Source organism: Leucoraja erinacea, chromosome 39 (genome assembly GCF_028641065.1).
Source record: "Leucoraja erinacea ecotype New England chromosome 39, Leri_hhj_1, whole genome shotgun sequence".
Taxonomy (NCBI): Eukaryota; Metazoa; Chordata; class Chondrichthyes; order Rajiformes; family Rajidae; genus Leucoraja; species Leucoraja erinaceus.
The window spans coordinates 1,745,626-1,817,714 of NC_073415.1; positions in this window are offsets into that span (position 1 = coordinate 1,745,626).

Sequence of the window (72,089 nt, forward strand, 5' to 3'; positions counted from 1 at the left end):
CACACTGTTAGAGGAAGTGGTTGAGGCTGGTACAATATTAACATTTAAAATACAATTGGACAGTGTATAAAATCATGAGAAATAGACCGGGTAGATGCACAGAGTCTCTTGCCCAGAGTAGGTGAATCGAGGACCAAAGGGCATAGGTTTAAGGTGAAGGGGAAAGATTTAATAGGAATCTGAGGGGTAACTTTTTCACACAAAGGGTGGTGGGTGTATGCTGCCGGATGAGGTAGTTGAGGCAGGGACTATCCCATCGCTTAAGAAACAGTTAGGCAGGTACATGGATAGGACAGGTTTGGAGTGATATGGACCAAGTGCATCTAGGTGGGACTAGTGTAGCTGGGCACGATGTGGGCAAGTTGGGCCAAAGGGCCTGTTTCCACACGGTATCACTCTATGACTGTGTGCATGGATAGGGAAGGTTTAGAGGGCTGTGGGCCAAACATAGACTAATAGAACTAGTTTAGATAGGGCATTTTGGTCAATGGATTAGTTGAGCAGTGGGGACACCACTGCCCACAGTATGACTCCATTTTTTTTTTTGTTAAATTGAAAAAAGATTAGAATAAGAAAAAGAAGTTAGATAGTAAAGGATAGAAAGATGTGAAATATATAGCGTGTGAAGAAAGAAAACGAGTAAATGAAGAAAGTTGAGAGAGAAAATAGAGAAAAGAAAAGAAAAGAAAAACGAAAAGGAGATCATTATTTATAATCTTGACCAACCCTCGTCCAGTCCTGAAACCATATAACCATATAACAATTACAGCACGGAAACAGGCCATCTCGACCCTTCTAGTCCGTGCCGAACACTGGCCTGAAACAGTTATTTTTTACAATTGTGTTGCACCATATGATTCCAAAAAAACGACGAATGGAGACCAACTCGTTATGAATTGGTCTGATTTATCCATTAGGAGGAATCGCATTTCCTCAAGATGAGCGGTGTCCAACATACTTGCAATCCACATTTTAAGCGTTGGTATTGATGTACCCTTCCAAAATTTAAGTATTAATTTTTTTGCTATTATTAAACCATAGTTAAGGAATAGATTTTGAGATGTGTTCAATTTATTCCCATCTTCCATTACACCAAATATAATCATTCAATGATTCAAGCTACACATCAACCACCCATTTACACTAACGCTAAGTGAATGTCCCATTCCCTATCCTTCCCATATTCCCCTCAGCTCTATATAAATCCGACCACTCACTGTCGCACCTGGGACAATTTATACCTTCCGTTTACCCTACCAATACCTTGGAGTGTGGGATGAAACCGGAGCACCCGGGGAAAACCCACAGAGGTCACGAGGAGAACGTGCAAACTCCGCACGGACAGCACCCGTAGTTGGGATTGAACCTGGGTCTCCGGCGCTGTGAGGCCGCTACTCTACAGCTGCTCCACCGTGCTGCCCGCTTCTTGACCACTTTTTCCTGCGATTGGGCCAGAGGATAATGTAGTCATCCAGCACGGAAACAGGCCCTTCAGCCCAAGTTGTCCATGCTTGAATTGCATTGAATTGAATTGAATTTCCTTTACTGGCATTCAAACAATAGTTTGAACGAGATTTCGTACCTTGCAGTCTTGACAGAAAAAAAAAGCAACAGAACACACAATGAACACAATTTAACACAGACATCCATCACAGTGAATCTCCAGGCACCTCCTCACTGTGACGGAAGGCAAAACATCTTCTCTCTTCCTTCCTTGTTCTCCTGCTGGGTCGAGGCAATCGAGGCTCTCGATGTTGAAGCCCCCCGCCGGGTGATGGTAAATCCCACGGCAGATTCCAAGCTCTGCGAACGGGCCGATTCAAACTCCGCGACTCGGGGGGGGACGAAGCTGCTACCCTACAGTCCAGCGGACAAAGCTGCCATTACAGGAGCTCCCGAAAATGCTGGCCAAGATACCCCATCTACACTGGTCCCATTTGCCCGCATTTGGCCCATATCCCTCTAAATCCTTCCAATCCATGTACCTGTCCAAATGCCTTCTAAACGCTGTTATAGTACCTGCAATAACTACCTCCTCTGGCAGCTCGTTCCTTATACTCAACAGCCTCTGTGAATATGAATTATCATAGAATCAGACATGCAGTAGATATGGTGAGCAGATATGGAAAACAGTCTTGAGTCGAGACATTCACTTCCATGAACCTTCTCCAAAACGCAATGGGCAAGCATCATAGTTACAACGAAGGAGTGAAGAAGGGCCCCCGACTCAAAACGTCACCAATCCATTTTCTCCAGAGATGCTGCCTAACCCGCTGAGTTACTCCAGCAGTGTGCTCTTTAAAAGTGCATCCACACTCACATATACGCAGATGCACATACCAGTTCATCCACACTCAAATCAGCGCGCACACACACACTTCATTGTTACTCCAGCATTTGTGTCTATCATTGGTATAAACTAGGATCCTCACTTCATAAGGTCATAAGTGATAGGAATGTCAGTGGGCAGTGTGGAATGTGGGATGATGTGGTAAGGTCATAAGGTCAAGGTCATGTCAAAGGAGCAGAATTAGGCCATTCGGCCCATCCAGTCTACTCCGCCATTCAATCATGGCTGATCTATCTCCCCTTCCGAACCCATTCTCCTGCCTTCTCCCCTGATCAAGAATCAAGTCCCAATCAAGAATATATCTATTTCTGCCTTAAAAATAGCAATTGACAGCATCCACAGCCCTCTGTGGTAAAGAATTTCACAAATTCACCACCCACAGACCAAATAAATTCCTAGAGGAACATCCTTTAGTTCTGAGGCTATGACCTCCAATCCTGAACTCTCCCACCTTCACGTTCACAAGTTATAGCAGTGGAATGAGGCCATTCTGCCCATCGGGTCTAATCCACTATTCAATCAAGGCTGACTTTTCTCTCCCTCCAAACCCCATTCTCCTCCTTTCTCCCCATAACCCTAGACACACGTTCTCATCAAGAATATGTCTCTCTCTCCCTTAGAAATATCCACTGCCTTGGCCTCCACAGCCCTCTGTGGCAGCGAGTTCCACAGATTAGCTAACCTCTGACTAAAGAAGTTCCTCCTCACCTCCTTTCTAAAAGAGTGCCCTTTAATTCTGAGGCTGTGACCTCTGGTCCTAGACTCTCCCACCAGTGGAAACATCCTCTCCACATCCACTCTATCCAAGCCTTTCATTATTCTGTAAGTTTCAATGAGGTCCCCCCTCAATCTTCTAAACTCCAGCGTGTACAGGCCCAGTGCTGTCAAACGCTCATCATATGCTAACCCACTCATTCCTGGGATCATTCTTGTAAACCTCCTCTGGACCCTCCCCAGAGCCAGCACATCCTTCCTCAGAAATGGGGCCTAAATTTGGTCACAGTTCTCCAAATGCGGCCTGACCAGTGCCTTGTAGAGCCTCAACATTACATCTCTGTTTTTGTATTCTAGTACTCTTGATATAAATGCTAGCATTGAATTTGCCTTCCTAACTACCGATTCAACTTGCGAATTAACTTTTTGGCAGTCCTGTACCTGCACTCCCAAGTGCCGTTACAGTTTCAATTTCTAAATTCGTTCTCCATTTAGAAAATAATCTACACCTTTATTCTTATTGCCAAAATGCATGACTCCGCACTTTGCTGGTCTGAATTTCATCTGCCACTCCTCTGCCCACTCGCCTAGCCAGTCATTGCATTTTCATTATACTTACAATTTCTCCTTTCCAATACCTCCCTGTACGGAGATGGTCGAGTGGATCGTGTTTGTAAGGGGATTATATCCACACACAATGTTGGATCTAGGCTCCAGGTCCCAGCCCCACCAAAGTCTTGAGGACGGACGTGAAGCAGTGTTTGGCTTTGCGTTAAATCGTCCTGTAAACATAACCTGATATGCTGTTTGGGTTCCATCGGTCTGAAACATTAACCCCACATCCCACCATCCAGCTGTTGGACAGATGCTGACTCTGCCCCCAACGGTCTGGCAACTCTTGTTCAACCCGCCCGCCTATTTCTTTTGGCCTTGGCTTCAGACAGTCCCTGCCAGAGAACTCCGAACCGGCAGGCAAGGATTCCGTTTGATTCCACTTCATGGGTCGACAGACTTGGCTTTGATCTCAGTTTCGTTTAGTTTTGAGATACAGCACAGAAACAGGCCCTTCGACCCACCGAGTCCGCACTGACCAGCAATCCCCACTAACTAACACAATCCTACACATACTAGGGACAATTTACAATTTTACTAAAGCCAATTAACCTACAAACCTGTTCAAGAAGGAACTGCAGATGCTGGAAAATGGGTCTGAAGAAGGGTTTCGGCCCGAAACGTCACCTTTTTCCTTCACTCCATAGATGCTGCTGCACCCGCTGAGTTTCTCCAGCATTTTTGTGTGTCAACCTACAAACCTGGATGTCTTTGGAGTGTGGGAGGAAACCGGAGATCCCGGTCAAAACCCACGCAGGTCACGGGGAGAACGTGCAAACTCTGTACAGACAGCACCCGTTGTCGGCATCGATCCCAGATCTCTGGCACTGTGAGACAGCAACACTACCGCTGTGCCATTGTGCTGCCCTTTCTTGTCCATGAGCAGAACTCCACACACATCTCCTAATCTGAGGAAATACATTCTTGCCATAGAGGGAATACAGAGAAGGCTCACCAGACTGATTCCTGGGATGGCAGGACTTTCTTATGATGAAAGACTGGATAGACTCGGCTTGTACTCGCTGGATTTTAGAAGATTGAGGGGGGATCTTATAGAAACGTACAAAATTCTTAAGGGGTTGGACAGGCTAGATGCAGGAAGATTATTCCCGATGTTGGGGAAGTCCAGAACAAGGGGTCACAGTTTAAGGATAAGAGGGAAGTCTTTTAGGACCGAGATGAGAAAATTATTTTTTACACTGAGAGTGGTGGATCTGTGGGATTCTCTGCCACAGAAGGTAGTTGAGGCCAGTTCATTGGCTATATTTAAGAGGGAGTTAGATGTGGCCCTTGTGGCTAAAGGGATCAGGGGGTATGGAGAGAAGGCAGGGATGGGATAGTGACTTGGATGATCAGCCATGATCATATTGAATGGCGGTGCTGGCTCGAACGGCCGAATGGCCTACTCCTGCACCTATTTTCTATGTTTCTATGTTTCTATCTGCTTTCATGATGTTGATATCTGCTGCAGAAACTTGGTCTCCTCTGTAGCCTGAGCAGCTCCTAACTGCTTCCACCCCACTCCCCTCCCCCTGGTACCCTGGTCCCCTCGTCTCACCACAGCCCTGCAGCTGAGCTTGTGGACATCCCAGCTGCCCCATCATTCACATCAATGCAGCACAGTGGAGCAAGCGGTACAGTTGCTGCTTTACAGCTCAAGAGAGACCTGGCTTTGATCCTGACTACGGGTGCTGTCTATACGGAGTTTGTACGTTCTCCTGGGCCTGCTGCTCCAGGTCCCTGCCCAATTGCATTTACCCGGGCCGGTTGCAAAGGGCCAGAGCAGAAGTCAACAGAAGATCATGAGTTTTCAGATGAAGTGCAGGAAGGTTTCAGCAGTGAGAGGCAACTACCAGCCAGAGACTAGGCTTCAGCCAGTGACTAGGCGTCAGGCAATGTCTAGGCCTTAGGCACTGTCTAGGCCTCAGGCAGTGTCTAGGCCTCAGGCACTGTCTAGGCCTCAGGCAGTGACTGGGCCTCAGGCAGTAACTAAGCCTCAGGCAGTGACTGGGCCTCAGGCAGTAACTAAGTCTCAGGCAGTGACTGGGCCTCAGGCAGTAACTAGGCCTCGGGCAGTGACTAAGCCTCAGGCAGTGACTAAGCCTCAGGCAGTAACTAAGCCTCAGGCAGTGATTAGGCCTCAGGCAGTAACTAAGCCTCAGGCAGTGACTGGGCCTCAGGCAGTATCTAGGCCTCAGGCAGTGACTGGGCCTCAGGCAGTGACTGGGCCTCACAATGATCAGGCCTCAGGCAGTGACTGGGCCTCAGGCAGTGAGTAGGCCTCAGGCAGTGATTGGGCCTCAGGCAGTGACTAGGCCTCAGGCCGTGACTGGGTCTGAGGCAGTGAGTAGGCCTCAGGCAGAGACGTTTCAGGTCAGGACCCTTCTTCAGACACATCCCGATGGCTCCAGGACTTAATTCTTAAGCATGATGGAATGCTAGCTGTGTCTTCTGGTGGTCCCAATGAGAATTGACCCAGTTAATCCCACTCTTTCAGTGAATGCTTTTGCCTGTTCCAGTTGCTGGCCTTTTCCACTTGCCAGTGTGTTGTTTTGGGAGGGTTTCAACGTGCTCATTCACTGGCTCAGATGGTTTCTTCAAGAGTCAAGAGTGTTTAATTGCTATATAGGGCGGCACAGTGGTAGAGCTGCTGCCTAGCAGCACCAGAGACCCGGGTTCGACCCTGACTACGAGTGCTGTCTGTGTGTGGAGTTTGCACGTTCTCCCAGTGACCGCGTGGGTCTCCTCTGGGTGCTCTCTCCCTGTGTTCTCTGGCTGTGCTCTCTCTTTGGGCTCTCTGGCTGTGTTCTCTAGCTGTGCTCTCTCTCTGTTCTCTGTCTGTCTCTCTCGCTGTGCTCTCTCTGACCTTGTGAGCAAGGGCTAGATCCCTTGCAGGAGAGAGTCAGGGAGATAAATCTCAATGAGCTGCCTGCAGAAGCAGAGACATATTTCATCCGACAGCGGGTGGATTAACATTGTTGAAACCCCACATGCACACCAGAAATATTCAACACTGTCTCCGTATCCTGAGCAGAATCTTCCCTCCGGGAGATGTGGGGCATAAAGTGGACGACAGCAGAATCCGTTAACAGATTAACGGTGTCCTATCTGATTAGTTTCAGATGATGGCTGGAAAGGACAGAGGCATTGAACAAACGACAGGGTCAAACCAAGGCCCCATCTCAATTGTCAGCATCGATTGAGATTTCAAGTCACATTTTACCGCACAAGGCTGATTTAGAAATGACAAGTGTAAAATATCTATCTTTCACTCTTTGCCTTCAATTCCTTCTGTTTCCAAAGAATTACGATCAGTTGCAGCTTGTGGTAGACAAACCCTCGGACCACGCGTTCTGGTTGTTCTGTCCGGGTCTGTACCTCCGTGTGAGATATAGTTTGTGCTCACAATCACTACTCAGAGACTAAATCGTGGAAACAAGAAATGCTTTATTTGCGAGTCTGCAGAATCGGGTGCCACTCCAAGTTGAGACACACCGAGCAAAGGAAAAATGTCTATTTTGATACAATTCAGTATACAGTCTTTATTGATCGGACGCCTCCCCTTCTGACCCCTTCCAATCAGGGTACCGAGGTTCACAATCTTCCAACCCTCCCCTCCGTGCATCATCAATCATTCCCTCTCCTCCCACATCATTCATCGCATGTACATTTAAATTAGGTTCTTTGTCATGAGGGGCGTAAAGTTAATATTCATTTATTTTATTAAGCATGCTCAGTAGCTGTTGCCCTTACCTACTTAATTGCCTTTGACCTAAAGACTAGCTTCTGTGTTGTCAGCTACATTCCTCACCTCATCTTGGTATTCTACAATGTTATCAACAGCTCTGAAGGTCCGACAGTTTGTCCGAATCACAAGGTTGGTGATTCCAACTACTCGGCCCATCACAAGGTCGGTGACTACAACCACTCGGCCCCTCACAATGATGGTGGTTTAATCATCTTATCCCTCACATCCGGTTCTGTGGGGGGGGGGATCCTGTAGCAGCACCCACTGGTACCTTGGGGTAGTCAAGCCCTTGGATTGGCTACTCCAGTCACGTGGGCGCGGGGAGCAGGTATCGCGTGCTTTCTGTCGTTTTCATTCAGTCGAGCTCCACACTTGCGGATGCAGCATCATCATTTATTTAGCTGTCTGATAGACTCGCGTTGTTCTTTGTTACTGTTCGTAATAAACATCATTGAACCAACTCTCGGTCTCGACTCCCCCGCTAAACAGCCATCATTTCCAAACAGTGATTTTTTTTTCATGTGACCGTACCTGCCAGTGCTGTGTATAACCTAAAAAAGTTGAAAAAGTTGCACCTCTAAAAAGGTAAAAACTAATTTGAAAGGTCCCATATTAATGCTGGCTAAGCTTATCTATTTTGACACTAATTCCAGTGTTTTTGAGACACTCATTTCAAGGATGGAGCAGGTATAAATGGATAGATGTGCAGAGGTAAGGTAGACACAAAATGCTGCAGTAACTCAGCGGGACAGGCAGCATCTCTGGAGAGAAGGAATGGGCGATGTTTTGGGTTGAGACCCTTCTTCAGACATCAGACATCAGACATCAGTCGGAAGACGGTTCCCCCCGAACCGTCACCCATTCCTTCTCTCCAGAGATGCTGCCTGTCCCGCTGAGTTACTCCAGCATTTTGTGTCCATCTTCGATTTAAACCAGTGTCTGCAGTCCTTTCCAACACATGTACTGAGGGATCTTGGCCTCCACGTCCATAACTCCCTGAAAGTAGCAACAGAAGGAGATAGAGTTGTAAGGAACTTTATTCAGACTTCACTTGATTTTATTTTGCATCCAACTTAATTCCCTTTACCCTGTATCTGTGCACTGTGGACGGCTCGATTGTAATCATGTATTGTCTTTCCGTTGACTGGTTAGCACGCAACAAAAGCTTTTCACTGTACCTCGGTGCATGTGACAATAAACGAAACTCAAACTAAACTAAAGGAAGTCATTTTTGGTATGATTGCATTCATAGCTCGGTGCTACCATAAGGGGAATGAGAAATGTACGGAGAACCCTATCCAAGATGCACCCTGTGTAAACGGACATATCCTTTCAACAGGTGAAGATGGACACAAAATCCTGAAGAAACTCAGCAGGACGGGTGGTATCTCTGGAGGGAAAGAATGGCTGACATTCCGGGTCGAGACCCTTACTCGGACTATAGTTAAGATCTCATATATATCCATACTTTCTCCTTGTTACAGATTATTCGGGGTCATGAAATTGTGTCGAAGTAGCAACTACTAATTCAAGACACATAGTGCTGGAGTAACTCAGTGGGTCTGGCATCCTCCTTGGAGAACATGGATAGGAGACCCTTCTTCAGACTGATTATACTGAGGTTATGGGGGGGGGGATGGGGGGGGGTGGAATGGGGGGGGGATGAGGGGGGGGGGGGGGAGGAGAACGCTGGAAAGGAGGTGGTGAAAGGACAAAGGTGGCTTCAGGTAAGGGGAATAGATGGTCAAAAAATGGTCATGGCCAACCCACTCCCCCACCCACCGCCCACCTCACCTGTATCCACCTCTCACTGTGTGGGAAGGAACCGCTGATTCTGGTTTACACCAAAGATAGACACAAGGTGCTGGAGTAAACTCAACGGGACAGGCAGCATCTCTGGATAGAAGGAATAGGTGACGTTTCGGGTCGAGACCCTTCTTCAGACCCTATCCATCTATCATTTGCCAGTGTTTGTCCTGCCCCCACCTCTCTCTCTCCAGCTTTCCCCCCCCCCCCCCCTCCCCCCCCCCTGCACTACAGTCAGCCTGAAGTAGGGATCCAACCACCAGAGATGCTGCCTGACCTGCTGAGTTACTCCAGCACTTTGCGTCTTTCCCCCCCCGCAAACTAGCACCTGCAGTTCCTCCTGTCAACCGTTAAAGCTGTGCTTTTAATTTCAAAACTGGTTGGCAGATATTCTGAAGTCCAGTACTTGTTTTGAATTATTGGCTGCTGGTTTTATGACCCCTGAGTAATCCCTTCTGCTCTTGAAGGAGAAGTTAGCATTCATAGCAAAAGGATATGAGTATAGGAGCAGGGAAGGTTCTACTGCAGTTGTACAGGGTCTTGGTGAGACCACACCTGGAGTATTGCGTACAGTTTAGGTCTCCTAATCTAAGGAAGGACATTATTGCCATAGAGGGAGTGCAGAGAAGGTTCACCAGACTGATTCCTGGGATGTCAGGACTTTCATATGAAGAAAAACTGGATAGACTCGGCTTATACTCGCTAGAATTTAGAAGATTGAGGGGGGATCTTATAGAAACTTACAAAATTCTTAAGGGGTTGGACAGGCTAGATGCAGGAAGATTGTTCCCGATGTTGGGGAAGTCCAGGACAAGGGGTCACAGCTTAAGGATAAGGGGGAAATCCTTTAAGACCGAGATGAGAAAAACATTTTCCACACAGAGAGTGGTGAATCTCTGGAACTCTCTGCCACAGAAGGTAGTTGAGACCAGTTCATTGGCTATATTTAAGATGGAGTTAGATGTGGCCCTTGTGGCTAAAGGGATCAGGGGGTATGGAGAGAAGGCAGGTACGGGATACTGAGTTGGATGATCAGCCATGATCATATTGAATGGCGGTGCAGGCTCGATGGGCCGAATGGCCTACTCCTGCCTATTTTCTATGTATCTATGTATCTATGAACGGCACAATTATCTAAAACGGTCATTGGAACAAGTTGCGTGAATCCTTTCTAATACCCCCGCCATGGACACCAATGTACAGGCAAAATGTGTAGGAAAGAACTGCAGATGCTGGTTGAAATGGAAGATAGACACAAAATGCTGGAGTAACTCAGCGGGACAGGCAGCATTTCTGCAGAGAAAAATGGGTGACGTTTTGGGTCGAGACATCAGTCTGAAGAAGGGTTTTGACCAGAAACATCACCCATTCCTTCTCTCCAGAGATGCTGCCTGTCCCGCTGAGTTACTCCAGCATTTTGTATCTATCTCCAATGTACAGGCAGATGTGCAGAAGACCCAACACTTTACTTTACTTTAGAGATACAGCGCGGAAACAGGCCCTTTGGCCCACCCAGTCCGCACCGACCAGCGATCCCCGCACACTAGCACTAGTTATAGGAGTAGAATTAGGCCATTCGGCCCATCGAGTCTACTTCGCCATTCAATCATGGCTGATCTCTGTCCTTTAATCCGATTTCCTGCCTTCCCCCCATAACTCTTGACACCCATTCTAATCAAGAATTTGTCTATTTATGCCCTAAAAATATCCACTGACAGCCTCCACAGCCCCCCGTGGCAATGAGTTCCACAGATTCACTACCCTATGACTAGGGTGGTTCTGTTGTGCAGCAGTAGAGTTGCTGCCTTACAGCACTTGCAGCGCCGGAGACCCAGGTTAGATCCCGACTACGGGCGCTGTCTGTACTGAGTTTGTACGTTCTCCCCGCGACCTGCGTGGGTTTTCTCTGAGATCTTCGGTTTCCTCCCACACTCCAAAGACGTACAGGTTTGCAGGTTAATCGGCTTGGTATAAGTGTAAACTTTCCCTAGTGTGTTAATGTACGGGGATTGCTGGTTGGCGCAAACTCGGTGAGCCGAAGTGCCTGTTTCCGCGCTGTATTTCTAACCTAAGTTCATCCTCACCTCCTTTCTAAAAGAGCGCCCTTTAATTCTGACGCTCTGATCTCTGGTCCTAGACTCTCCCACAAGTGGAAACATCCTTTCCACATCCACTCCATCTACAGTATGCCTTTCATTATTCTGTAAGTTTCAATGAGGTCCCCCCTCATTCTAAACTCTAGCGAGTAGAAGCTGAGTGCTGTGTCAAACGCTCATCATATGCGGCCACTGGGAGAGCAGACAAACTCCGCACAGACAGCACCCATAGTCAGGATGGAACCCGGGTCTCTGGCGCTGTGAGGCAGCAACTCTACCACTGCGCCACCATGCCACACAACTTGCCCGACGAAGTGGCAATAAAATGATTCAGGGACCCTCAGAGCCAGATATCTGCCCTGTTAAACATCTAACAACAGGCAAGAGGGAGAGTTACAAACAGCTGTGTTCATTTAAGTTGTGTTTTATAGCCCTAACTACACACCTCCCATCCTCGCTCTGCTTGCAACATTATTTTTTTATACTTTGAGATAAGGCCACAAAAAAACGTTTTGTAACCCTTGTATCCCCACTCTCTCCGTCCCTCCCCCACCCAAGGCGTTGTACTTGTTTCAAAGTCGTGTTGTTGCGTCTCATTAGATGTAACTCCTAGTCCACAATGAGTAGGAAGGAACTGCAGATGCTGGTTTAAACCGAAGATAGACACATAAAGCCGGAGTAACTGAGCGGGTCAGGCAGCATCTCTGGAGAGAAGGAAAGGGTGACGTTTTGGGTCGAGGTCTTTCTTCACACTCTAAACATCACCCATTCCTTCTCTCCAGAGATGCTGCCTGACCTGTTAAATGACTCCAGCACTTTGTGTCTATCTTCCATTAAAGACAAGGCATCAAGACAGCTGGGATACTCTGCCAGACTGAATCCACTGTGTCTTTTGCTTGCAAAAGCAGATTGATTTTACTGCAGAATAAATGTTGGTGAATTTATGGGGCCGTGGAGGCGAATATATTGCACGATCCAGGCTATGATTCATAATCTGTTATAAAAACCATTTAAATGTTGGGATGCAGATCCCGATGTTGTTTTTCTGGAGCAGGAACTCGACTCCGTTTTATGAATTGCACATGTGGCCAACTGATCCCCTGACACCGAGCTTAAAAAATGCGTGTGTTATTATTGTTTTCACTGGGACTTGGTTACGGATTCCTCAAAGTTGGTTCCAGTGAAAGTCAAGAGAGAAAGTCGATGTGGAACTCACTGTTGCAACTTGCGAATACTGCGCCAACAACTCCCCTTCCTAAACAAGCTACCGTCAAGAGCGAGGGCATGGGTTCGATCCTGACTACGGGTGCTGTCTGTACAGAGTTTGCACGTTCTCCCCGTGACCGCATGGTTCTTTCTGGGAGCTCCAGTTTTCTCCCACACTCCAAAGACTTGCAGGTTTGTAGGGTAAATGGCTTTGGTACAATGGTAAATTGTCCCTAGTGTGTATGTATAGTATAGTATCGTTTAATTTAGTTCAGATTAGTTTAGTTTAATTTAGTTTAGATTAGTTTAGTTTAATTTAGTTTAGTTTAGTTTAGTTTAGTTTAGTTTAGTTTAGTTCAGTTTAGTTTAGTTTAGTTTAGTTTAGTTTAGTTTAGTTTAGTTTAGTTTAGTTTAGTTTAGTTCAGTTAAGTTTAGTTTAGTTTAGTTTAGTTTAGTTTAGTTTAGTTTAGTTTAGTTTAGTTTAGTTTAGTTCAGAGATACAGCATTGAAACAGGTTTTTCGACCCACCAAGTTTCGTTTCCTTCAGTTTAGTTTAGTTTAGAGATCCAGTGCAGTAATAGGCCCTTTGGCCCACAGAGTCCATGCCGACCACCAATCACCCCGTATGCTAACACTACCCTACACACACAATGGACAATTTACAATTCTTCCAAGCCAATTATCCTACAAACCTGGACGTCATTGGAGTGTTGGAGGAAACTGGAGAAAACCCACATAGGTCACGGGGAGAAGGTTCAAAGTCCACACAGACAGCATCCGAGTCTTTGGCTCTGTGAGGTAGCAACTCTACCACTGCACCACCGTGCTGCTGTGTAGGATAGTGTGCGTATGCGGGGATCACTGGTCAGTACGGACCTGGTGGGTAAAAGGGTCTGTTTCCGCACTAAATCTTGAAACTATAGTAAACTAGACTAGACTAGACTAGACTAGACTAGACTAGACTAGACTAGACTAGACTAGACTAGACTAAACTAGACTAGACTAGACTAGACTAGACTAGACTAGACTAGACTAAACTAGTCTAGACTAGACTAGACTAGACTAGATTAGACTAGACTAGACTAGACTAGACTAGACTAGACTAGACTAGACTAGACTAGACTAGACTAGACTAGACTAGACTAGACTAGACTAGACTAGACTAGACTAGACTAGACTAGACTAGACTAGACTAGACTAGACTAGACTAGACCAGACTAGACTAGACTAGACTAGACTAGACTAGACTAAACTAGACTAGACTAGACTAGACCAGACTAGACTAGACTAGACTAGACTAGACTAGACTAGACTAGACTAGACTAGACTAGACTAGACTAGACTAGATTAGACTAGACTAGACTAGACTAGACTAGACTAGACTAGACTAGACTAGATTAGACTAGACTAGACTAGACTAGACTAGACTAGACTAGACTAGACTAGACTAGACTACTAGACTAGACTAGACTAGACTAGACTAGACTAGACAACTAGACTAGACATCGACCTGACTCTGGGCAACTAGACTAAACTAAGACTAGACTAGACTAAACTATGAGGTAGACTAGACTAGGGATTAGACTGAGACTAGACTAAACTAGAAACTAAACTAGACTCGACTAGCACAAACTAGACTAAAGTAAACTAAACTAGACTAGACCAGACTAGACTAAACTACACTAGACTAGACTAAACTAGACTAGACTAGACTTAACTAAACTAAACTAGACTAGACTAGACTAGATTAGACCAGACTAGACTAGACTAGACTAGACTAGACTAGACTAGACTAGACTAGACTAAACTAAACTAGAATAGACTAGACCAGACTAGACTAAACTAGACTCAACTAGACTAGACTAAACTAGACTAGACTAGACTAGACCAGACTAGACTAATTCATGGAAGCCCACCAGCTCTCCTGTTAATCATGTCCACGGGTAACCCACACCCATAAGGCCCTTCATTCATCGCCTGATTCTGGGCATCGCGAACCAGCCGCTAAGAGCCCCTTTAACCACCAAGTACAGAGGTACGAGATCCATTCCAGAAGAGGGTCATGAGAATGACCCCAGGGATAGAAACATAGAAACATGGGCAATAGGTGCAATGGGTTCACTCCGAGATCTTCGGTTTCCTCCCATACAGCAAAGATGTACAGGTTTGTAGGTTAATTGTCTTGGTGTATGTGCAAATTGTCCCTAGTGAGTGTAGGAGAGTATTAATGTGCGGGGATCGCTGGTTGGTGATGACTCGGTGGTCCGAAGGGCCTATTTCCGCGCTGTATCTCTAAACTAAACTAAACTAAAGTCACAAAGGCTTCGGGAGCTGCTCGCGGGTCAGGGATGGACATCAGAACTCCCAGACGCCATTCCACGGGAATTGCAAAGACTGGAAAGCAAACACTGCTCTGGTTTCCTCCCACATCCCAAAGAGGTGCAGGTTTGTAGGTTAATTGGTTTGGTGTAAGTTTAAATTGGCCCTCGTGTGCATGGCATCCTGCCCATGACCACGTCGGTTTCCTCCGAGTGCTCCAATTTCCTCCCACAGGTGGAAATATACAGGTGTAAATTACCCCTAGTGTGTGCAGGATAGTGTAAGTGTCCAGGGATGGCTGGTCGGTGCGGACTCGGTGGGCCGAATGGCCTGTTTTCACATTGTATCTCAAAACTAAGCTGAACTAAACTAAATTAAATGGATCAATGGAATTCTCACTTTCAGACACAAGGAGATACATCATTGAATATATCTAAATTGCCCCCAAGTGTGTAAGGGAGTGGATGGGAAAGTGGGATAGAAACATAGAAACTATGGACATACCCGGATATGGTGAAATACACAGATGCAGGAGTAGGCCATTCGGCCCTTCGAGCCTGCACCGCCATTCAATATGATCATGACTGATCATCCAACTCATTATCCTGTACCTTCAATATGATCATGGCTGCCTTCTCTCCACACCCCCTGATCCCTTTAGCCACAAGGGCCACATCTAACCCCCTTTTAAATATAGCCAATGAACTGGCCTCAACTACCTTCTGTGGCAGAGAATTCCACAGATTCACCACTCTCTGTGTGAAAAATGTTTTCCTTATCTCGGTCCTAAAAGATTTCCCCCTTATCCTTAAACTGTGACCCCTTGTTCTGGACTTCCCCAACATCGGGAACAATCTTTCTGCATCTAGCCTGTCCAACCCCTTAAGAATTTTGTAAGTTTCTATAAGATCCCCCCTCAATCTTCTAAATTCGAGCGAGTACAAGCCGAGTCTATCCAGTCTTTCTTCATATGAAAGTCTTGACATCCCAGGAATCAGTCTGGTGAACCTTCTCTGTACTCCCTCTATGGCAAGAATGTCTTTCCTCAGATTAGGATAACATAGAACTAGTGTGAATGGGTGAATGATGGGCGCTGTTGGACTCGTGGGCTGAAGGGCCCGTTTCCATGCTGTATCTCTAAAAGAAACCAAACCTGGGCTCAGCATTGAGAGTTCACTGCCTGAACCATTTTGTGTCCAGTAAAATGGAAATGGCAATCAGAAAAATCTGTATCAACTGTGTGACAAAATGTTCTCATGCCTGGTGCTGTGTAGGAAACACTGCACAGCCCCTTCTCCAGGTCAGAGTTAGGTTTTCCTACTGTAGTTTCCTTAGACTGCTCCATAGACCATAGAACTGCGACCAATACAGTAACGTACACTGAGTGAATGATACTGTGTTGTCACGTGTACCCAGGTATAGTACACAACCTGGGCAGTAGACAAGTGTTGCCACGTCTCGGCACCGACAGAGTTACAACAGTTCACCGAATGGTCCTATCTACTGCCTGCCGCTGCACATGACAGCAAGGTCCCCCACCCACTGCCCCCACCCTTCCTTCTCAGCGACCCCCTCCCCCCGCACCAGGTCGTCCTTAGTTCCCCTCCTTCTCAGCGGCACCCCCTCACTCATTGTTCTTGGCGATTCACCTCCCTCTCGGCTCCTCCTCCTTTCAAGCCACGCCCCATTCTTAGCCCCACCTCCTTCTCAGCTCCGCCTCTTTCTTGGCCCGTCCTCTCTGTTTGGGCCCTCCTCCCTTTTGGCCCCTCCTCCCTCTCAGTCCCGCCTCCCTCTTGCTCCCCCCCTCTCACAGACCCTCCTTCCTCGGCCCCTCCTTCTTGGCCCCTCCTCCCTCTCGGCCCCTCCTCCCTCTCAGCCCCTCCTCCCTCTCAGCCCCTCCTCCCTCTCAGCCCCTCCTCTCTCTCGGCGGTGTAGGTCCCGTTCCCGCCGGTGTATGGGGGTAATTCGGTGTCGCCGGTAGTGAGCCGGGCCTGTGCCGTTGGTCAGCGCCCGGTGATCCCGTGTCCTCTGCCCACTGTGAGCCTCGGTCCAAGGTGGTGAGCCGGGACCACCTGTGGTCACGCACGGAAATCGCTATCAAAACGTGGGGGGGACCACAATTTTTTGGCAGCCGCACGCACGCACGTGCATACGCACACACGCAAGGCTTCGGCCATCGGCCGTGGGCCCTGTGGACGGTAACATCGGGAGCTGACCTGGTTGGTGACCGACTCCAAACTCCAGCAACAGCAGCTTCGTCCATCCTGAATGGTGGGGCTTGAATCGGCCCATTCACGGGGCCTTTCATCGGCCGGTGGTGACTTCAACATCGGGAGCCTCGATCGCCTCGATCGCCTCGATGCAGCAGTTTGATTTTAAGCCGCACCGGGCGATGAAAGGTCCCGCAAACTGGCCGTTTCAGCCCTTAGTAAGCGGCTGATAGAGTCCAGATTACAAAACCTCTCAAAGCATGGTAACTCAGCAGGACGGGCAGCATCTCTGGAGAGAAGGAACGGGTGACGTTTCGGGTGGAGACCCTTCTTCAGACACATTTTGTCTCCTCCATCATTGGTCCATGGTGGCGAACTGGACCTTGCCATGTAGTCCATTGATGAAGAAAGCCAGAAGATAATTACACACATCGATGGGCCAGGACAGTTCTTGTTGCCAGCAACATGCCTGACAGTACAACTGTTGGAAGGATGCTCTATTTACTCATGTGGAAAGAATTTATCGGGGAACCACCATTTTTCAGATTTAATGTCTCATCAGCAGTCAAGTTTTTTTTCGCAAATGCAAACATGAAAGTGAATGTAACATAACTTGGCATTGTCCTTGAAGCAGATCAGAAAATCATAATTGTGCAAAGTGAGTTCCAAAAGTGTTTAAAGTATTTTATTCAAACTATTGTTTATATTTTCAATTACTACCAAACATCCAGTGCTGGCAATATCAGCTGCTTGTCATCACATTAACTCAAACTAATTCAACTTAATTTAATTCAACACTACCCAGGAAAATCCAACTCAGACCCAGCCATGTATTGTATTGTATTGTATATCTTTATTGTCATTTTCCTGAGTATTCGCATACCCAGAGGAAACAAAAAAACGTTGCTCAACCAGTGTCCATTCAGTGTGCAGTAAAAATAAATAGAAATAAAAATACATACATGCATCATGAACAAATTTAACACTCTACTAAACATTCAACAGACGTTCCGACCGGCAGCGGCACAACAGTGGCTCTGCTGCAGTGTGGGGGTTTGTGCGCGATACTTGGCAGGGGGCAAAGTCCATTTAGCAGTCTTATAGCCTGCGGGAAGAAGCTGAGGAGCATCCTGCTGGTTTTGTAGCTAATGCTCCTGTACCTCTTCCCAGGTGGCAGGATGGAGAAAATGTCATGCGATGGGTGGTAAGGGTCTTTGATGATGGAGATGGCTCTGCTGATACATCTCTTCCTGTATATGTCCAGCAGGAAGGGGAGTGGAGCGCCAATAATCCTGCTGGCGGTCTTCACTATCCTGTCTAGTTGGTGCCGTTCGTACGCCTTGCAGCTCCCGAACCAGGAAGTGATGCCGTAGGTCAATGTGCTCTCGAATGCAGCCCCAGTGGCCATCTTATTCATGCATTGTTTAGTTTAATTTAGTTTAGCGATACAGAGGGGAAACAAGTCCTCTTCGGCCCACCGACTCCACGCTGACCAGCGATTCCCATTCACTAGCACTATCCTACACACAATTTATAATCTTTACCGAAACCGATTAACCTACAAACCTGTACATCTTTGGAGAGTGGGACGAAACCGGAGCACCCGGAGAAAACTCACGCAGGTCACGGGGAGAATGTACAAACTCCGTACATAGAAACATAGAAAATAGGTGCAGAAGGAGGCTATTCGGCCCTTCGAGCCAGCACCGCCATTCATTGTGATCATGGCTGATCGTCCCCTATCAATAACCTGTGCCTGCCTTTTCCCCATATCCCTTGACTCCACTAGCCCCTAGAGCTCTATCTAACTCTCTCTTAAACCCATTCAGTGACTTGGCCGCCACTGCCCTCTGTGGCAGGGAATTCCACAAATTCACAACTCTCTGGGTGAAAGAGTTTCAGCGCCCGGTAGTTAGGATGAAACCCGTGTCTGTGGCGCTGTGATGCAGCGACTGTACCGCTGCGCCACCGAGCAAGGAACGGCAGCTTCTTTGATGATGCTGATACTTTCTGTGTTCTCCAGAGATGCCGCCTGACCCGCTGAGTTACATAGAAACATAGAAAATAGGTGCAGGAGTAGGCCATTCGGCCCTTCGAGCCTGCACCGCCATTCAATATGATCATGGCTGATCATCCAACTCAGTATCCCTGTACCTGCCTTCTCTCCATACCCCCTGATCCCTTTAGCCACAAGGGCCACATCTAACTCCCTCTTAAATATAGTCAATGAACTGTGGCCTCAACTACCTTCTGTGGCAGAGAATTCCACAGATTCACCACTCTCTGTGTAAAAAATGTTTTCCTCATCTCGGTCCTAAAAGATTTCCCCCTTATTCTTAAACTGTGACCCCTTGTTCTGGACTTCCCCAACATCGGGAACAATCTTCCTGCATCTAGCCTGTCCAACCACTTAAGAATTTTGTAAGTTTCTGTAAGATCCCCCTCAATCTTCTAAATTCTAGCGAGTACAAGCCGAGTTTGTACATTCCCAGTGATCTGTGTGGGTTTTCGCTGAGTACTCCGGTTTCCTCCCACACTCTAAAGATGTGCGGGTTTGTAGGTGAGTTGGCTTCGGTAAAATTGTAAATTGTCCCTAGGGTGTGTAGGATAGTGTTAGTGTGTGGGGAACACTGGTCAACACCGGCTTGGTGGGCCGAAGGGCCTGTTTCCGTGCTGTATCTCTAAACTAAACTCAACAAAAAATTCCAAAACATAGCTGTAGATGAGAAACAAAGTCTTATGAACAAGAGTGCATCAACGTGTACAAATCACCGTAGTGATTAGAACAGTGCAGTACAGGAATAGGCTCTTCGGCTCCAATGTCTGCACCAAACATTATACCTAGACCCAGTCTTATCTGCCTGCATATCCAAAGATGTACAGAGGACCAAGACACTGTTAACCCCTTGCATTTAAACTACAGAATCAGCCTAGCTTGAGGGGCTCTGCCGAATGCCTTATGAAAATCCATGTAGACAAAGTGTGAAATTGGAGGAACAGCACCTGACATTCCGCTTGGGCAGTCTGCACCCTAGTGGCATAAACATTGAATTCTCCAATTTCCAGTAACCCTTGTTGTCTCCTCCCCTTCTCAGCTCTCCCTCAGCCCTCGGGCTCCTCCTCTTCCTTTTTCCTTTCTTCTCCCCCCCACCCTCCATCAGTCTGAAGAAGGGTTTTGGCCCGAAACGTTACCAATTTCCTTCGCTCCATAGATGCTGCTGCACGCGCTGAGTTTCTCCAGCACTTTTGTCTACCATGCATGTAGGCAACAAACATTGCCCGCTATGTCCCTGCGATTTGTCGGTGATGTTTGTTTGTGCTATGCACCCTTTTGTTCCTGGTCTATTTGATTAACAGAGAGAGGCAACCCTTGAGTCTGAGATCTTGGGTTAGATTTATTATTGTCATGTGTGCCGAGATCCAGTGAAGTGCTTTGTTTATGTGCCATCCAGCCAAACAGTGCTTAACTACTATCTACCTCATCTGGGACCCTCGGACTATCTTTGATCGGACTTTGCTGGCTTTACCTTGCACTAAACGTTATTCCCCTTATCATGTGTCTGTACTCTGTAAATGGTTCAATTATAATCGCGTTTTGCCTTTCCGCTGACTGGATAGCACGCAACAGAAAAACGTTACACCGTACCTCGGTACACGTGGCAATAAACTGAACTGAACAATAAATTAAACTGAAATCATACGTCAGTATATTTAAGCCATACACAAGTATAGCAGGCAGTGCAGAGTAGAACATAGTATGTAGCATTGCGGGGTTATTGTTACAGGCTAATGGTTCAATAGTTTATTTGTCACGGGATGGCGGGACTGTCATATGCTGAGAGAATAGAGCAGCTGGGCTTGTATACTCTGGAGTTTAGAAGGATGAGAGGGGATCTCATTGAAACATATAAGATTATTAAGGGTTTGGACACGCTAGAGGCAGGAAACATGTTCCCGATGTTGGGGGAGTCCAGAACCAGGGGCCACACACAGTTTAAGAATAAGGGGTAAGCCATTTAGAACGGAGACGAGGAAACACTTTTTCTCACAGAGAGTTGTGAGTCTGTGGAATTCTCTGTCTCAGAGGGCGGTGGAGGCCGGTTCTCTAGATGCTTTCAAGAGAGAGCTAGATAGGGCTCTTAAAAATAGTGGAGTCAGGGGATATGGGGAGAAGGCAGGAACGGGGTACTGATTGGGGATGATCAGCCATGATCACATTGAATGACGGTGCTGGCTCGAAGGGCCGAATGGCCTACTCCTGCACCTATTGGTTATTGTCTATTGTCTAATATACAACAGCACTGTGAAATTATTTTTGTGTATATCACACATGAGGGCGCCGCCATTATTCGAAGTCTAAAGTCCGGTCGGCCCGCACGCTCGATGTACTGGAGCCGTTCCCGTGAACTGACGTCTCTCTCCTCTCCACTCCTCGCCCGGCCATCTTTGTGGCTCCTGCAGCCGACCGTGAAGTTGATGGAGGCATTACCCCGCTCATCCATCGAGAGCCTGCTGACATACTGCATTACAGCATGGTATGGCAGCTGCACCATGGCAGACAGGGAGAGGCTTCAGAGGGTAACCAGGACAGCGCAGAGGATCATTGGCTGCCCTCTCCCCTCCCTGATGGACATCTACACCTCCCGCTGCCTTAGCAGGGCAAAGAAGATCATCAAAGACAGCTCCCATCCTGCGTTTGGACTGTTCGACCTGCTGCCCTCTGGAAGGCGCTATAGGTGCATCAAATCCAGGACAAACAGACTCAGGAATAGTTGCTTTCCGAGAATTATAACTACTATAAATTCAAATTCACACATGCACTGACTACACCGCCCAACAGGCACGGACTTCCATCTGTATATATGTATATATGTATGTAGCGCCGCAGAATTTGTGCACCTATTCCCCCCCCCCCCTTCTCCCTTCTGTTTCTTGTTTTTTCTGTTTCTTGTTTTTTGTGCTAAATTTTATGTATGCACTGAGTACGAGCAGCTTTCAGTTTCACTGTACATGTATAGTGACAATAAATGGCATATATCTTCATCCACCCAGTGGCCCTCGCTCCTCGTGTCCGACGTCTCCAGCTCCCTCCTGGTCACGCCGACCGACGAGCTTTTGGGCGGACACTGCGCCCGTGGCTCCTTGGGGCGACGGCAGGAGACTGGGAGGGAGAGATAGATCAGCCATGATTGAATGGTGAGGTAGTCTTGTGGGGCTGAATGGCCTAATTCTGCTCCTATCACTTATGACCTGTCGCCTGATAACAGCGGGGAAGAATTGTTCCAGGATCTGGTGGTATATGCTTTCTAACGTCAAAGGGGAGAAGAAAGAACGATAAAGGTCCATGTTTAAGTTGGCTGCTGTCCCGAGGCAGTGTGAAATGTAATTGGTCAATGGAGGCGAGTCTCTGTGTGATGGGCTGGGCTGCATCCATGTCTATGACTCCATGTCTACAAAGCCCACAATGGGCTTGCTCCTACATAAAAACTCTTCTCACCCACCACTCCACCTCCAGGCCCCTCAGATCGGCCGACTTGGGGCTGCTGAATATCTCGCGGTCTAGGCATAAGCTCAGGGGCGACCGTGCCTTTGCGGTTGCAGCCCCTAGACTGTGGAACAGCATCCCCCTTCCCATCAGAACTGCCCCCTCCATCGACTCCTTTAAGTCAAGACTAAAGACTTAACTATACTCCCAAGCCTTTCCTGGCGTCCTCTGAGTGAGGGCTACATGTATATATGTATGTAGTCTGTTTTGTTGTGCTATTCATATAACAAATGTAAAGCACTTATCCAACGAGAGTTATTTTTTAAATGTACTATATAAATAAATGTGACTTGACTTGACTTGACTCTCTGGAACTTCTTGCCGCCTTGGGCAGAGCTGATGCCAAACCAAGATGTGAAGCATCCCGATGCGATGCTTTCTACTGTGCCTCTGTAGACGTTGACAAGCAGTCATCACGGTGGCGTAGCGGTAGAGTTGCTGCTTTACAGCTCTTGCAGCGCCAGAGATCCGGGTTCAATCCTGCCTAGGGGTGCTGTCTATATGGAGTTTGTACGTTCTCCCCGTGACCACGAGGGTTTTAACATAGAAACATAGAAACATAGAAAATAGGTGCAGGAGGAGGCCATTCGGCCCTTCGAGCCAGCACCGCCATTCATTGTGATCATCCCCTATCAATAACCCGTGCCTGCCTTCTCCCCATATCCCTTGACTCCACTAGCCCCTAGAGCTCTATCTAACTCTCTCTTAAATCCATCCATTGACTTGGCCTCCACTGCCCTCTGTGGCAGGGAATTCCATAAATTCACAACTCTCTGGGTGAAAAAGTTTTTTCTCACCTCAGTCTTAAATGACCTCCCCTTTATTCGAAGACTGTGGCCCCTGGTTCTGGACTGGCCCAACATTGGGAACATTTTTCCTGCATCATGTTCTCCGAGATCTTTGATTTCCTCCCACACTTCAAAGACGTACAGGTTTGAAGGTTAATTGGCTTTGTGTATGTGTAAAGTGTCCTTGGTGTGTAAGGTAGTGTTAGTGTGCGGGGATCACTGGTCGGTGCGGACGGGGTGGGCTGAATGGCGCCCTATCTCCAAACTAAACTAAACTAAGTTGTTGGAGACACGTTGAACTCTCTTAGTCTTCTGAGAGAGTGGAGGCGTTGGTGTGCTTTCTCAGCTGCAGCTTCGGTGAGGCTGGTCCAGGACAAATTGTTGGGATATTTACAAGGTCAGTCGGGATACTGCAGGAGAGGAGTGGTGGAGCAAACGTTATTCAGCCTGTTGAACTCTATGTCCTCAACACACCCTTGGAGGGGGTCTCTCTGCGGACGTGGCTGGTTCCCAATCAATGTAGCTTGGACAAGAACACTGATCCTGGGTGTGCTTAATCCACACACTCCTCTGGTCGCTCCGACCACTACAGGGGGGGCCAGCAAGCTCCAGGCTGACTCCCGACATTGGCAGTATAACCCACCCAGGGAACGAGTAGCGGGGACTTCCATTCAGGGTGGCTGCAATAAGCATTTAAATTACAGTGTTTGGGAGTTGTGCTTCCTAATTGGAAACATCCACTCATTTGCACCTGACCAGATCCCATGGATTATCACCCCGGCCCTCCCATGGAGCTGCTCAAAGCTCCTTTGTTTCCACACGCATCAATGCACAATACAGATGCTGGCTGCAGATGTTCTGTGTGTGTGTGTGTGTGTGTGTGTGTGTGTGTGTGTGTGTGTGTGTGTGTGTGTGTGTGTGTGTGTGTGTGTGTGTGTGTGTGTGTGTGTGTGTGTGTGTGTGTGTGTGTGTGTGTGTGTGTGTGTGTGTGTGTGTGTGTGTGTGTGTGTGTGTGTGTGTGTGTGTGTGTGTGTGTGTGTGTGTGTGTGTGCGTGCGTCTGTCTGTCTGTCTGTCTGTCTGTCTGCCTGTCTGTCTGTCTGTCTGTGTTTCTCCAGCATTTTTGTGTACCTTCGATTTTCCAGCATCCGCAGTTCCGTCTTGAACACTCTGTAGTTCCTTCCTGTAGTCAGCCATGATCATATTGAATGGCGGTGCAGGCTCGAAAGGCCGAATGGCCTACTCCTGCACCTAATTTCTATGTTTCTATGTTTCTATGTTTCCTACACATCCCTTCTCTCCAGAGATGCTGCCTGTCCCGCTGAGTTACTCCAGTATTTTGTGTCTATCTTCGGTGTAAACCAGCATCTGCAGTTCCATTCTACACAATAATCTATTCGACATTCTTCTTTGATTCGCATCCCCTTTGAAGTCTCTGTTTCACACTTTACCCTTCCTTATCTCTGAGGCTGCGGCCTGCAACATCTTGGAGCCTCGGTCTGCGGAGCTTCTGGCGGCAGAGGTGGAGCGGACCTTTCATCATGGAGCGGGCGATCCCTCACTGGGGATTTACAAGGTTAATTCCCGGGATGGCTGGACTGTCATATGCTGAGAGAATGGAGCAGCTGGGCTTGTACACTCTGGAGTTTAGAAGGATGAGAGGGTATCTCATTGAAACATATAAGATTGTTAAGGGCTTGGATGCACTAGAGGCAGGAAACATGTTGGGGGAGTCCTGAACCAGGGGCCACACAGTTTAAGAATAAGGACTAAGCCATTTAGAATGAAGACGAGGAAACACTTTTTCTCACAGAGAGTGGTGAGTCTGTGGAATTCTCTGCCTCAGTGGAAGCTGATTCTCTGGATGCTTTCAAAAGAGAGCTAGATAGGGCTCTTAAAAATTGCGGAGTCAGGGGATATGGGGAGAAGGCAGGAACGGGGTACTGATTGGGGATGATCAGCCATGATCACATTGAATGGCGGTGCTGGCTCGAAGGGCCGAATGGCCTACTCCTGCACCTAATGTCTAATGTCTATTGTCTATTGAGATGAGCTCCAACTGCCGGCCTGCAGACTACAATATCTTGAAGCCACAGTCTCCGTTAAGGAGGTGGCCGATCTGGGAGCTCCGGGTGTCAACATCGGCGTTCCGACCATCCCGACCAGAGGGCCTGAACATCGGGCCATCCGTAGTGGCGACTGCGGAGGGTCAGGGTCCCGACCACGGGTGAGCAAGGGACGAGGAGGAGGAGGACTGTGTGAACTGTATTGCCTTCCACCACAGTGAAGAATGTTGTGGTGGATGCCTGTGTTGAATTGTTATGTATTGAGCCCTTTTTAAATTGTAACACTGCATGGTCAATTACATTTCACTGCACCTTATGGTACCAGCCTTGGAGGGGCATCTACCACACACGGTGCCTCAGGAAGGCCGTCAGCATCCATAAAGACTCATCACACCCCTGTAACGGTCTGTTCGAACTACTTCCCTCCGGCAGACGTTACAAGGCCTTCTACGCCCGAACCTCCAGACTCAGAAACAGCTTCATTCCAAGCTCTGAACCGCCCCTGCTGAGTGCCCCCCCCCCACACCCCCCCTGGACTGTCTCCCTCGGATGGTCACGACACACAGCTTATATATTTGATATAATAGATTATATAATATATTAATAATCTAATATAATATATTATATTATAGATTTGAGTATAGGAGCAGGGAGGTTCTACTGCAGTTGTACAGAGTCTTGGTGAGACCACACCTGGAGTATTGCGTACAGTTTTGGTCTCCAAATCTGAGGAAGGACATTATTGCCATAGAGGGAGTGCAGAGATGGTTCACCAGACTGATTCCTGGGATGTCAGGACTGTCTTATGAAGAAAGACTGGATAGACTTGGTTTATACTCTCTAGAATTTAGGAGATTGAGAGGGGATCTTATAGAAACTTACAAAAGCTATATTTAAGAGGGAGTTAGATGTGGCCCTTGTGGCTAAGGGGATCAGGGGGTATGGAGAGAAGGCAGGTACGGGATACTGAGTTGGATGATCAGCCATGATCATATTGAATGGCGGTGCAGGCTCGAAGGGCCGAATGGCCTACTCCTGCACCTAATTTCTATGTTTCTATGTTTCTATTTTACTTTTCTTTTTCATCGGTTGGAGTTGCATACGAAATCTCGTTGCACTGACGTGCAATGACAATAAAAGATATATTTTTTTAAAAAGATATTATTATTATGCAACAAATACATTTGAACTTGAATCAAATGATACAGTGTGGTGACAGGCCCTTCGGCCCGACGCCCACACCGGTCAACATGTCCCAGCTATACTAGTCCCACCTGCCTTTGCTGAGTCCATATCCCTCCAAACATCTCCCACCCCTCCCCATGTACTCTCCCTTGACGCTCAGTCGAAAGAAGGGTCTCGACTATCGACCCAAAACATCACCCATTCCTTCTCAGACGATGCTGCCTGTCCCGCTGAGTAATGCCCCTGTCCCACAGGAAACCTGAACGGAAACCTCTGGAGACTTTGCGCCCCTCCCCAGGTTTCCGTGCGGTTCCCGGAGGTTGCAGGTGGTTGCCGGAGGTTGCAGGTAGTGGGAGCAGGTAGGGAGACTGACAAAAACCTCCGGGAACCGCACGGAAACCTTGGGTCAGGGCGCAAAGTCTCCAGAGGTTTCCGTTCTGGTTTCCTAAGTGGGACAGGGGCCTTACTCCAGTATTCTGTGTTTATCTTTGGGTTGCAACGAGTTGCTGGAAACGGCATGAGGGATTTTCAATGACAGCCCAGTTTCCCTGCTATTCCCTTATTGTGCATTGCAGATTAGGCAGCCTCAGTTATTGAAGTAACTAGATCTCATTATACTCAGTCAACTAACGGCCTGTCATAGTGGCTTTAGCTTGTCTGCGTACAGTAAATGTATTAATACCACGGGCTCCACTGAGAGCCTTTCCCCTCCAACTGACTGCCTTGCCTCGGCCAATATAAACATTTTATCACGAGTTCAGAGGTGAGAAAGGGCTACTTTCTTTCCGTGGGTCGGAAATAATTTGTTGTCCCGAGACCTGGCGGGGCAGGTGGGCCGAGAACCAGGGGTCAGATATTCTGGCCCTCCCGGGTTGTCTGTTGCTGAGTGGCCACCTGTGTATACAGTACCCGAGCCTCCCACGCTAGTACAGTGGTCTCTCACTGAAAGTCATCGAACCCCAACCTGACCCCGCTCCTCCCCTCTCCTCTTCTCCGCTCCTCTCCGCCCCTCTCCTATCCTCCCTTCTCTCTCTAAGCTGCTCCCCTCTCTTCTAGTCCCCTCTCCCCTCCTCCTCCTCCTCCCCTCCTCTTCTTCCCTTTTCCCACTCTCCCCTCTCCTCTAATCCGCTCTCCTCTCCTCCCCTTCTCAGCTCTCCTCTCCTCCTCCCCTGTCCCCTCCCCTCCTCTCTTCCTCTCCTCCTCTCCTCCCCTCCTATCCTCTCCTCTCCTCCCCTTCTCAGCTTCCTTCCCTTCCCTCCTCTCCTCCCGTATCCTCTCCTCTCCTCCGTGCTCTCCCCATCCTCCACTTCTCAGCTCTCTTCCTCCCCTGTCCCCTACCTTCCTCTCCTCTCCTCATCTCCCCTCTACTCTCATCCCCTCCTCTCCTCCCCTCTTTTCCTGTCCTCCCCCCCCCCCCCCCTCCCTCCTCCCCCTCCCCTCTCCTCTCCTCCCCCCCACCCCCTCGCCATCTCTCCCCCCTCCCCTCCTCGCCTCTCTCCCTCCCCCCATCTCATCTCTCCCTCCCCCCCCCCTCACCCCCCACTCCTCCCCACCCCACACACAAAATGCCTCTGTTGACCTGAGAATGCAATTAGGAAGATGGGAGGCAGCAAGGAATGATTTAAAGTCATCTGGCAGGAAACTATCCCTGGGAAAAGCACCAAACATTCACCACATTAACCAATGCAAAGAACAACCTGCATAAAAAACAGATTACAACCCTCTTGCCCCACCCAGCTGCTTTATCATCTGCATTATAAATGTAAACTCATGTTCCTTTTGATGGTTAGACATTAGTCGTATTCACAAGTGATCTGTCTAATTAGTTGAATCTATCCTTAACCACATATTGGCTCATGTCTCTGTAATCTAAAGCACTGGGTGGGATGGTGGTGCAGCGGTAGAATTGGTGCCTACAGCGCATGCAGAGCCAGAGACCCGGGATTGATCCCGACTACGGGTGCTGTCTGTACGGAGTTTGCACGTTCTCCTAGTGATCGTGTGAGTTTTCTCCAAAATCTTCAGTTTCATCCCACACTCAAAAGGCCTAGAGGTTTGTTAATTGGCTTGTTATAAGTGTAAATTGTTCCCTGTGTGAGGGTAGTGTTATGCCCCTGTCCCACTTAGGAAACCTGAACGGAAACCTCTGGAGACTTTGCGCCCCACCCAAGGTTTTTGTGCGGTTCCCAGAGTTGCAGGTGGTTGCTGGAGGTTGCAGGTAGTGGAAGCAGGTAGGGAGACTGACAAAAACCTCCGGGAACCGCACGGAAACCTTGGGTGGGGCGCAAAGTCTCCAGAGGTCTGCGTTCAGGTTTCCTAAGTGGGACAGGGGCATTAGTGTACGGGGATCGCTGGTTAGTGCGGACTCTGTGGGCTGAAGGGCCTGTTTCCACTCCGCATCTCCAAACTAAAATAAACTAAGCATCTAGTCAACCATTTGTTAAGAAACCCCGCAGTAGTCAGCAGATCAGGCTGTGGAACGATATGGAGGAAAGATGCTGGTTTACACACGAAGGTAGACACAAAATGCTGGAGGAACTCAGCGGGACAGGCAGCATCTCTGGAAAGAAGGAAAAGATAATGTTTCGGCTCGAGACCCATTTCAGACAGAAAGTTCGTGGAGAGGGAAAGAAGGGATAGAGACAGTGATATATGGAGAGAGAGAGACAACAAATGAATGAAAAATATGCAAAAAGTACATGTATTAAAGGCACTGAACAAATCAGAACAAGTTTAAAAAACAAGGAAAGATGAAACTCACAAACATCCATGGTTGGTTGTGGAAGTTTAATTTAGTAAGTAATTAAGCCATTTTTATTCATATAGCACTTTTAAATCAAATCACGTTGAAGCCAAAGTGCTTTACAGAGAAGAAATTAGATTTCCATACATCCATATAAAAGAAAAAAGAAAGAAAAAAGACACAGTACACTATAGGATTCAACATGAAACGTCCCCCCACAGCACCAAAAGGTCCAGTTCTCCTCCTCCTCATAGCCCACCCTAGGTCGGGGCCTATTTGTGGCCTCCTCAGCCAGTCCGATGTTTTTAGGCCCTCTTGCCGGGTTAGATGGAATATCGGCGTCACAGACGATATTAGAGATACAGCGTGGAAACAGGCCCTTCAGCCCACCGAGTCCGCATCGACCAGCGATCCCCGCACATTAACACTACCCCACACACACTAGAGACAATTTACAATTTTACCAACGTAATTAACCTTCAAACCTGTAAGTCTTTGGAGTGTGGGAGGAAACCGGGGATCTCGGAGGAAACCCACCCAGGTCACGGGGAGAACGTACAAACTCCGTACAGACAGCAGCCGTAGTTAGGATGGAACCCGAGGGCTCTGGCGCTGTGAGGCAGCAACTCTACCGCTGCGCCACCGTGCCACCAGTGACATCAAAGTGAAACTAGCCAGACGGCTAGGGTGGGGGAGGGAAGTTCGTTCAAGTTTAAGTTCAAGTTTATTGTTATGTGTCCCTGATAGGACAATGAAATTCTTGCTTTGCTTCAGCACACAGAGCATAATAGGCATTGACTGCAAAACACATGAATAAATAAACTGGTAAAGTGCAAATAACAGAAAGTGGGTTATTATAACCATATAACAATTTACAGCACGGAAACAGGCCATCTCGACCCTTCTAGTCCGTGCCGAACACGTATTCTCCCCTAGTCCCATATACCTGCGCTCAGACCATAACCTTCCATTCCCTTCCCATCCATATAACTATCCAATTTATTTTTAAATGATAAAAACAAACCTGCCTCCACCACCTTCACGGGAAGCTCATTCCACACAGCCACCACTCTCTGAGTAAAGAAGTTCCCCCTCATGTTACCCCTAAACTTCAGTCCTTTAATTCTCAAGTCATGTCCCCTTGTTTGAATCTTCCCTACTCTCAGTGGGAAAAGCTTTTCCACGTCAACTCTGTGTATCCGTATCATCATTTTAAAACCCTCTATCAAGTCCCCCCTTAACCTTCTGCGCTCCAAAGAATAAAGCCCTAACTTGTTCAACCTTTCTCTGTAACTTAGTTGCTGAAACCCAGGCAACATTCTAGTAAATCTATTAATAATCAGAGTTTTGTCCGAGCCAAGTTTAATAGCCTGATGGCCGTGGGGAAGTAGCTATTCCTGAACCTGGTCGTTGCAGTCTTCAGGCTCCTGTACCTTCTACCTGAAGGTAGCAGGGAGATGAGTGTGTGGCCAGGATGGTGTGGGTCTTTGATGATACTGCCAGCCTTTTTGAGGCAGCGACTTTGATAAATAAAGGGACAGAGAGAGAGAGGGAATTCAAGGGTTACTTGAAACCAGGGAGAGATAGGGTGTGGAAAGATCGGAAGAGTTCACAGTTCAGGCCAATGGCCTTTTCGTCAGAATGATGAGAAAGTTGGGCATCAAATGTGTTTGAAGGTACAGGGCAAAAGGCTGAATATCACAAAGAGGACAAGAGAGATGAGAAATGTAATTAGAATGAGAGAAATAAATGCTGGAACTGTGAGGACTAAAAGGTAGAAAATAAAACACAAGATGCCGGAAATTCTCACCAGACTCTCCCTCAGAACCCACGGCTTTGACCTTAAACAAAGACTCTGTTTTTCTTTCCACACATTACTTATAAGGAAAGGTTGGGCAATCTTGCATTGTTTTCTTGGGAACGTGATGATTGAGAGGCGACCTTGAAAAGTATATGGACCTCATGTACATTGCTCCCTGAAGGTAGCAACACTGCTAGATAGAGTGGTAAAGAAAGCACTGGTTCCTTTCACTGGGTTAATTCATTGAGTATAAGTCATGAAGTCAAGATGCAGCATTAGAACAATTTAATAGACTAATAGTTTCTTTATACTTTAATACTTACTGGATAGTGAAAAGCCTGGATAGAGTGAATGGGGAGTGGATGTTTCCACTAGTCGGAGAGTTTAGGACCAGAGGGCACAGCCTTAGAATAAAAGGGCATACCTTTAGAAAGGAGATGAGGAGGAATTTCTTTAGTCAGATGGTGGTGAATCTGTGGAATTCATTGCCACAGAAGGCCGTGGAGGCGAAAATCAATGGATATTTTTAAGGTGCAGATTGACAGATTCTTGATTAGTACGGGTGTCAGGGGTTATGGGGAGAAGGCAGGCGAATGGGGTTGAGATGGATATATAGATCAGCCATGATTGAATGGCTGAGAAGGCTTGATGGGCTGAATGGCTCGTGGATCTTCTGAATTTTAGTTAGGTTGCATTTGGAGTGTTGTGTGCAGTTCTTGTTGCCTCACTGCTGGAAGAATGGGGGGGTTTTGGAGAGGGTTCTGCTGAGGTTGAGCAGAGAGATGCCTGGTTTAGAGGGTATAAACTATAAACTATCCAGAGAGGATGGACAGACTTGGATTGTTTTCTCTGGAACATCTGAGTTTCTGGGGAGACCTAGGAATCAGCACAGAAACAGGCCCTTGTGCCCAACGTCCATGCTAACCAAGGTGCCCCATCTACCCTGGTTCCACCCTCCCACATTTGGCCCATATCCTCATCTGGCAGCTCATTCCATATACTCAGCACCTGATAGAAGCATGTAAATTTATGAGAGGCCAATTATGAGATTGGTAGACACAGAATCTTTTCCAAGCTGGACTAGAGAACCTCAAAGTGAAAAGGGCAGAATTTAAACGAGATATGCAGGCCAAATCTTTTTACACGGAGGGTGGTGAGTGCGGAGTTTGTACGTTCCCCCTGTGACCTGCGTGGGATTTCTCCTAATTTGAGGAAGGACATTCTTGCTATTGAGGGAGTGCAGCGTAGGTTTACAAGGTTAATTCCCGGGATGGCGGGACTGTCATATGCTGAGAGAACGGAGCAGCTGGGCTTGTACACTCTGGAGTTTGGAAGGATGAGAGGGTATCTTATTGAAACATTGGATTGTTAAGGGGTTTGGACATGCTGGAGGCAGGAAAAATGTTGGGGGAGTCCAGAACTAGGGGCCTCAGTTTAAGAATAAGGGGTAAGCCATTTAGAATGGAGACGAGGAACCACTTTTTCTCACAGAGAGTTGTGAGTCTGTGGAATTCTCTGCCTCAGAGGGCGGTAGAGGCAGGTTCTCAGGATGCTTTCAAGAGAGAGCTGGATAGGGCTCTTAAAAATAGCGGAGTCAGGAGATATGGGGAGAAGGCAGGAACGGCGTACTGATTGGGGATGATCAGCCATGATCACATTGAATTGTGGTGCTGGCTTGAAGGGCCGAATGGCCTACTCCTGCACCTATTGTCTATGCTCTCCGAGATCTTTGGTTTCCTCCCACACTCCAAAGACGTACAGGTTTGTAGGTTAATTGGCTTGGTATAAAAGTACAAATGTCAAAAAATGTCCCTAGGGTGTGTTTAGTAGTGTTAGTGTGCGGGCATCGCTGGTCGGCGAGGACTCAGTGGGCCGAAAGACCTGTTTCTGTGCTGCATCTCTCAACTAAACTCAACTAAACTAAACTAAAGTTGCTGTCTGCCAGGAGATTTTTTGCCGACTAACTTCAGTTTGAAGAAGGGTGTCACCCTCAACTCGAAATGTCACCTATCCGTGTTTCCCAGTGATGCTGCCTGACCGAATTGCAGCGCCGCTGAAGGTAAGTTTTGTAACATACCTACCTTTACTCCTTTATGTCTATCTGCATACTCAAATAAGGTATGAGTTGCCTGGATAATTCACAAAGGAAAATGATTTTACTGCATCTTGGTATAAATGACAACAGTAAAGCAATGCCAATGATGAGCTTCAGGGAAGAAAATATGCCGTACTGATCTGGTTTGACCTGCACATAATTCTAAACCGAGCAGCGTGGCTGAGAACTGCCTTCTGAAATGCTATCAGTTTAAAGGGCCTGTCCCACTGCGGCAACCTAATCTGCGAGTTTAGATGAGTTTGCCCTCCACTCAAACTCGCAGCATGATCGACACATGGTCCTAGGAGGTCCTATGAGGTCGCTGGGACTCTCGAAGGATGTTCCCGCATACTCGCGGCCTCAGCTAGGTCGCGGAAAAACTTTCAGCATGTTGAAAAATTTTCCGCGAGTAAAATTTGGTCTGCATGGATCTTTGAACTCGTAGTGCAGTGGAGTGGGATCGCTATTTAATTACAGGCAGACGAGGGCAGCTGTAGGCAATCTCCTTCGCTGACCGGGCATTGGCTCATTGGAGTTTTCAGGACCAAGGAAAACCGACCGGTAGGTAAAATGCCCGCTAAACTTTATTAAACTTCTTAAAAGTGTCTCCACTCCTTCTCCCCCCCTTCTCTTCTCCCCTCCCCGCTCTCTAAAGGACTTAGCGTTACTGTGCAGCTGTCTTTCCTTCCTCTTCATCGCGGGTGTGAACTTCAGACAGCGCTCCCCCGCTTTCCCTGGCCCCCGCCTTTGCGTTGTGTTTGTGTGTGTGCGGTCGGTCGATCGATCCAGCTCGAGGCTTTCCAGGCGAGTGCTCTCGAGCTTGAAGGTCGAAGACACTCTTCTGGACTCGCGGATTAGGTCGCCCAAGTGGGACAGCACGATGCTGAAGCGGTAGAGTTGCTGCCAGAGACCCGGGATCGATCCTGACTATGGGTGCTGTCTGTACGGAGTTTGCACGCGCTCCCCGTGACTGCGTGGGTTTCCTCCGGGTGCTCCGGTTTCCTCCCACACTCCAAAGACGTACACGCTTATAGTTAATTGGATTCAGTAAAATTGTAAATTGTCCCTAGTGTGTGTAGGATAGTGTTAATGTGCGGGGATCGCTGGCCGACGTGGTCTTGGTTAGCCGAGGGGCCTGTTTCCGCTCTGTATCTCTATTCTAAACTAAGTGGGGAGTCGGGCAAAAGATTCGCACCACATCCAGTGGGTAAATAATAAAAAATAATAGGCCCATCATTGTAGGATGTACGAGACAAATGCCATAAGCGGAATGGTGGGGGAGGCTCTGGATGATGTGGATATTGAAGTGAATGGTCCTGATTAGATTAAGTGTTTAACAAATCCTATAGCAGTGAAGGTCCCAATAAAATTAAGTTTTATTGACTTCCCGTCCCCTTTTACAGTTTGCAGACCTGCACTAATGCATGCTAACCCCAGGATATAATTCACCCTGGCTACAGGTGATGGGGAATACCTCTATCTGACCCAGGGTATCCGTGCTAATATGCCCAGTGTGAGGTATGTCTCGAGTTTAATGGGAGTCTGGTAATGTTGAAACAGGAGGAGATGATAAGATCAGGACGATGATGAAACTCCCCAGACCCTAAAGGCCAGACGATCCCAAAGGAAGCACATTGCGTTAAAATTGATGCGTTTTTATATATTTAGTTAAGACTTAACTCCCCGTTCCATGTACCTTGTTGGAGTTGAGCATGAAGTAGCGGTCAATGTCATGAAAACCCAGCAGATGATCTGGTCATTATCAGTCTGCCGCTGGTGGGAGAACAGAGTGTATGTCTCTGATATTATAACAGTATCCTTGCTTGAAACACAGGCTGTAATGAATCTGTCAACATGCAAGTGGCTCTAGGACGTACATGTAGGACTAACTTGAATCATAGGGCGGCATGGTGGCGCAGCGGTAGAGTTGCTGCCTTACAGCGCCAGAGACCCAGGTTCCATCCCGACTGCCGGTGCTTGTCTGTACGGAGTTTGTACATTCTCCCCGTGACCGCGTGGGTTTTCTCCAAGATCTTCGGTTTCCTTCTACACTCCAAAGACTTACAAGTTTGGCTTGGTATAAAATGTAAATTGTCCCTAACGTGGGTTGGATAGTGTTAATATGCAGGGATCGCTGGTCGGTGCAGACTCGATGGGTCGAAGGACGTGTTTGCATGCTGTATCTCAAAACTCAACTGAACATTCTGGGGTTTATATTGAGGGTTTAGTTTGTCGAGTTTAGTTTGTTGAGTTTAGTTTAGTTTAGTTGAGTTTAGTTTAGTTTAGTTTAGTTTAGTATCACATTCCCTTTATCCTGTATCTGTGCACTGTAGACTGCTTGTTTGTAAACATGTACTGTCTTTCCACTGACTGGATAGCATGCAACAAAACAGCTTTTCCCTGTACCTCGGTGCACATGGCATCAAACTAACTAAAGCCTCCAACCATTGTGATTCTCTCTGCACTCGCTCTGGCTTGCTGTGGTGGGGCGACCAGAATCACGCCCGATTCTCCAAGTGTGGCCTAAGTGTGGCTTTGTGAGGCTGGGCTGCACGGTGGCACAGCGGTAGAGTCGCTGCCTCAGAGCGCCAGGGACCCGGGTTCGATCCTGACTACGGGTGCTGTCTGTACGGAGTTTGTACGTTCTCCCTGTGACCACGTGGGTTTTCTCCTGTGCTCCGGTGTCACCCCAAGGACGTGCAGGTTTGTAGGTTAATTGGCTTCAGTAAAAATTGTAAATTGTCCCTAGTGTGTCGGTTCGTGCTAGTGTCCAGTCCTGGGCTCGCTGGTCGGCCTGGACTCAGTGGCTGTTGGGACTTGCGGCATCTGTAAACTAAACGAAAGTAAAACAATGCGCCCCAACTCCTACACACAATGCCTCAGCAATGTCCACCCGGCTTCCAGTTTTTAGGGAACTACTAGACTAAGTGGGACCCGTTGGGTCCTGATCCCCCAACGCAACCCGTTCCCCAATGCAATATTCCACCACTCAACCATAGCCCCTAACTGCGCAGGCACGGCTCAGCTCCCCTCATCCCCCAGCACTCACTCCCCCTCCTCTACATGTGTGGGAGGGGAGGTTTGGGGGGGGGGGGGGGAGTGTGGCGGGGGAAGGGAGTTGTGGGGGGGGGGTGGGTGGGGGGGGGGGGATGTGTGGGGGAGGGGTGTGGGGGTGGGGGGGATGTGGGGGGGAGGTGTGGTGGAGTGGGGGGGATGTGGGGGGAGCGTTTTTTGTCGGTGGGGGGGGGGGGTGTGGGGGCAGGGGGAGGTGGGGGGAGGGGTGTGGGGAGTTGTGGGGGGAGGGGTGTGTGGGAGTGGGGGGATGTGGGGGGAGGGGGTGTGGAGGGTGGGGGGATGGGGGGGGGAGCGGATTCTGTCGGGTGAGGGGCTGGTTGTGGGGGAGATGGGGTGTGGGGGCAGGGGGGAGGTGGGAGAGAGCTCATAGAAAAGACAGGGGTAGAGCCATGGGGGAGAAGGGGGTATCACAGGCAGGAGCCAGCGAAGGGGACCAGAGGGGAAGGGGCTGGAGCTGGCAGTGCGATGGTGACTCACAGCGGGCGCTGGTCGCTAGTCATTTTCCTCCGGCGAGTTCAGAGTCTCCGCTTTCGTTTGGCGACATCTACGACTCCGCGCTGTGTCGCTTCCAGTCCCTCCGAAAATTGTGTCCAGTTGGAGACCTCCGCCGGCCACCTACAGCATCCCTCAGCTCCAGTAAAGACACAATGGTGCAGGAAGGGGTGGATCGTCCCGGAGAGTGACAGGAGAAGAGACCAATCCGCATGGTGCTGACTGGCAGGAGAGGAGATCGACCTGCGCATGTGCGGTTATAAACCTCGCTAATGTACCCCAAGTGTACAGTTTTGGTCTCCTAATCTGAGGAAAGGCATTCTTGCCATAGAGGGAGTACAGAGAAGGTTCACCAGACTGATTCCTGGGATGGCAGGACTTTCATATGAAGAAAGACTGGATAGACTCGGCTTGTACTCGCTAGAACTTAGAAGATTGAGGGGGGGTCTTATAGAAACTTACAAAATACTTAAGGGGTTGGACAGGCTAGATGCAGGAAGATTGTTCCTGATGTTGGGGAAGTCCAGAACTAGGGGTCACAGTTTAAGGATAAGAGGGAAGTCTTTTCGGACCGAGATGAGAAAAACATTTTTCACACAGAGAGTGGTGAATCTGTGGAATTCTCTGCCACAGAAGGTAGTTGAGGCCACAGTTCATTGGCTGTATTTAAGAGTTAGATGTGGCCCTTGTGGCTAAAGGGATCAGGGGGTATGGAGAGAAGGCAGGGATGGGATACTGAGTTGGATGGTCATATTGGTTGGTGTGGACATGTGGGTTGAAGGACCTGTTTCCATGCTGTGTCTTTCAATCAATTGAATCAATATTGGCCCTGATGTGTAGGAAGGAACTGCAAATGCTGGTTTAAACCGAAGATAGACAGAAAAAGCTGGAGTAACTCAGCGGGACAGGCAGCATCTCTGGAGAGAAGGAATGGATGATCTTTCGGGTTGAGACGTTCGAAGAAGTGTCATCCATTCCATATCTCCAGAGATGCTGCCTGTCCCACTGAGTTGGCCCTGACGTGCCGCACAGCAGTCTGTTCAATGTTTAGTTTCACTTCATATAGTCTTGAGGAGTTCAGACCTGGGCCCACCCCTTGCTGGCAGTGGAGGGATGGGGAGCTGTGTGTAACGTGGACCATCGCTGCATCATGCGATGGGGAATGAAGCTGCAGTAGCTCTCGCCGCCAGTTAAAACAAGCCTGCTGAGTTCTCCTGCTCGCTGCTACCATCGCTCACAGCCCAGGGAACTGCCGATCTGCACTCTTTCAGACTCCTTTCCCAACTGAGAGGTTGGAACTGGAAACAAAATATTTTTCCAGCAGAAGAAAAATAAGCAGGGTTTATTTTTGTTTTGGCAAAGTCGAGAGGGCTGGTGATTCATTCTTCAGCAGATGGAATGTGTTCCAGGCACAGACCTGTAGTAGAGGGAACTGATTCTGGCCCGTCAGAGGGCATTGTGTAGGAAGGAACTGCAGATGCTGGTTTAAACTGAAGATAGACACAAAATGCTGGAGTAACTCAGTGGGACAGGCAGCGTCACTGGAGAGAAGGAATGGGTGATGTTTTGGGTCGAGACACTTCTTCAGATGTCACCTATTCCTTCTCTCCAGAGATGGTGCCTGTCCCGCTGAGTTACTCCAGCATTTTGTGTCTATCTTCAGAGTGCTTTCAAGGCTCGCTGCTCCTGAGCTCTTTGCTTGTCATTGACAGACTGTGATAGAATTCAACCTCTCATGGAGTCATAGTCATGGATTGACACAGCACGGAACCAGGCTCTTCGCCCCCACGGCCCGAGAGGCGGCACGGTGGAGCAGCGGTAGAGTTGCTGCCTCACGGCACCAGACACCCATGTTCGATCCCGGTTACGGTTGCTGTCTGTACGGAGTTTGTACGTTCTCCCCGTGACTACCTGGGTTTTCTCCAGGTGCTCCAGTTTCCTCCCACACAACAAAGACATACAGACTTGTAGATTACTGGTAAAATTGGTAAATTGGTCCTAGTGTGTAAGACAGTGCTCGTGTACGGGGTGATCGGTGGTCGGTGCAGTCACGTTGGGCAAAGGGCCTGTTTCCGCGCTGCATGTCCAAAGTAAAGCCTCAACCCATGCCGACCCCAACGCGCATTCTACACGTCCCACCAGCCCAGATTTGGCCCACAAATCTATCCTCCTAATGTAAGGCCCCTCTCAATTGGATCAACTCTTGCAGTTGTATAGGGCTCTGGCGAGACCACATCTGGAGTATTGTGTACAGTTTTGGTCTCCTAATTTGAGGAAGGACATCCTTGCGATTGAGGCAGTGCAGCGTAGGTTCACAAGATTGATCCCTGGGATGGCGGGACTGTCATATGAGGAAAGATTAAAAAGACTAGGCGTGTATTCACTGGAGTTTAGAAGGATGAGGGGGTGTCTTATAGAAACATATAAAATTATAAAAGGACTGGACAAGCTAGATGCAGGTAAAATGTTCCCAATGTTGGGCGAGTCCAGAACCAGGGGCCACAGTCTTAGAATAAAGGGAAGGCCATTTAAGACTGAGGTGAGAAAAACTTTTTCACCCAGAGAGTTGTGAATTTATGGAATTCCTTGCCACAGAGGGCAGTGGAGGCCAAGTCACTGGATGGATTTAAGAGAGGGTTAGATAGAGTTCTAGGGGCTAGTGGAGTCAAGGGATATGGGGAGAAGGGTTATTGATAGGGGACGATCAGCCATGATCACGATGAATGGTGGTGCTGGCTCGAAGGGCCGAATGGCCTCTTCCTGCACCTATTTTCTATGTTTCTATGTTTCAAGGAGTCTCAACCCCACTTGGTCTTCCAGCCCTCAGAGCTTGGAGTGCCTGCTTCCATGCTGCATCCTTAACTAGACTAAGCTAAATTCTTATCATGTATCTGTACACTGTGGACGGTACGATTGTAATCATGTATTGTCTTTCCACTGACTGGCGAGCACACAACACAAGCTTTTCACTGTACCTCGGTACACGTGACAATAAACTAAACTGAAGCTGAGACGTCTGCAACTCTCAAACTCTGCTCCTCTGTTCTCCCCACAACATGCTTCTTCAAACCAACTCTGTAGCCAAAGATTAGATCATCTGTCCTCACCTGACCTCCGGTCAGTTTCTGACCCAATGCATTAACACTGTGAAAAGTGGCAGATGCTGACATCTTCTGGACATCGTGGTTTAATGGAATCACCGCTTCTGTCTGGCAAGCAATGATTCACAAAAACCGCTAGAGCAGCCGCCTCACAGTGCCAGAGACCCTGGTTCAATCTTAACCTCGGGTGCTGTCTGTGTGGAGTCTGCACGTATTCTCCTCGGCTGCGTGGGTTTCCTTCGGGTGCTACAGTCTCCTCCCACATTCCAAAAGAAGTGTGGATTTGTAGCTTTATGTCCTTCTGTACAATTGCCCCCTAGTGGATGAGAAAGTGGGATAGTATAGAACTAGTGTGAATGGGTGATCGATGGTCGAAGGGCCAGTTTTCATACTGCATATACCACCAGTGGTGGACTGGCCAGGGTGTCAGCTTGCCCGATGGCAAGTGGGCCCCTGATGAAGTGGGCCCCCTTTATCAAGTGGGCCCCTGATAAAGTGGGCCCCCTTTGTCTCCTGGCAACCAATATTTTTTAGACCCAGTCCGCCACTGTATACCACTTCCATGTTATTTGACTTTTGCATCCTACACATTAGCGGCAATTAACAAAAGCCAATTAACCTACAAACCTGCACGTCTTTGCAATGTGGGAGGAAACCGGAGCACCCGGAGAAAACCCACACGGTCACGTGGAGAACGTAAAAACTCCGTACAGACAGCACCCATAGTCAGGATTGCTCCCGGGTCTCTGGTGTTGCCCTACTATGCATGCACCCTGTCCACAACGGAGGCCAGACCTGTTTTATAGACACCTTTAAGAGTCAAGAGTGTTTTATTGGGGGTGGGAGATCGCAACCTTCACGTGGTCCGCCCTGTTTCGACGAATGCAATCAACCCGGTGTGCACAATCAAATAAGATCAAATAGAACAAGTTGTCCTACAACTTTAGGCTGTGCACGCCACACACAAGAAGAAGTGTTTTATTGTCATGTGTCCCAGATTGATACAATAAAATCCTTACTTGGTGCAGCACAACAGAGTATGTAAACATAGTACACTATAAAGAATATGATAAACGAGAGAGAGAAAAAAGTTCAGTGTTTACATATACACATACTCACAAGTACACATACATATATATAAATGCATATACATATATACACAGACACACACATATATATATATACATATACTCAAAAAAATCTTGGTGGCATTCCTAGAAATCTCACTAATCGGAGCGGGATGAAATGTTGTGGTACTTTTGCAGTTAAATATCCTGCAGAGCTAGTAGACGGATGGTCGCTGGTCTGCATGGTCTCGGTGGGCCGAAGGGCCTGTTTCCACGCTGTGTCTCAAAACGCTGCGATAAAGTTCGGTCATGTTTCCTCCAGCAGCGGCCGGGACGCAACCGACTCGCCGCGATGTCGGAGGAGGACCCACACGTTTAAAATATTTTGGGTTGCCCTATGGACCGCGACACGGAGAGGCGGTGGTTGAGGGAGACTCTGCTAGAAGGAGCCTGGTGAGAGGAACCAGGGGGGTGTTACCTTCCGTGCCCTCGAGGTCGGCTGCGAGAGGTGCCCCCCCCCCCTCTCGGAGAACAAGGGCTGAACAGGGCCGGGCGAGGAGAGGGACATCGGGTTGCGGGACGACCAAAATGGAGGCGGCGGCTGCAACGGGACTGTAAAATGGCGCCAAAATGGTGACTCTTACATATGGTCTCAGTGGGCTGTTCTGTGCTGACTGAGGCATTTGCACTTATGTACGGGGACAGGGTACATGGGATGTCCTGGGATGTCTTTATGAAGAAAGGCTGGATAGACTTGGTTTATACTCTCTAGAATTTAGGAGATTGAGAGGGGATCTTATAGAAACTTACAAAATTCTTAAGGGGTTGGACAGGCTAGATGCAGGAAAATTGTTCCCGATGTTAGGGAAGTCCAGGACAAGGGGTCACAGCTTAAGGATAAGGGGGAAATCCTTTAAAACCGAGATGAGAAGAACTTTTTTTCACACAGAGAGTGGTGAATCTCTGGAATTCTCTGCCACAGAGGGTAGTTGAGGCCAGTTCATTGGCTATATTTAAGAGGGAATTAGATGTGGCCCTTGTGGCTAAGGGGATCAGGGGGTATGGAGAGAAGGCAGGTACGGGATACTGAGTTGGATGATCAGCCATGATCATATTGAATGGCGGTGCAGGCTCGAAGGGCCGAATGGCCTACTCCTGCACCTAATTTCTATGTTTCTATGACAGTCTTGCTGAGCTGTATGTCACTGTACCCGATACATATGACAATAAACAATAACATAAGAATAAGGATATTTAGAACCAAGATGAGGAAAAACTTTTTCACACAGAGAGTTGTGAATTTGTGGAATTCTCTGCCACAGAAGGCAGTGGAGGCCGATTCACTAGATGCATTCAAACAAAAGTTAGATAGAGCTCTTAAGGCTGGCGGAATCAAGGGATATGGGGGAGAAGGCAGGAACGGGGTACTGATTGTGGATGATCAGCCATGATCACATTGAATGGTGGTGCTGGCTTGAAGGGCCGAATGGCCTACTCCTGCACTGACTGTCTATGTATCTATGTATCTATGATTGCAAGATGCAGCATGAAAATTTGGGGGCAGCACAGTGGAGCAGCGGTAGAGTTGCTGCCTCACAGCGCCTGAGACCCAGGTTCAATCCCGACCACGGGTGCTGTCTGTACGGAGTTGGTACATTGTCCACGTGACCTGCCTGGGTTTTTTCCCAGGACTGCTCCAGTTTCCTCCCACACTCCAAAGCCGTACAGGTTTTTACACGGAGAGTGGTGAATCTGTGGAATTCTCTGCCACAGAAGGTAGTTGAGGCCAGTTCATTGGCTATATTTAAGAGGGAGTTAGATGTGGCCCTTGTGGCTAAAGGGATCAGGGGGTATGGAGAGAAGGCAGGGATGGGATACTGAGTTGCAGGTCGCATGCTCGTGGGACAGGCCCTTAAGTAATTAAGTAACTTTATTGGCCAAGTATTCACATACAAGGAATTTGCCTTGGTGCTCCGCCAACAAGTAACAACATGACATACAGTGATCATATCGAATGGCGGTGCAGGCTCGAAGGGCCGAATGGCCTACTCCTGCACCTATTGTCTATGTTTCTATGTTTCTATGTAGGTGAATTGGCTTGTGATAAAAGTAAATTGTCAATTAGTCTGTGTAGGGTGGTGCTAGTGTGTGGGGATCGCTGGTCGGCGTGGGCCTCTAAACTAAACTGAACTAAACTAAAAACGGGCCCTTTGGCCACCAAGTCCTCTACTCGCAGTAGAGGGTGAGGTAGAGTGTGAGAAAGGAACAGGGGGATGGATTACGTGTGGAAAAAACAAGGGAGAAAGATTGTTAATAAAATCTATTTGAACATAACTTTTTAAATGTGTTAACAGCAGTAAATAGCCACACTGCCAAACACTGCTAACTACTTACCAAAGGATTGTGAAGGGACTGTATACACATCTCTCTAGAATAAATAAAGTACTTTTAAATAATTTCCAATCATACAAATGTTCGCAGTAAGGAGATTGAAACCAAAAATATGGTTTGTGTCAACTTGTAGTCACCCTTTGGTGAAAAAAACAGGGCAATGGTGGAATCTTTTAATTTTTATTGGGTTGTGTGCATGAAAGACTGACATGTGATAATATTATTACAGCTGAATTGGAGCTGAAGTTAGCATGTTCAGCTGGTGTGTAACCTAGGTCTCCTGGCTGCTGAAGGCTTATTGATATCTCCTGTCTGCATCCCTAACGCAAGCCACATGCCTGGCTATTTATGTTCCTCTTAAAGGCGCACTCCCCTCTCCTCAGGCAGTGTGGGGATGACTTTGAGTGATACAGCGTGGAAACAGGCCCTTCGGCCCAACTTGCCCACATGTCCCATCTACACTAGTCCCACCTTTGGTCCATATCCCTCCAAACCTGTCCCATCCATGTACCTGTCTAACTGTTTCTTAAGCGGGATAGTCCCTGCCTCAACTACCTCCTCTGGCAGCTTGTTCCACACACCCACCACTCTTTATGTGAAAAGGTTACCCCTCTGATTCCTGTTCAATTGTTTCCCCTTCACCTTAAACCTATGTCCTCTGGTCCTTGATTCACCTACTCTGGGCAAGAGACTCTGTGCATCCACCCGATCTATTCCTCTCATGGTTTTATAAACCTCTATAAGATCACCCCTCATCCTCCTGCTGCCCAAGGAATAGAGACACAGCCTACTCAACCTCTCCCTATAGTTTACACCCTGGAAACATCCTCGTAAAGCTTCTATATGCCCATTGCTCGCTCGACAAACTGAATACATACTCTACAAAACATAGAAACATAGAAACATAGAAATTAGGTGCAGGAGTAGGCCATTCGGCCCTTCGAGCCTGCACCGCCATTCAATATGATCATGGCTGATCATCCAACTCAGTATCCCGTACCTGCCTTCTCTCCATACCCCCTGATCCCCCTTAGCCACAAGGGCCACATCTAACTCCCTCTTAAATATAGCCAATGAACTGGCCTCCACTACCCTCTGTGGCAGAGAGTTCCAGAGATTCACCACTCTCTGTGTGAAAAACGTTCTTCTCATCTCGGTTTTAAAGGATTTCCCCCTTATCCTTAAGCTGTGACCCCTTGTCCTGGACTTCTCCAACATGGGGAACAATCTTCCTGCATCTAGCCCGTCTAACCCCTTAAGAATTTTGTAAGTTTCTATAAGATCCCCTCTCAATCTCCTAAATTCTAGAGAGTATAAACCAAGTCTATCCAGTCTTTCTTCATAAGACAGTCCTGACATCCCAGAAATCAGTCTGGTGAACTGTCTCTGCACTCCCTCTATGGCAATAATGTCCTTCCTCAGATTTGGAGACCAAAACTGTACGCAATACTCCAGGTGTGGTCTCACCAAGACCCTCTACAACTGCAGTAGAACCTCCCTGCTCCTATACTCAAATCCTTTTGCAATGAAAGCTAACATACCATTCGCTTTCTTTACTGCCTGCTGCACCTGCATGCCTACCTTCAATGACTGGTGTACCATGACACCCAGGTCGCGCTGCATCTCCCCTTTTCCTAGTCGGCCACCACTTAGATAATAGTCTGCTTTCCTGTTTTTGCCACCAAAATGGATAACCTCACATTTATCCACATTATACTGCATCTGCCAAACATTTGCCCACTCACCCAGCCTATCCAAGTCACCTTGCAGTCTCCTAGCATCCTCCTCACAGCTAACACTGCCCCCCAGCTTAGTGTCATCCGCAAACTTAACCTCTCAACTTCTACACTGGGGACGTGCTGTGCTTATCTCTGGCATAGAAGCAAATCTGTGGTCCACGGTGACCTATGGGAACGGGACTGGCGAAGACAGGCTGAGGCATCAGATTCACCAGCTCTATGGTGAGTGAGCATCTATGATTGTGGGATCTTGCTGTGCACACGGACAGACACGTGGTAATGGAGGGATGTGGATCATGTGTTGGCAAAGGGGATTAGTTTGCCTTGTCCGCAGGTAGAGTTGCTGCCTCACAGCAGTAGAGTTGCTGCCTCACAGCGCCAGAGACCCAGGTTTAATCCTGATCACGGGCGCTGTCTGTATGGAGTTTGTACGTTCGCCCCATGACCTGTGTGGGTTTCCTCCAGGTGCTCCCCTCTTCTCCGACACTCCAAAGACATGCAGGATTGTAGGTTCATTGGCTTAGTTAAATTGTAAATTGTCCCTAGTGTGTGTAGGATAGTGTTAGTGTGCGGGGATCGCTGGCCGGCGGTGACTCGGAAGAACATACAGACAGTACGCATAATCAGGATTGGTGGGTGGAGAATCTGAAGGGAGTAGGTAGGATTGTGGGGAGAATACAATAGTTTAGGAGAGGATTAAGGTAACATAATATGAGCGTTTTGGGATAGCAGGGACTGTGTGGGCTGAAGGGCTTGCCTCGGTACTGTATCTTTCTCTGACTCAATGACCTCATCTCTCCTCTTTGTCCAAATATTAGTTTAGTTGAAGAGGTCATCAGTTCCTTCTCTCCAGAGATGCTGCCTGTCCCGTTGAGTTACTCCAGCATTTTGTGTCTATTATTACTTTAGTTTAGTTTAGTTTAGTTTAGTTTAGTTTAGTTTAGTTTAGTTTAGTTTAGTTCAGAGATACCATATGGAAAACACCCCTTCAGCCCACCAAATCCACGCCGACTTGTTTAGTGTGGTAGGAAACTGGAGCACCTGGAGAAAACCCATACGGTCACGGGGAGAACGTACCAACTCCATACAGACAGCACCCGTAGTCAGGATGGAACCCGGGTCTCTGGCGCTGTGAGGCAGCAACTCTACCGCTGTACCACCTTGTGCACAGGCACTGAAGACCCACACATCACAATGGACAGAATTCCAACGTGTTCCATCATTATAAGTAAGTAAGTAAAGAGCCGGTCCCACCAGCATGCGACTCCATGCGGCAAGCGCGACCTAACGTGGTCGCTTGAGCCGTACGGCCTCGCGGGGCCGGTCCCACTTTGATCGCCGGAGCCGTATGGAGTTGTGCGGAGCTGGTCCCGACATCGCGCGGGGCTCCGAAAAACTGACCGTGTTCAAAAATTCCCCGCGGCAAAGGCCTGCCGGCCCGCAGCCGCCTCCACGCCGTACGCAGCGCCTCGACGCCGTGTCACTCACTCGACCTCAGCGCGGCTCCCGCTTCTGGTTTGGTCACGCTTGCCACATGCAGGCGCATGCTGGTGGGACCAGCCCTTTAGGTCGCGCTTGCCGCATGCAGGTCGCATGCTCGTGGGACAGGCCCTTAAGTAATTAAGTAACTTTATTGGCCAAGTATTCACATACAAGGAATTTGCCTTGGTGCTCCGCCAACAAGTAACAACATGACATACAGTGACAGTTACCAATGACAGAAAACACCAAACATTAATAATAATAAAACATCATTGATCAAGCATGTGAACCAACATAAGACCGGATCAAAGGGAGGCTACAGATTTTTGGCTGTAAGTAAAGTAAAGAAATGTGTCCACATCTTGGTCTTAAATGTCAGGATCGAACCCGTGTCTCTGGCCCAGTGAGTCAGCAACGCTACCGCTGCACCAGTGTTCCACTCCTCACATCGCACCTCCTTTGTGCCCAGTCAATCCATGAACCTGTGCTGAGCATGTCCAAGGTAAACTCCCAAAGAAATAAACCTCACTGCATAGACTCAAGTTTCCAAAAGAGACTCTGATGGTTATAACACTGAAATATTCACCCCATCTCTCTCACAACACATGCTTAACATCAGAGCCGATCCCTTGCCTGCGGACTTTACCATCGAGAGCTCGCAGTCTCGGGAGAGGCCAAGTCAAGAAGCTCCAATGATGCAGAGGTTCGACCAGTCTAGACCCGGGTTTGATCGTCCAGCGCGGGAGAGTTGACATCCCTCCCGATGCAGGAGCTGATCGCCCCGATGCAGAGGGCCCAAACGCTGCCGGCTACGGAAGTCAAGATCGTCCCGTCAACGGAAGGCTCGAGGCCCCCGATCGCGGGACAAGAAAGAAGGGATGAGATTGAACTTCTTTTCGCCTTCTATCACAGTGAGGAATGTGGAGGAGTCACTGTGGTGGATGTTGATGTTAAAATGTGTTTTGTGTGTTCTGTTGCTTTTTATTGGCGTGACTGACTTGGCAAATCAAATTCCTCGTATGTTGCAAAACATACTTGGCTAATAAAGTATTATTGTATTGTATTGTATTGTAAAGGGCCGGTCCCACCAGCATGTGACTGCATGCGGCAAGCGCGACCTAACGTGGTCGCTTGAGCCGTACGGCCTCACGGGGCCGGTCCCACTTCGATCGTCGGAGCCGTATGTAGTTGTGCGGAGCTGGTCCCGACATCGCGCGGGGCTTCGAAAAACTGACCGTGTTCAAAAATTCCGCGTGGCAACGGCCTGCCGGTCCGCAGCCGCGTTGAGGCCGTACGCAGCGTCTCGACGCCGTACGACTTTCGCTCGAGCTTCACGTCAACTCGTACAGGATCACTCAACCTCCGCGCGGCCTCCGCTTCCGGTTAGGTCGTGCTTGCGGCATGCAGTCGCAGCTCGTGGGACAGGCTCTTAACTGACCTGCTGAGTGTTTCCAACATTTTCTATTTCATTCTGGAAGTCAGTTTAGCTTTTGTTTTAGTTTTAATTTCAAAATACAGCAGGGCACACTGAGACGACACTGTCCATCGATCACCCGTTCACAGTAGTTCTATGTTATCCCATTTTCTCATCCACTCCTTACACACCAGGGACAATTTACAGAGGGCCAATTCACCTGCTATCCCGCACGTCTTTGGGATGTGGGAGGAAACCGGAGCAGTCATAGCAAGAACGTGCAAACTCCATTGAGGCAGCAACTGATGTCTGGATTGACCCCTGGGTTTTTGATGCTGGGAGGCAGCAGCTCTACCGCTGCACCACTGTGCTGCTGGTTTTTAAGCTTCCAATTAAGTTTGCTGAGTGATCTTCAAGGAGCAAAAGTACACATGATTAGGCTGACGGAATAATATTGGAGGACCCCAGGCTGTGGGGATTAAAGAGATTTACTTTTAATTATTAGGTAAAATAAAGCATAGAAATATCTGCACTACGATTATAAAATGGAAGTTTATCAAAGGACTCAATAAAATTGTTCTTCTCAAGAAAATTCCTTCTCAGCTGTCCCTCAGCCCACTGGCTCCACCTCTTCCTTACCTGGGGTCCTTCAATTCCACAGATTCACCACCCTCCGCCTGAGGAAATTCTTCGTCATAGAAACATAGAAAATAGGTGCAGGAGTAGGCCCTTCGAGCCTGCACCGCCATTCAATATGATCATGGCTGTTCATCCAACTCAGTATCCTGTACCTGCCTTCTCTCCATACCCCCTGATCCCTTTAGCCACAATGGCCACATCTAACTCCCTCTTAAATATAGCCAGTGAACTGGCCTCAACTACCCTCTGTGGCAGAAAGTTCCAGAGATTCACCACTCTCTGTGTGAAAAAAGTTCTTCTCATCTCGGTTTTAAAGGATTTCCCCCTTATCCTTAAGCTGTGACCCCTTGTTCTGGACTTCCCCAACATCGGGAACAATCTTCCTGCATCTAGCCTGTCCAACCCCTTAAGAATTTTATAAGTTTCTATAAGATCCCCCCCTCAATCTTCTAAATTCTAGCGTGTACAAACCAAGTCTATCCAGTCTTTCTTCATATGAAAGTCCTGACATCCCAGGAATCAGTCTGGTGAACCTTCTCTGTACTCCCTCTATGGCAAGAATGTCTTTCCTCAGATTAGGAGACCAAAACTGTACGCAATACTCCAGGTGTGGTCTCACCAAGACCTTGTACAACTGCAGTAGAACCTCCCTGCTCACATATGGGCTGAAGAGCTTTTCCTGCACTGTCCTGTTCTATATTCTATGTTTAAAGACACATTTACACACCAGCAAAGATCCTATGCTATCATGAAAGAGACATAAGAGACCTTCTCCTGTTCCCATGTTTGTTAACACATGCAAGTCATCAGACTGTTTGTGAATGTTGAACAGTATGTTTGCCACAAATTAATCGCAACCAATGACTTGTCATTAATAAGGGTAGACCTGGAGCGAGGGGGAATTGGGGGAAAGAAGAACAAAGAAGGATCCGGTGTTGGAAGAGAGGAGGAGGGGAGGGACAATGAGGGAAGGGGGATGCTGTTCCACAGTCTAGGAGCTGCAACCGCAAAGGCACGGTCGCCCCTGAGCTTATGCCTAGACCGCGGGATATTCAGCAGCCCCAAGTCGGCAGATCTGAGGGGCCTGGAGGTGGAGTGGTGGGTGAGAAGACTTTTAATGTAGGAGGGGGCAAACCCATTGAGGGCTTTGTAGACATAGAGGAGGGTCTTGAAATGTATACGGAACCGCACAGGGAGCCAGTGGAGAGAGGCCAGGATCGGGGTGATGTGGTCCCTTTTTCGGGTGCCCGTCGGGAGTCTCGCTGCGGCGTTTTGAACCAGTTGCAGGCGGGACAGGGAAGATTGGCTGATGCCAGTGTAAAGGGAGTTGCAGTAATCTAGGCGGGAGGAGATGAATGTGTGGATGATCTTTTCCAGGTCATCAAAGTGGAGGAATTGTTGTAGTTTTGCTATCGTCCGAAGCTGAAAGAAGCTAGCTTTTACCACGGCATTGACTTGTTTGTCAAATTTCAGCGCTGAGTCAAATATCACGCCAAGGTTTTTGACGTGAGGTTTGGGTAGTGGGGTAAGGCTTCCAAGGCTGCCTGCTATCATTTTGATTGAGTCCGAGGGGCTGAGTAGGATGACCTCAGACCTACTCTCATTTAGTTGGAGGAAGTTCTGGGCCATCCAGCACTTTATATCCTCGAGGCAGCGGGTAAGGTTAAGCAGATTTGATTGGTTTTTGGGCTTCAGGGGGAGATAGAGTTGTGTATCGTCTTTCAATGACTTGGCCTGAGGGGAGCATATACAGGGAGAAGAGAATGGGGCCAAGAATGAAACCTTGTGGAACCTTACAACAGAGAGTAGCTGGGGAGCGTAGGTTCACAAGGTTAATTCCCGGGATGGCGGGACTGTCATATGCTGAGAGAATGGAGCAGCTGGGCTTGTACACTCTGGAATTTAGAAGGATGAGAGGATATCTTATTGAAACATATAAGATTGTCAAGGGTTTGGACACGCTAGAGGCAGGAAACATGTTCCCGATGTTGGGGGAGTCCAGAACCAGGGGCCACATTTTAAGAATAAGGAGTAAACCATTTAGAACGGAGACGAGGAAACACTTTTTCTCACAGAGAGTTGTGAGTGTGTGTAATTCTCTGCCTCAGAGGACGGTGGAGGCCAGTTCTCTGGATGCTTTAAAGAGAGAGCTGGATAGGGCTCTTAAAGATAGCGGAGTCAGGGGATATGGGGAGAAGGCAAGAACGGGGTACTGATTGGGGATGATCAGCCATGATCACAATGAATGGCGGTGCTGGATCGAAGGGCTGAATGGCCTACTCCTGCACCTATTGTCTATTGTCTATCATGGCTGATCCATCTCTCCCTCCTAACCCCATTCTCATGCCTTCTCCCCATAACCCCTGACATCCGTACCAATCAGGAATCGATCTATCTCTGCCTTAAATATATCCACTGACTTGGCCTCCACAGCCTTCTGTGGCAAAGAATTCCACAGATTCACCAGCCTCTGACTAAAGAAATTACTATACATATTCTTCCTAAAAGAAACATCCTTTAATTCTGAGGCCACGACCTCTGGACCTGGATTCTCCCACCAGTGGAAACATCCTCTTCACATCCACTCTATCCAAGCCTTTCACTAGAAGGGTTTTAATTAATTTGGAAATAATGCAAAAGAGATTCACCAGTCTGAAGAAGGGTCTTGACCCGAAACGTCGCCAATTCCTTCTCTCCATAGATGCTGCCTCACCCGCTGAGTTTCTCCGGCATTTTTTGTCAACCTTCACCAGGATGATACCTGGGCTTGCGGGTTTGAGTTATAGAGAGAGGATGAACAGGCTTGGACTTTCTACTGTGAAGTGTAGGGGGCGGAAAGGCATCTTGCTGAGGTGTGCAAGATCACTAGGGGCATGGATAAGGTGAATTCTCTACTTTTTCCCCCAAGTAGAGAATTCTAAAACTAGAGTGTACAGGCTGGGGGAGAGGGGAGAGAATGAAGCGGGAACTAAAGGGTAACTTTTTCATTCAGAAGGTAGTCTGTATTCGGAATGAGCTGCCAGAGGAAGTCTCACAAGAGGATGCAATTTCAACTATCAATAGATATTTGGACAGATATTTATAGAAACATAGAAAATAGGTACAGGAGGAGGCCATTTGGCCCTTCGAGCCAGCATTGTGATCATGGCTGATCGTCCCCTATCAATAGCCCGTGCCTGCCTTCTCCCCATATCCATTGACTCCGCTAGTCCCTAGAGCTCTATCTAACTTTCTCTTAAATCCATCCAGTGACTTGGCCTTCTCAACTTTCTGGGTGAAAAAGTTTTTTTCTCACCTCAGTCTTAAATGACCTCCCCTTTATTCTAAGACTGTGGCCCCTGGTTCTGGACTCGCCCAACATTGGGACACTTTTTCCTGCATCCAGCTTGTCCAGTCCTTTTATAATTTTATATGTTTCTATAAGATCCCCCCTTATCCTTCTAAACTCCAGTGAATACAAGCCTAGTCTTTTCAATCTTTCCTTATATGACAGTCCCGCCATCCCAGGGATCAATCTCGTGAACCTACGCTGCATTGCTTCAATCACAAGGATGTCCTTCCTCAAATTAGGAGACCAAAACTGCACACAATACTCCAGATGTGGTCTCACCAGAGCCCTATACAACTGCAGAAGAATATAGGAATGGGCCAAATGCATGCATAAACATACCTGGAATCTCTGTCTGAAGAAGGGTCTCGACCCAAAACATCACCTACTCCTTTTCTCCAGAGATGCTGCCTGACCCGCTGAGTTAATCCAGCACTTTGTACCTATCTCCAGAATGTGAACTTGTTCAGAATGGGTAAGATGGGACGAAGGGCCTGTTTCCATGTTGCACAGGTGGAAAGAGTAGAGAAAAGATTTACAAGGATGAGGCCAGGACTACAGAGCCTTAGCTACAGGGAGCGGTTGTGCAGGCTGGGTCTCTATTCTTTGGAGCACAGGAGGATGAGGGGTGATCTAATTGAGGTGTATAAAATCATGAGCGGAATAGATCGGGTAGAGTCCCTTGCCCAGCGTAGGGGAATCGAGGACCAGAGGTTCAAGGTGAAGGGGAAAAGATTTAATAGGAATCTGCAGGGTAACTTATTCACAGAAAGGGTGTGTATGGAACAAGCTGTCTGAGGAGGTAGTTGAGGCTGGGACTATCCCAATGTTTAAGAATCTGTTAGGCAGGTACATGGATAGGACAGGTTCGGAGGGATATGGACCCAGTGCTGGCAGGTGGGACTAGTGTAGAATTTAGTGGCAGGTGGGACTCGCTAGAATTTAGAAGATTGAGGGGGGATCTTATAGAAATTTACAAGATTCTTAAGGGGTTGGACAGGCTAGATGCAGGAAGATTATTCCCGATGTTGGGGAAGTCCAGAACAAGGGGTCACAGTTTAAGGATAAGGGGGAAGTCTTTTAGGACCGAGATGAGAAAATCATTTTTCACACAGAGAGTGATGAATCTGTGGAATTTGCTGCCACAGAAGGTAGTTGAGGCCAGTTCATTGGCTATATTTAAGAGGGAGTTAGATGTGGCCCTTGTGGCTAAAGGGATCAGGGGGTATGGAGAGAAGGCAGGTACAGGATACTGAGTTGGATGATCAGCCATGATCATATTGAATGGTGGTACAGGCTCGAAGGGCCGAATGGCCTACTCCTGCACCTATTTTGTATGTTTCAATGTGTAGATGGGGCATGTTGGCCGGTGTAGGCAAGTTGGGCCAAAGGACATAGAAACATAGAAACATAGAAATTAGGTGCAGGAGTAGGCCATTCGGCCCTTCGAGCCTGCACCGCCATTCAATATGATCATGGCTGATCATCCAACTCAGTATCCTGTACCTGCCTTCTCTCCATACCCCCTGATCCCCATAGCCACAAGGGCCACATCTAACTCCCTCTTAAATATAGCCAATGAACTGGCCTCGACTACCCTCTGTGGCAGAGAGTTCCAGAGATTCACCACTCTCTGTGTGAAAAATGTTCTTCTCATCTCGGTTTTAAAGGATTTCCCCCTTATCCTTAAGCTGTGACCCCTTGTCCTGGACCTGTTTCCACACTGTATCACTATGACTCTACAGCTCTGTGACTGAGGGACTTTGAATGATGGGTCATGTTGGCATCGGTGCAGGCTCAGTGATTCCAGGGTGCAACTCAATGTGATCTCACCCGCCCCTCCGCAGTGGAGGTGGTCTTGCAGGTGCAAAGGGGAATCTTTATTTTCAAATGTCTACACGAAGCAATGATTCTCTGTCTGAAAGATGGATCTGCGATTTGGCCGGATAGCGAACTGCCTCCATGCTGACAGGACGAGTTATGCAGCAAGCGCCTGGAAGAGAATAGACCGCGTGGTGTTGCAGGTGCACAAACACAGCTGAAGCCTGTCCCAGTGCGATGGGAGAACATGGAACAGAGTGTCAGCCCAAGTCTGACCTCCTCCTGACTTGTGTCGCAAGAGAGAGGGGGAGGAAGATGTTCAGATCACAGTGCTGGGAATGATCTTGTGGGGACAGTGCACTGTGGGAGGTGGCAATCAAGATACCACGGAAAAGTTCTCCGAAGGTTCAATTTAGTTTAGTTTAGTTTAGTGTATTGTCACACGCACAGTGAAAAGCTTGTGTTGCGTGCTAACCAGTCAGATGAAAGACAATGAATGATCGACCATCCACAATGCACAGATATATGATAAAGGGAATAAAGTGAATACTGTCCAGTGCAAGGTTACACCAATAATGTCCGATCAAAGATAGAGGGAGAGTCTAATATGAGGTAGATGAGGTAAATACGACACGTCCTTGTTTATGCTGCTGGCCTTGCCGAGACAGCGTGAGGTGTAAATTAAGTCAATGAGTGGGAGGTAGAGAAAAATGCTGGAGCAACTCAGCGGGTGAGGCACCATCTATGGAGCGAAGGAATAGGCGACGTTTCGGTTTGTGTGATGGTATGTGAATAATCCCAAATATGTCGAATCAAACATACAGCCCAATTTATTGTCCATTTGCAATCTATGAGACTGATTCCATTCGAGGCAAGCTGCTCCCTTACACATTGCTAATGTGGCTTGTGGATTTCAATGTCCTTTGCCTGAGAACCAATCTTAGACCCAGAAAACGCACAGCTCCAGATTCACGGACAGTTTCTTCCCGGCTGTTATCAGGCAACTGAACCATCCACCACAACCAGAGAACGGTGCTGAACTACTATCTACCTCTTTGATGGCCCTTGGACTATCCTTGATCGGACTTTGAGGAGATAAGCTTCTTCAAAGTAGGCATACCTTGAGGAGATATATGGGATACATGGGACCCCCCATGTCTGCCTTCCGCAAAGACCGCTCCCTCCGCAACTCCCTTGTCAATTCTTCCCTTCCCTCCCGTACCACCCCCTCCCCAGGCACTTTCCGTTGCAACCGCAAGAAATGCAACACCTGTCCCTTCACCTCCCCCCTCGACTCCATTCAAGGACCCAAGCAATCGTTCCAGGTGCGACAAAGGTTCACCTGTATCTCCTCCAACCTCATCTACTGCATCCGCTGCTCTAGATGTCAGCTGATTTACATCGGGGAGACTAAGCGGAGGTTGGGCGATCGTTTCGCCGAACACCTCCGCTCAGTCCGCAATAACCTACCTAAACTCCCGGTGGCTCAGCACTTCAACTCCCCCTCCCATTCCCAATCCGACCTCTCTGTCCTGGGTCTCCTCCATTGCCAGAGTGAGCAACACCGCAAATTGGAGGAACAGCACCTCATATTCCGCCTGGGTTGCTTGCGTCCGGTGGCATGAACATTGAATTCTCCCAATTTTGCTAGCCCTTGCTGTCTCCTCCCCTTCCTTAACCCTCGAGCTGTCTCCTCCCATCCCCCCGCCCTCGGGCTCCTCCTCCTCCCTTTTTCCTTCCTTCTCCCCCCCACCCCCCATCAGTCTGAAGAAGGGTTTCGGCCCGAAACGTCACCTATTTCCTTCGCTCCATAGATGCTGCTGCACCCGCTGAGTTTCTCCAGCATTTTTGTGTACCTTGATCGGACTTTGCTGGCTTTACCATGCACTAAACGTTATTCCCTTATCATGTATCTGCACACTGTAAATGGCTCAATTGTAATCATGTTTTGTCATGTATTGTATTTCTGCTGACTGGTTAGCATGCAACAAAAGCTTTTCCCTGTACCTTGGTACACGTGACAATACATTAAACTCAATCTCTGCACAGCTCCAGATTCAGGGACAGTTTTTGTTCCTCGTCTATCTGACAATAGGTGCAGGAGTTGGCCATTCGGCCCTTCGAGCCAGCACCGCCATTCAATGTGATCATCCCCATTCAGTACCCCGTTCCTGCCTTCTCCCCATATTCCCTGACTCCGCTATCTTTAAGAACTCCATCCAATGCCCCTGTCCCACTTAGGAAACCTGAATGGAAACCTCTGGAGACTTTGCGCCCCACCCAAGGTTCCCGTGCGGTTCCCGGAAGTTGCAGGTGGTTGCCGGAGGTTGCAGGTAGTGGAACCAGGTAGGGAGACTGACAATAACCTCCGGGAACCTCCGGGAACCGCACGAAAACCTTTGGGTGGAGCGCAAAATCTCCAGAGGTTTCCATTCAGGTTTCCTAAGTGGCATTTCTCTCTCTTGAAAGTTGAGTTCCTTCAATTCTGTGAATGGGAGTGTAATCCAGTGCTTGCTTTCTATTCCACCCACAGGTTGGCAGTGTGGTGCGAGGGGGAGCAGCTAAACGCTGCACATGCTGAAGATTCCACACAGCAAGAGAAAAAGCCTAGAAGCGGCTGACAGATGTGGCAGCATCTGTCATGAGAGTATTTTGCTGTCTGAATGCTGCCACTGAATGTGTTCCAGAGACCTGCACATCACTGCCGCTCTTCTGGGTGGTCTATTTTGTAGTTTAAAATTTAGTTTTAGTTATTAGTTTTCGTTTTAGAGATACAGCGCAGGAACAGGCCCTTCGGCCAAGCGAGTCCGTGCTGACCAGTGATCCTCACGCACTTACGCCATTTTACACTCGGGACATTTGTTACATTTGGATTTAGGATTTGCACGGGTGCCAGGGGTTATGCTGAATAGGCAGGAGAGGGATAGACAGATCAGCCATGATTGAATGGTGGAGTAGACTTGACGGGCCGAATGGCCTAATTCTGCTCCGAGAACTTGTGAACTCATGAGTGCAGAGACTGAGGAGGAAGGAGGAAGGAAGGGACACAAGGGAGACTGCAGATGCTGGGAACATCGGCAAAACATGGGCAACACGGTAGAGTTGCTGCCTTACAGCACTTGCAGCGCCAGGGACCCGGGTTCGATCCTGACTATGGGTGCTGTCTGTACGGAGTTTGTACATTCTCCCCATGTGGGTTTTCTCCGAGATCCTCGGTTTCTTTCTACACTACAAAGCTGTACAGGTTTATATTGTGTGTAGGATGGCGCCCACTCGGTGGGCCGAAGGGCCTGTTTCCTCACTGTATCTCTGAAATTAAAATACTATAAACAAGGAACAGTGGGTCAGGCAGCATCTGTGGAGGGAATGGGGAGTGGGTTGAAGAGAGTGGTGGGTCTATCAAAGAGCCAATGAGACCAGAGACTTCTGGCTGCAATCGTTCATCTTTCCCGCTCACATTCTCCTTAGTTTAGACTTTAGAGGTAATTAGAAGAAGGCCCTTCAGTCCATATTGTCCATGCTGACCATGGCTCTCCACAGTAGGTCATCCTACACACACCAGGGACAATGTTTCCTCGCTGTTTACCTCTGAAATTATAAAACTATAAACAAGGAACAGTGGGTCAGGCAGCATCTGTGGAGGGAATGGGGAGTGGGTTGAAGAGAGCAGAGAGGGTCTACTGCAACAGAGACCACACCTGGAGTATTGCGTACAGTTTTGGTCTCCAAATCTGAGGAAGGACATTATTGCCATAGAGGGAGCTGCAGAGATCGTTCACCAGACTGATTCCTGGGATGGCAGGACTTTCATATGAAGAAAGACTGGATAGACTCGGCTTGTACTCGCTAGAATTTAGAAGATTGAGAGGGATCTTATAGAAAACTTACAAAATTCTTAAGTGGACAGGCTAGATGCAGGAAGATTGTTCCCCATGTTAGGGAAGTCCAGGACAAGGGGTCACAGCTTAAGGATAAAGGGGAAATCCTTTAAAACCGAGATGAGAAGAACTTTTTTCATGCAGAGAGTAGTGAATCTCTGGACCTCTCTGCCACAGAGGGTAGTTGGGGCCAGTTCATTGGCTATATTTAAGAGGGAGTTAGATGTGGCCCTTGTGGCTAAGGGGATCAGGGGGTATGGAGAGAAGGCAGGTACGGGATACTGAGTTGGATGATCAGCCATGATCATATTGAATGGCGGTGCAGGCTCGAAGGGCCGAATGGCCTACTCTTGCACCTAATTTCTATGTTTCTATGTTTCTATGTTTCTATGTTTCTATGTTTCTATGTACAAACTCCGTACAGACAGCACCCGTAGTCAGGATCGAACCGGGGTCTCTGGCGGTGTGAGGCAGCAACTCTACCCGCTGCGCCACCGTGCTGCAACTTTTCCGTTTCAATCAAGGTGCCCAACCCGGAGGTGGCGCCGACAGATGAGAAGCTGAAGCAAAGAACGGAATGGAAATGAGGCCAAAACGCCAATAAACCGAAAGAGTCCGAAGCCGAAACGCCTACTAACCGAAAGGATGGGCCGCCTAAATGCAAACGAACCGAAAAGGGCGGGACGCCTAAAAGCCAACGAACCGAAAAGCTGCTTTGCCTAAAAGCAAACTTACTGAATGGCCGCTCTGTCGAAACGCCACCTACCCTAAAGCCGGCGTCGCCTACGGGCCAATGGACCGACTGCCACTCAACTGAAAAGTCCAATAACGGACTTGATGTTGCCGGGGGGGCGGGACTTGTCAGTGATTGGTCCAGACCCCCGCGTCCATCACATCACTGTGAAGGCATGAACATTGTCCCAAACCTCCGCTCCACCCGACCCACAGCCCGCGGAGAGTGGCCGTGGGAGAGTGGGGGCTGTCCCGAGGGATGCGCATCTTCGACCGCTTTCAACTTGGTGCTTGGGTTCAGATTGCCCAGTCGCCTATGGCTTGTGTGGGAAAATGAACCCCACGCTCCCGTCTCCCCCTTCTCGCTCTCCCCCTTCTCTCTCCCCCTTCTCTCTCTTTTACTTCTCTCCCTCTCTTCTCTCTCTCCTCCTCCCTCCTCTCTTCTCTATCTCCTCCTCCCCCCCCTCCCCCTTCTCTCTCCCCCCCTCCTCCCTCTCTCCCCCCCCTCCTCTCCCCCCTCTCTCTCTCCTGCCTCTCCACCCGCGGGAATGCCCCACAGTCACTGACCGCGGTCGGAGAGAGGGGGGGGGGGGATCACTTGCAGGCAGAGGAGTTTAGTTTAAATGTGCATTATATTCAGCATGGACATTGTGGGCCGAATGGCCTGTTCCTGCACTAAACTGTTCTCTGTTCACCTTCTGTGCACATTCACCTTCTCCAGAGATGCTGCCTGTCCCGCTGAGCATTTTGCGTCTATCTTCGGTTTAAACCAGCAGCTGCAGTTCCTTCCTACACAGTTCGATAGAGCTATTGGGGACATGTCAGTTCAGATCAGAACACACTAGTTCATAAGCTCTATTAGCAGAATGAAGCCATTCTGGCCATCGAGTCCACTCCGCCATTGAATCATGGCTGATCCATCTCACCCTCTCAACCTCATTCTCCTGCCTTCTCCCCGTAACCCTGACAACCGTACTAATCAAGAATCTGTCAATCTCCGCCTTAAAAATGTCTATTGACTTGGCCTCCATAACCCTCTGTGGCAATGAATTCTAAACATTCACCACCCTCTGGCTAAAGAAATTCCTCCTCATCTTCTTTCTAAAGGTACGTCCATTTATATGTTCTGTTGAAGGTGTTCGAAGTCAACTTACAGGCGATGGGAGCTCCTGAGGTTTAAAGGCAATTGTATTGTGGGGAACAGGGCAGTCACTTGTAGATGTTCGAAAGTGCATTTGGGGACATGTTAGGTTATATCAGAACAGACTACAGACTTACTCGTTTAGTTTAGAGACACAGCATGGAAAGAGGCTCTTCGGGTTGAGTCCCATCAACAGGCAATCCCCGCACACTTACACTATCCTACACACAATAAGGACGACTCTACTTTTATACCAGGCCAATTAACCTACAAACCTGTAACAGGTATAGATAGACCTGTTAGTTTGACGTCAGTGGTGGGCAGATTAATGGAAAGGATACTTAGAGATTATATATATAAGCATCTGGACAAACAGGGTCTGATTAGGAACAGTCAACATGGATTGGTGCCTGGAAGGTTATGTTTGACTAATCTTCTTGAATTTTTTGAAGAGGTTACTCGGGAAATTGATGAGGGTAAAGCAGTGGATGTTGTCTATATGGACTTCCGTAAGGCCTTTGACAAGGTTCCTCATGGAAGGTTGGTTAAGAATGTTGGGTGTTAATGGTGGAGTAGCAAGATGGATTCAACAGTGGCTGAATGGGAGACGCCAGAGGGTAATGGTGGATGGCTGTTTGTCAGGTTGGAGGCCAGTGACTAGTGGGGTGCCACAGAGATCTGTGTTGGGTCCACTGTTGTTTGTCATGTACATCAATGATCTGGATGATGGTGTGGTAAATTGGATTAGTAAGTATGCAGATGATACTAAGATCGGTGGGGTTGTGGATAATGAAGAAGATTTTCAAAGTCTACAGAGAGATTTAGGCCATTTGGAAGAGTGGGCTGAAAGATGGCAGATGGAGTTTAATGCTGATAAGTGTGAGGTGCTACATCTTGGCAGGACAAATCAAAATAGGACGTACATGGTAAATGGTAGTGAGTTGAGGAATGTAGTTGAACAGAGGGATCTAGGAATAACTGTGCACAGTTCCCTGAAGGTGGAATCTCATGTAGATAGGGTGGTAAAGAAAGCTTTTGGTGTGCTGGCCTTTATAAATCAGAGCATTGAGTATAGAAGTTGGGATGTAATGTTAAAATTGTACAAGGCATTGGTGAGGCCAATTCTGGAGTATGGTGTCCAATTTTGGTCGCCTAATTATAGGAAGGATGTTAACAAAATAGAGAGAGTACAGAGGTGATTTACTAGAATGTTGCCTGGGTTTCAGCAACTAAGTTACAGAGAAAGGTTGAACAAGTTAGGTCTTTATTCTTTGGAGAGCAGAAGGTTAAGGGGGGACTTGATAGAGGTCTTTAACATGATGAGAGGGATAGACAGAGTTGACGTGGATAAGCTTTTCCCACTGAGAGTAGGGAAGATTCAAACAAGAGGACATGACTTGAGAATTAAGGGACAGAAGTTTAGGGGTAACATGAGGGGGAACTTCTATACTCAGAGAGTGGTAGCTGTGTGGAATGAGCTTCCAGTGGAAGTGGTGGAGGCAGGTTCGATTTTATCATTTAAAAATAAATTGGATAGGTATATGGACGGGAAAGGAATGGAGGGTTATGGTCTGAGTGCAGGTAGATGGGACTAGGGGAGAATACGTGTTCGGCATGGACTAGAAGGGCCGAGATGGCCTGTTTCCGTGCTGTAATTGTTATATGGTTATATGGTCTTTGGAGTGTGGGGGGAAACCGAGGATCTCGGAGAAAACCCACGCAGGTCACGGGGAGAACGTCCAAACTTCGTACAGACAGCGCCCGTAGTCAGGATGGAACCCGGGTCTCTGGTGCTGTAAGAGCAGTAAGGCAGCAACTCTACCGTTGCACCTCCAAAGATGTACATAGTTGTAATGAAAGTGCATTAACAGGTGATATTATTGTGCTTTCCACTGTGAATATTGTCTACCTGCTGTGAATTTTCAGCATTTTCTACTTTGGTTTAGGTTTCCAGCATCTGAAGAGTTTGAATTCTCACACTTTCAATACTTTCCCCTTTCTCTGTATCCATTCACCTCCTTACCCTCCTTACCCTCCCATGAAACAAAAATAAAAAAAACAAAAAAAACAAATAACAACAACTCCTCCCTTGTGTCCACCCTGTGATTAAACCTAGTTTAGCTTTGTGATTCCCTCAATCACAGGCTTTTGTCCCACCCCACTCTCTGTCTGAAGAAGGGTTTCGGCCCGAAACGTTGCCTATTTCCTTCGCTCCATAGATGCTGCTGCTCACCCGCTGAGTTTCTCCAGCTTTTTGTGTAACCCACTCTCAGCAAGGATGGTTCCACTTACGAGAGAGTCTAGGACCAGAGGGCATAGCCTTCGGATTAAAGGACGTTCCTTTAGGTGGGAGATGAGGAGGAATTTGGGTCAGAGGGTGGTGAATCTGTGGAATTAATTGCCACAGAGAGCTGTGGAGGCCAAGTCAGTGGATATTTTTAATGCAGAGATGGATGGATTCTTGATTAGTATGGATGTCAAGGGTTATGTAGAGTTGCTGCCTTACAGCGAATGCAGTGCCGGAGACCCGGGTTCGATCCTGACTACGGGTGCTGTCTGCACGGAGTTTGTACGTTCTCCCCGTGACCTGCGTGGGTTTTCTCCGAGATCTTCAGTTTCCTCTCACATTCCAAAGACGTACAGGTTTGTAGGTTAATTGGCTCGGTAAATGTAAACATTGTCCCTAGTGGGTGTAGGATAGTGTTAATGTGCGGGGATCGCTGATCAGCGCGGACCTGATGGGCCGAAGGGTCTGTTTCCATGCTGTATCTCTAAACTGAACTAAACTAAACTACATTAAAAGGCAGGAGAATGGGGTTAGGAGGGAGAGATAGAATGGCGGAGAAGACTTGATAGGCCGAATGGCCTAATTCTGCACATATCACTTATGAACATAAGAAAAAGCATATTTGATATCATGTTTAAGGAGGAACTGCAGATGCTGGAAAATCGAAGGTAGACAAAAGTGCTGGAGAAACTCAGCGGGTGAGACATAATCTATGGAGCTCCATAAATGCTGCCTCACCCGCTGACTTTTCCAGCACTTTTGTCTACTTTTGATATCATGTTTGATAATAGCTCTTTTTTTTAATTGAAAATCATTCAATCAATTGTTTACAATAATATTTGGAGTATGAAAAAAAATAAAAACCCACCACCACATTACAGACAAACTAATATACAACTATATGCCAATATTTATTGAGGCGCATTCAACCCTCCGCGGTGCCTAGCTTTCTCTGACAGCACGTAGTTACTCTCTAACACCACCCGGGCGCAGACATGACCCCGGAAAAAGGGCAGGCAGCCGGCTCGGGCACAGCCCGCTTCCGCCTGGTGCCGTGACTGGCGGATGGCCAACTTGGCCAGGCCCAGGAGTAACTCAGCCAGGACATCTTCGACCCTTCTACTCTGATCAAGAAGGCTCATCAGCGTCTCTTCTTCCTGAGGAGACTGAAGAAGGTCCATCTGCCTCCTCAGATCCTGGTGAACTTCTACCGCTGCACCATCGAGAGCATCCTTACCAACTGCATCACAGTATGATATGGCAACTGCTCTGTCTCCGACCGGAAGGCATTGCAGAGGGTGGTGAAAATTGCCCAACGCATCACCGGTTCCACGCTCCCCTCCATTGAGTCTGTCCAAAGCAAGCGCTGTCTGCGGAGGGCGCTCAGCATCGCCAAGGACTGCTCTCACCCCAACCATGGACTGTTTACCCTCCTACCATCCGGGAGGCGCTACAGGTCTCTCCGTTGCTGAACCAGCAGGTCGAGGAACAGCTTCTTTCCGGCGGCTGTCACTCTACTCAACAACGTACCTCGGTGACTGCCAATCACCACCCCCCCCCACCCCCCCCCCCCCCCCCCCCCCCCCCCCCCGGACACTTATTATTTTTTATTCAAATCGTTTGCTATGTCGCTCTTCAAGCGAGATGCTAAATGCATTTCGTTGTCTCTGTACTGTACACTGACAATGACAATTAAAATTGAATCTGAATCTGAATCTGAATCTGAATCCTATAGATAAAAGCTCATTGATGTGAATGATTAACACTGTCTGCCTGGGCTGCACTATCTGGTTATAGCTTATATTTTCAGCATCTGTGGTCTTTTGCCTGTTGGCGCAGGGACTAAGGAGGTCACTTCACTTGTCAAACCCAGCCCACTTTCCGGAGCAAATATCTCCCAATCGGTTTAAAAGGAAAAATTGACTGTCACAACAAGTGACGGCTGCAGAAAAGTATTCCAAATGGTTGCTCCCTGTGTGTAGAAATATTTCCCTAACATTTCTCCAAAATTTGACGGCACTGGGCCAGTACTCGCTGGAGTTTAGAAGGATGAGGGGACACCTCATTGAAACTTACCGAATAGTGAAAGACCTGGATAGAGTGGATGTGGAGAGGACTCCATATTTTTTACACTCGTCGGAGGATTTGTTTTCCCCTTAGTCCCACCTGCCTGGACCAGATTCCCTTCTCGTCACAGCCTCCAATTTAGAATTAAAGGACATTCCTTTACTGGGGCTCATTCCACACCGGGGAAGTTCCCCTCATATTACCCCTAAACTTCTGGAGGGATTTGTTTGGTCAGAGGGGTGGTCTATCCCTCTCATCATTTTGACCTCTGGAACTCATGCGCTGCCACAGACCTATCTCTGTAACTTGTTGGTAGCGCAACAGTCAATGGTTATCCTTCCTATAATTTGGGCAAAAGTACACCAATCCAGATCTCCTGATTTAGCTTCTATCAGGCTTCTTACTCGTGGAGGAGTCTGGGGAGAAGGCAGGAGTCAAATGGGGTTGGGTTATGGGGAGAAGGCAGGAGAATGGGGTTGGGAGGGAGAGATAGATCAGCCATGATTGAATGGCCGAGTAGACAAGATATGTTGAATGTCCTAATTCTGCGGTGTCGTGCAGCGGGTAGAGCCGCTGTCTCACAGAGCCAGACCCGGGTTCGATCCTGACCTCGGCTAGACTTTACACTTTCGGCTTTCGAGGTACAGCATGGAAAAAGGCCTTTCGGCCCACCGAGTCTGAAACGACCAGTGATCACACTAGTGCCGTCCTACAATCACTGGGGACAATTTTCTTATAGAAACTTACAAAATTCTTAAGGGGTTGGACAGGCTAGATGCAGGAAGATTGTTCCCGATGTTGGGGAAGTCCATAACAAGGGGTCACAGTTTAAGGATAAGGGGGAAATCTTTTAGGACTGAGATGAGAAAAACATTTTTCACACAGAGAGTGGTGAATCTCTGGAACTCTCTACCACAGAGGGTAGTTGAGGCCACAGTTCATTGGCTATATTTAAGAAGGAGTTAGATGTGGCCCTTGTGGCTAAAGGGATCAGGGGGTATGGAGAGAAGGCAGGGATGGGATACTGAGTTGGATGATCAGCCATGATCATATTGAATGGCGGTGCAGGCTCGAAGGGCCGAATGCACCTATTTTCTATGTTTCAATGCTCCTATTACTTATGAACTCTTAATGCTCTTTTCCAAAGATACTAACTGCAGAATCTCTCACTTTTCCACGTAATCGGTGTACCTTCCCCCCCCCCCCCCCCCCCCTCATTCACCGCACCTCCCTCATACCAGCGGGCCCTGTTCCCACAGTAGTAATTATACCACGGAGCTAGTGTGAGCAGTGCCTTTACCTGCCTGGTTCATGACTTCATTAGAGCAGCCCCCTTTCACTCCCCGCAGGATGGGAGGAAATCTAATTGCAGCAATGAAGTTGAAGAAACAGTCGAGAAGCCGAAACTGTCAACACTGCGTATCAACAGGGGACCCATTTGCTGTCAGGGTTTGAAAGTGGAACGCTAGCCGAGGAATTTACAGGGAGGTCAGCTATTCACGGCAGGTCAGGGTTTTGCTGGCCACAGTCAGAGGTGTTAAAGCACACGGATATATTCCGTGCTTTGACCAGGACACACAATTACTTGGGCCGCTCCCAGAAGCACGGCATAACTCGTCCCAACAATCTTACAACAACTGTGCACTTTGGGGGAAACATACTTGGCTACAAACGTTCCATTTCTCTTCTATGCTCCTCCACCTAATAAATAAAGGCAGTAACTTGAGAGGATTATGACCAGCCAAGCACTGATTTATGGCAGTACTTACATTCAAACTTCTAGCGCTGTACTGTTTGGCTTGGCATCCAGTCTGCAGATTTCTTCCCAGACACGTGTGGTGTTAATGCAGGAGGATAAGGGACGGCCAGTCGATAACTGGCTGCATGAAGTGGGGCTGTTTGGGAGTGATGTGCGGGGGGTGCAGTGTCGAAGGGGATAGTTCCCGTTCTAGGCCAACCACGCAGGAGTACCAGCTCCGAGATTACTTCATAAGTCATAAGATGCGAAACTGCAACGTCGCCATGACAACGGGCCTTCATGGTCAGGTCAAGATCTCTCTGCCCCTTACAACAACTGGGTCTTGAAAATGGCCCCCAAAATGACGACTCTGTACACTGACTCAGTGTAATAGAAACATAGAAACATAGAAAATAGATGCAGGAAGAGGCCATTCAGCCCTTTCGAGCCAGCACCGCCATTCATTGTGATCATGGCTGGTCGGCCTCAACCAATAACCCATGCCTGCCTTCCCCCCATATCCTTTGATTCCACTAGCCCCTAGAGCTCTAATATAAACATACCACTGCTGTACACTTGTACTGTATTTGAGATGCTTATCTAAGATGTGTCTAAGCGCTAATGGATAGTGATCCTTGTGCTGAACTGTATACAACAATTAATCTCACTGTACCTCAGTACACATGACAATAAAGCACCATACCATACAAATCATTGGAGCAGAATTAGGCCATTCGGCCCTTCATGGCTGATCTATCTTTCCCTCTCAACCCCATTCTCCTGCCTTCTCCCCATAACCCCTGACACCCGTACTAATCAAGAATCTGTCAATCTCCACCTTAAAAATACCCATTGACTTGGCCTCCACAGCCGTCTGTGGCAACGAATTCCACAGATTCACCTCCTCATCTCCTTTCTAAAGTGATATCCTTTTTATATGTTCTTTTAGTTTAGAAGTACAGCATGGAAACAGGCCCTTCGGCCCACCAAGTCCGGGCCGACCAGCAATCCCCGCACACTAGCACCATCCCACCCGCACACTACCACTAGGGACAATTTACAATGATACCAAGCCAGTCTACAAACCTGTACGTCTTTGGAGTGAACATTTTCAGGATGATCCAAGTCAACTTGAAGGTCTCTTGAGGTTTAATGGCCATTGACATGTGGAGAACAGAGTGATGATATTGATTGCACCAGGCTGCAGGGTGATAATCAGCATGTTCTCATTGTGTAGGAAAGAACTGCAGATCAGATTCAGATTCAGATTCAGATTCAATTTTAATTGTCATTGTCAGTGTACAGTACAGAGACAACAAAATGCATTTAGCATCTCCCTGGAAGAGCGACATAGCAAACGATTTGAATAAATAATAATAAGTGTCCGGGGGGGGGGGGTGGTGATTGGCAGTCACCGAGGTACGTTGTTGAGTAGAGTGACAGCCGCCGGAAAGAAGCTGTTCCTCGACCTGCTGGTTCGGCAACGGAGAGACCTGTAGCGCCTCCCGGATGGTAGGAGGGTAAACAGTCCATGGTTGGGGTGAGAGCAGTCCTTGGCGATGCTGAGCGCCCTCCGCAGACAGCGCTTGCTTTGGACAGACTCAATGGAGGGGAGCGAGGAACCGGTGATGCGTTGGGCAATTTTCACCACCCTCTGCAATGCCTTCCGGTCGGAGACAGAGCAGTTGCCATACCATACTGTGTTGGTTGGTATGTTGGTTTAAATCAAAGATAGACACAAAGTGTTTGTGCAACTCAGCAGGACAGGCAGCATCTCTGGAGAGAAGGAATGGATGAGCATTTTGTGTCTATATTCTCATTGTGTTCTGCTCCTAGGCTGCAGCTCTGCGCACAAAGAGTCTCTGACAATGAGGTGGCTTTTGGAGGCAAAAGACAATGCATTGATGTTAGAATCTCGACAAAACATTGCACGGGTCGTGATTTTGTTTGCTTTTCTTGGCACTCTTTAGAGTCACGGAGCTGTGCAGCGTGGAAACAGGCCCTTCGGCCCAGCAGGTCCATGCCGCCCATTTATCGCATGTACACTGATTGTATTTGCTCGCGTTTAGTCCAGATCTTTTTTGCAGTCTCGATAAACTAAACTAAAAATTAAAACTTAGGTTGTCTGGCAGCCTTTACAATGGGTCATCAACACATCAGGACACCTCAGTTTTGTCTCAGTCAATCGTGGATAATTATCATACTAGGCTGTGGGCCGAACATCAAAAATGTGTCTAGAAATCAGTTTTCGTGACCCAAGTCACAGAACTACATGAGATTTTCCACAGATTTAGATGAAATATAATTGAGAATTATGTCATAACTCGTCATTGCCAAAAGTTGCACATTAATTAATTAAACTAATTAGAAAATGAGATCGGGAAAGTAAGCGCCATCTAGTGGCCAATACCCATGGGCAGCCTATTTCCGTGTTGCAGTCCATTTAAACTATATATATTATTATACCTATATATATATATATATAAATATGACAATAATCATATATAATTAAGTATAAGGGTCAGGCAGAGGCTACAAAAAAAATCTTATAGTCATTAATTCTGCATGGATTTCAATTCATAACATTTCAACCTCTTCTTAATGTTAATGAGAATAACACTGTTACTACCATAGATAAATTAGTTCAAGTTCAAGTCCACATACACCAATTCATTTCTACCTAAACATCAGCCATTTCTGACCATTTCTCACTCCAATGGCAGCCTATAAAGTGCAATGAAAGTGCAATGAAAAACTCAGTTTTTCTCCCGTGGTCGGGGCCTGGAAACAGCCGCTACGGACGGCACTATGTACAGCCACCATGTACAGCCTTTCCCCCCACCCCCGCCCGTGGAGATGATCCACGGCTCCACATTCGCGAATCAGCCGCTTCTTAATTGAGACCGCGGCTTCACTATGTTACGTACATAGGACCGCGATCGGAGCTCTTTTTCCTGGTAAGTTATCGCAGGCAGCTCCGAAATTAGATGTTAAAGACTTATTAGACTTCAACAAGCTGGCATTAGTGAAAATGTTTAATTTACCTTATGTTATGGATACACATAGTTTAAGCCCTCAACTTCATGAATGAATGAGTGAGTGATTGAGTAATGAATTAGTGAATGCATGAAGGAATGAATGAATGATGAGTAAATGAGTGAGTGAACGAGTGAATGTATGAGTGTGTGAATGTATGAGTGCATGATTGAAGGAATGAATGAGTGAATGAATGATTGAGTGAGTGAATGAGTGAGTGAATGCGTGAGTGAATGAGTGGATGCATGTGTGAGTGAATGTATGAGTGAATGATGAAGGAATGAATGAATGAGTGAGTGAGTGAGTGAGTGAGTGAGTGAGTGAGTGAGTGAGTGAGTGAGTGAGTGAGTGACTGAGTGATTGATTGAGTGCATGAAGGAATGAAGGAGTGAATGAGTGAGTGAGTGAATGAATGAGTGAATGCCTGAATGAATGAATGATGCATGAATGAATGAATGAATGAATGACTGAATGAAAGAATGAATGACTGGATGACTGAATGGATGATTGAATGAATGAATGATGAGTGAGTGAGTGAGTGAATGAGTGAGTGAGTGAGTGAATGTACAGCCCCAAAATCTCATTTTTTCACATTATAAAAGGGTGCAATTAAATTAATTAAAGTCCATACAGATTGATTTTCATAAATTCAGACTTTAGATCTTACCTTTCTGTTTGAGTTGATTCACAAATTTTCACTGGTTTCACAACTTTGTGTTGCAGCATCTCAGCAGGGACTTTGCTTTCAAGACTTTCTTCCACTTCTATCCACTTAGCTGCACATGCTTCAGACTTCTTATGCTTTTCTCACTAAATTCAATTACCCTGCTGCAAGTTTCCACGACATGTATTCCACAGAACTAGAACGAACCTTCATGGGAATCTCCAGTAAAACAGGCATCAGTGAAGTCCTCTCAGCCACGTTGTGTGCTAGCCTGAAGCAAAGCGCATGATTGGCCAACTGGCATACAACTCAATGTTAAACGTGCTTTAATTGGATGAAAAATATCCAAGATTTTTCCAGTTTTTCTCTAATTTAATAAAAATGTGCAAGTCTTGTTCATGACGAGTTTCAGGGGTGATTTATATAATATTTTTACACAATATGTGAACATTTCATGTGGTTCTGTGACTTGGGTCACGAAACACTAGAATAAAGCTCCTCGGCCCACAGCCCATATGTACCGACAATTACATTTTTACTTGCTGCAGCTTCACCGTAAACGCCTGTAAACGCAATGACACGCAGATAAATATACAATAATCAGAAATACAATTAGTACCAAAACCAAACTCCAGACATGAACATTTGTATTGAGTTTATTTTATTGGCACGTGTATAAACACGTGTTATAACCACGTCCGGGAACATTACCATCTGGTTTGGGAATTGCTCTGCCAAGGACAAGAAGGCTCTGCAGAGAGTAGTGCGTTCGGCCAAACGCACTATGGGAACTTCACTCACCCCCCTGCAGGAACTATACAACAGGAGGTGCAACTCCAGAGCAAATAAAATCATGGGAGACCCCTTCCACCCCTGCAACGGACTGTTCCAGCTGCTACGGTCAGGCAAACGCCTCCGTTGCCATGCGGTGAGAACGGAGAGGTTGAGAAGGAGTTTCTTCCCAGAGGCAATTCGGACTGTAAACGCCTATCTCACCAGGGACTAACTCTACTGAACGTTTTTTTCCTTCCATTATTTATTATGTAAAAGAATATGTGTCTTATGATTGTGCTTATAATTTGTTTGGTTGTTTTGTTGTTTGTCTTTTGCACAAAAGTCCGCGAGCATTGCCACTTTCATTTCACTGCACATCTCGTATGTGTATGTGACAAATAAACTTGACTTGACTTGACTTGACACTGACTGATCTACAACATGTACCAAGGTACAGTGAAAATCTTTTGTAGCGTGCTAACCAGTCAGTGGAAATAAAATACATGATTATAATCGAGTCATTCACAGTGTAGAGACACATGATAAAGGGGATAAGGTTAATAACATTTAGTGCAAGATAAATGCCAGTAAAGTCCGATCAAAGATAGTCTGAGGGTCCCTATTGTAGCTGAGGGCACTGGCTATCACCCTCTGTAGTCTCCTTTCTTCCTGGGCGTTGGGTGTTAGTGGAAACATGGGCATGGGGTAGCTAGATTAATATTACACCCCCTAATGTAAGCAGTCTGCAAGCTGAGATGATGCAATGTGTGGACAAATTCCTGGGCTTTCATAATTTGTCCGGTTTATGGGGGGGGGGAACCCTTCTTCATATTTCTGGAGGGATCATCAGTTGTCGGAAAGTGAACCTGTACGCCTTTAGACTTTACTTTAGAAATACAGAACAGAAACAGCCCCTTGAGTCCACACCGAACAGTGATCACCCCATACACCATCTCTCTCTCTCCCACACAAACTAGGGACAATTTACAATTTGCAATATACTGAGGCCAATTAACCTACAAATGTGCATGTCTTTGGAGCGGGAGGAGATCGGAGCTCCCGGAGAAAAACCATACGGTTACAAGGAGAATGCGCAAACTCCTTGCAGACAGCACCCGTAGTCAGGTACTCTGGCGCTGTAAGGCAGCAACTCTACCGCTGCGCCACTGTGCTGCCCTAGAGGTCGCCAAGAGAGTTGACTTCTTCTTCACTCATTGCAGCCTGCATCTGGCAGAGAGCAATTGGATAGCAGGTCCCTGAACCTAAATCTATGTCCCCACCTCACACTGTGATCCAGGTCTCTGTGTGCCTGTGAATTTTGGTCACACTGCCTTTGGCAGCCATATCGGCAACTGCCCGGGTCTTAATCTCAGGAATGCCTTCCTCAGACCAATCAACCACACTCTCCTCCTTCGGGATCCTACAGGGTGGTCAAAAAAACTTATTCTGAGAGCACTAACATGGGCAGGAACTACACAGTGAATGGTAGGGCTCTAAGCAGTGTTGTAGATCAGAAGGAGTTCGGGATGCAGGTATATAATTTGTTGAATGTAGCATTACAGAGGGAATGGTCAGAAAGACTTTTGGCACATTGTCCTTCATCAGTCAGAGTATTGAGTATAGAAGTTGGGAGGTCATGATGCAGTTGTATAAGATGGTGTGGCTGCATTTTGAGTATTGTGTTCAGTTTGGGGCACTGTGCAACAGGAAAGATGCCCAGGAGCGAAGCTGGAAAGGGTGCTGAGAAGAGTTACAATGATGTTGCCTGGACTCGAGGCCCTGAGCTATAGGAAGATGGTGAGCAGGCTATGACTATTCCTCGAAGCACAGGAGGATGAGGGGTGATCTTATAGAGGTGTACAAAATCATGAGATGAATAGATCATGGGTTTAAGGCACACTTAGTCTCTTGCCCACAAGAACGGAACTCACTATCAAAACA